This window comes from Ovis canadensis, chromosome 15, assembly GCF_042477335.2.
Source record: "Ovis canadensis isolate MfBH-ARS-UI-01 breed Bighorn chromosome 15, ARS-UI_OviCan_v2, whole genome shotgun sequence".
NCBI lineage: Eukaryota > Metazoa > Chordata > Mammalia > Artiodactyla > Bovidae > Ovis > Ovis canadensis.
The window spans coordinates 88,186,840-88,249,523 of NC_091259.1; the positions used below are offsets into that span (position 1 = coordinate 88,186,840).

The window sequence follows — 62,684 nt, forward strand, 5'->3', positions numbered from 1 at the left end:
CTTAGCGACCGAACAACATCAGATATTCTAAATACTTTCCGTGTGTTAGTTAATCCTCACCGTAACTCTCTAAGAGGTGGCATCATGCATCTCCATTTTACAAATGAGGATACTGGAGCCCTGAAAGGTGAACTGACTTGCCCAAATAAAACAGCTGATGAGGCAGAGCCAGGACACAACACAGGTGTCTCCCACACCAAAGCTTTTCATCTAAACCAGTGGCTATCCTATCAGCGTGTAATTTCTAGACGGACAATCTCATCACCTAGGAATTTGTTATAAACCTTTACACCTCGGATTTACTAATCTAGAAACTGAAGTGATGGGGCCCAGAAATCTGTGCTTTAACAAGACTTCTGCTGGATACTAGGCTTAGAGAACCCCTAGTCTAAATAATAGAGAGAGAAGGCTGAATCCACTCTGGTCTCCGAATTCCTTGGGTGTGGCCTCACTGCCGCTTACCTGAGCGTGGCAGAACCTTCTTGGAGTCCGCACCATCCTGTAGTGGCAGCTCTTGCACTCAGGACCACCAGGAAGTTGCACTGTCTCCTCTTCCTTGGGGCACTGCACGTCCTCATCTAAGTCATCTGGGTCTAACTCACAGTCGCCCTCATCGTCGTGGGCGTCCTCGGCCTCCTCTCCCCCCGAATCAAGCACCTCACCACTCAGGGCCAGCTCTCCTTCCTGTCCCCCTGAGCCTTCCAGATCCTGGCTCAGGTCTGCCTGTGTCTGCGGACTGCCCATATGGGAGGCATCCTTCTCTGCAAAAAGAAATAACCCACCATCAGACCAGGTACCACCTTCCTCCAGGACCACGGACAGCTCTGATGGCTCCACTCAGTCTTCCTAGGGACCCCTTCTGGACCAAAGACTGGAAGGATCCCTTGGGGGTTGGACGGGCCAGAATTCTTGCATCACACACACACAAATGCATGAGAACCTGATGCCAGCTGACACCACGTACAGGTAATTTGGGAGTGAGAGATGTGAGAAGCCCTCCTCTTCACAGGTGGGTGTTTTTCCTTGCAAAGGAGCCCTGGGGAAAAGTTCAGGTCACAGCTCTGGGTCCAGCAGAAATCTAACTAGAGAGGGGCTGGGGCAACTGAAGGGGGGCCTATGGCCCTGGACCCGCAAGAGCCAAAAACGATGCAGGAAAGAAGAGACGAAAATGTTTGAGAAGGGAAGGGGAGCACTCACCCAGGTAGAGAGCAGAAACTGTCCCCAGCAGGAGAAGGGGCAGCAGCAGGCAGCCTTTCATGTCCCTGCAGTCTTGTGACAGACACTCAGCTCCACGTTCCCTCCTGGGGACTTGCCTTGTGTCTGCAGGGTCCCTGGAACACAGTGGAAAGGCAGGGTCTGCTCAACTGGTAGATTGAAGGGCAAAGTGGAGAGCTTCCTTGTCCCCCAGCGAACAGACCCCGAGCTGGAGGATCAGGGGAAGAACAGGGGCTCGTCAGCTCAAGTCCCTTTCCCTGAGAGCGCCTCACTGCTCCCTGGGACAGCACGCAGCTCACACCGGCACTCCTGCAGGAACAGGCGTGCTCACCTTCAGGGCCAGAGTCAGGCCCACTGGGGAAGAAGGGGCAGGACAGTGGTCATTATGGGCAAGGGACCAGAGTCCCTGGCGTGTCCCATACAGAGCCCGGGTTCTTCCCAGACCCGGACCTGTCCTCCCGGGGAAGCCGAGGGACACTTGCCTCCTGAGTCTGAAGCCTCCGCTCTCAGCCTCTGGCTGTTGGCACACAGAAGCTGCCCTTATACCGGGCTTTGCGGAAGTGGGAAGAGGTCAGGGGGATTGCCCCAGGCTCGGGGGTTGGACAGCGGGGCTGATAAGAGGTTGGCTCAGTCCTCCCACCGTTGGGCCCTGCTCTCTGCTGGGACGGGAGGGCCCTGCCTCCTGTTTGGACATAGGTGCCCTAACACCCTAGTATGCTCCTGAAGCCCCCGTGACTACTGTCCAGACTGAATTTTCATCAGTGCCCTAAAGGGTCCAGGTCTGAACAATCCTCTTCAGTCCCAGAAGCAGCCTTCCCTGGGTCAGTTTTCCAGCAAATGCTGTGGAGGATCCAGGGAGCAGGGAGAGCAGGGGGAGGAGGGGGAGGCTCGGGGGGCTCGGCCTCCTGAGCTCTGGTGGGGGCCCTGTGTGTGTGCTTCCTGTGCGGCACATCCCGAATCCTCACCTTCCTAAGCTCGGTCCCAGGAGAACGTGCGATCAGCCCGACTTCACTGATGTGAAGAATGAGATTAGAGAGGGCCGGTGCCTTGCCAAGGTTGTGCAGGAGGTGGGGAGCTGGGATACTAAGCCTCTGAGGCTGAACCCTTCTCTCCCTGTCTCTGTCTGTCTGTCCCCCTCTTTCCCCTCTTCACTCTCTTCCTGTTTCTCCCTCTCCTTCTCTTGCTCCGTCACTTTCTCATTTTTAAAATGAAAAATTGATGCTCTTTCCTCCACGCTGCCACTCTAGTTGAAGGTTCTCAGCCTTTGCATCTTAACGCTTGCAGGTCACACGGTTCTATGTTGGAGGCTGGGGGCATGATCTGTCCTGTGTCTCATAGGAAGCTTCACAGCATCTTTGGCTCTCTGCCCACTGGAAGTCAATCATGCCTCCCCCAGTCACGCACTAGGATATGCCCCACACATTTACAAATAACAGTGGAAAGTAATATCGCCCCTCTCAGGACCACTGATCTAGAACAGGCCATTTCGCCCAGCCTTGAGCCCTATCTGCTGGCAAGGAGACAGCAGGTGGGATGGAAACCTTCCTACAAGGTCGTTCGGACGCTCTGTGGGCCGCCCTCCTGCTCACCCGGACTCCCCGTCTCCCTCCAGCTCTGTGTCACCACCGCGGCGAGCAGTGAGGGGCGGCGAGGGAGACACCGGCCTCAGCTGCAAAAGTTCAGGGGACTCAGAAGTATGCAGTAGTCGAGAAAAATAAATATTTCGTGAAATTTTTCTTAAATAGCAGCATAAACGCCAAAGTACCGTGATGAACAAAATGTCTATATACTGATCAAGTTCCAGCCACGTTCCGGGCCTGAGCCCGTGGCCCCGTCAGGCTCTGGGGTACCCTCGCGGAACAGTGCACCTTTGTTCCTGCCCTCCTGCCTAGCCATCCAGTGCTCAGGGCACCGGGGACAGGGCGCCCCGAGGCTGACCGGCCTGGATGCCTACCCCTGCTCTGCTCTCCCCGGGGCCCTGCAGATGGAGAAGTGTCTGAGAGGCCACTTCTGGGCTGATTGCAGAGTAACGGTCTCAGCCGTTATCTCCCAGGGCCAACGGACCCAACCCTCCACTTATCTACCTGACTTGGGGTTGGGGGGGATTGGTCAATTGCAGAGAGGGAAAACCTGGTCCCCGGATTTCAAACTGGAGACTTCTCTTGGAGGAGGAGTGGAGGCATCCCTCCATTATTCTCCCAGTCCTGGGCCCAGGCCAAGGACACCATTTCACGCAGCAGTTGGGATGACCAATAACATCAGCTGGTATTGCAAACCAGCGCCATGATATGCTTTTCAATAGCTGTTTCATGTACACGTCCCTGTTTCACACGTTAGGAAACGGCCTCCCAGAGAGCTGAAGTAATCGCCAAAGACCACAGGACAAGTCAGACAGGCCTTCTGGCTCCTTATCCGCCTGCCTACCCTTGGCCTCCTGTCCCTGGAATCCCATCCCTCTGGCGGGCCCCTCCCCTAATCTGACCCTGGGCAAAGACATCCCAGTGATTTCAGAGACATCCTCAGTCATCACGGTGATGCCTGCCCGATGTGCAACTGGAAACAGCTTTCTAGGCCTTGCCAGGAGGCAGGCAGAGTCTTAACTCCCCAACCAAGTACAGAACCCACACGCCCTGCAGGGGAAGCTCAAAGTCTTAACCAAGGGGCTGGAAGTCTGAGCATAACACTTCTGAAGCTCCACCACCGTCCCAACGCTGTGCTTCATTAAGGCTTTTGCATCCTTATCCTGCTGTCTTAATCCTTTCGTTCATCTGAGGGCCTTAGGCACTGCCGTTCTAGTCGGAGAGCTAAGTACCTGGCCCAAGGCCACACAGCTAGTTAGAATCTTAGCTCCTTGACCAGGGATTTAATCTGCACCCTTGCACAGGAAGGCAGAGTCCTAACCGCTGGACCACAAGGGAACCCCCAATATGACTCTTAAAGGAAGGTTTGGACCTTTATCTGTGAACCTGAAGAGACGTGTATGCTGTATTGTGAAGTGAAAAGAGAGCAGCTAACTGCAGAGAAAGGAGTGCAGCATGAGAGCACTGTTGCCGAAAGGCCAGCGTGGGCTCCGGCTCCTGACAAGCGGGGCGCGAGAGCCTTTAAAGACACGGGACGGGGAGGGGGCCACACGCAGAAGCAGCGCAGTCGGCTCCGACAGCCATCTTCAGACTGGTCATCGGCGGTCTGACCAGCGTCGTCTTGGTTGTATTAGCTACAGTTAATCTTCATTTCCGGGGTGCACTTGTTCCCATTTCTTTGAGGTTGATTATCGGAATTGTGGCCGCTCACGTCCTGGGTACAGTCCGGTCATGGGGTAGGTAACTTCCCCACCTGCTGTTTCAGTATTGATAAGGCAGCTCACGGGATATGGCTCAGAATGTGATCTGCAGCCCTTAAGAAAGAACGAAAACTCCTTGACTTTGCTTAACGACCACATTATTGTTGTTTGTGCTCCTTACACTCTATTCCTTTGTCTCAGCATTTCTCACTTTTCTGATTGAACTGTTATTTTTGGACTAAAAGTTTCCACATGCAAAAGGCAGGCAGATGACATGGTGGGATGGGGGTGGGGTGGGGGCAAGGGCCATATGGTCCTGCTCCGTTTCAATGCTTTTACAAAGGAAAAACCATATGTAAGTGTCTGTCTGTGAGTTTCCTTTATATAGCCGCAGAGCGTGGAGCTGCCGTGCTAAACAGATCCACACTGGCCTGTTCGCCTCGGTGGCCTCCGGGAGTAGAGGGAAGAGAGGGAAGCTGGCTGGCTGCCTCCCTTCCTGTCGTGGCTGTGCGTGCCTCAGTGGCTGCGATCTGCGTGTGCCTCCTCTGAAATTTTGCAAGAGGCCTTAGTAATGACTGTGAAATACACAAACCCCACCCTGGGACGTTTCGACTGCCTGGTATATCTAGAGTGGAGGGCATGTGTGCCCTTTCAAAAAGCTTCCCAGCTGACTCTTCTGATGGGAAATGTATCTGAGAATCACAGTCATGGGGATGTCTGAGCACAGCAAGTGTTCGCCTCTGCCTGACCCCACTTCCTTGAGAATGTAACCACTCAATTAGGACGTCCCTGGTGGTACAGTGGATAAGGATCCAATTGCCAGGAGACATGGGGTCGATCCGTAGTCCAGGAAGATTCCGCATGCCTCAGAGCAACTAAGCCGCGCCACCAGTACTTGAGGCCCACGTGCCTAGAGCCGACACTCTGCAGCGAGAGAAGCTGCCACATTGAGAAGTCCACACACCTCAAGGAGGAACAGTCCCCGCTCCCCTCAACCGGAGGAAGCCTGCACTCAGCAACCAAGACCCAGGGCAACCAAAAGCAAACAACAATACACAACAATTAATTTAAAAATAATAAAACTTTAAAAAAAAAAAAGAGCATAATGACTCGGTTGGCAACCTACCAGCCTTCATTATGGTAACATACACTGCTCATTTTAAACCACTGTGCATTGCCTATATTACCTCATTTACAACAACCTAGAGAGCTAGGTGGCTGATCTCTCCATTGTCCAGGTGAGGAAACCAAGGCTCTGCATGGCTCCTGACCCACTCTGCACTCCCCCTCCCCACACTAGGTCCTTTACAAACGCTCCTGTAACTCCATGTGCTTGAACTTCAGAGTGCCTGTTGGCGTTAGTCGTTTTCTCTTTTTTGAGAGATTGTCTGGTTAGTGGGTTAACATCTATCTCCCTTCTAGGCTATAAGCTCCAGAATAGCAGAAACCACATCTGTTTACTCACGCTTGTATCTTTGGTGCCTCATACAGTGCCTGCACATAGTAGGTCCTCAATAAAGAATGTTCAGTGGATGGATGGTTAAATACATTGTTCAGGCAAATAGCAGGGTTGGAATTCAAATTCAGTTCACCAAATTTCTGTCCCCTTTCACGTGCTTTATCATGCCATCCATCCAGGTGCAAACAAAATCACAGCGAAGTATAATCCTTGCCCTCAATTTGTTTACAGTCTGGCCGGTGAGAGGAAACACATCCAGGTTAAACAAGAGGAGAAAGATTAAGACCCAAGCTAAGAAGCACTCTCTGCTGATGCTGAAGAAATTCCACGGTGGAAGAGGAAGGGGAAGGCTCCAGGCAGATTAGGAGTTGATGCTCATCTGGAAGCATTAAGAGTAAACAGAAGGGAGGGGAACACGTGATCCGGGCAGAAAGGACACGAGCGAGAGGTGCAGGTGGGGCGACCTTGGCACATGTGAGGACAGGGCCCTTTCCTTCACTGCTGCTGTTCACTGGCTCTGTCGTGTCCGACTCTTTGTGACCCCATGGACTGCAGGACGCCAGGCCTCCCTGTCCATCACCAACTCCTGGAGCTTGCTCAAACTTATGTCCACTGAGTCGGTGATGCCATCCAACCATCTCATCCTCTGTCGTCCCCTTCTCCTCCTGCCCCCAATCCCTCCCAGCATCAGGGTCATTTCTAATGAGTCGGCTCTTTGCATCAGGTGGCCAAAGTATTGGAGCTTCAGTTTCAGCATCATTCATTCTAACGAATATTCAGGAATGATTTCCTTTAGGATTGATTGGTTTGATCTCCTTGCAGTCCAAGGGACTTCTCCAATACCACGATTCCAACGAAAGTCAATAGTGCACACATTGGAAAGGGTGGGAAACTCAGAGAGCCATACCTCCCGTCTTGAGCCAAGGATGGAGGCATCCTTTCTCTGCGTCCACTGACTAAGGAGACAGATGCAGGAGTCAGAGGACGACTCAGCAAGAGCCAAAACAGGGGACTTTCCTGGTGGTCCAGTGGATAAGGCTCTGAGCTCCCAATGCAGGGGGCCTGGGTTCGATCCCTGATTGGGGAACTAAGATCCCACATACCACACCTAAGCCTATGAGCTACACCTACAGAGTCCATGTGCCCCAGAGAGCCTACACGCTCCAACTAGAGGGAAGCCCCACACCACACCTCGAGATGCCGACAGAGACCCAGTGCAGCCCTCCCCTCAGCCCAGTGCAGCCGCTCAGTCATGTCCAACTCTTTGCAGCCCCATGGACTGCAGCACACCAGCTCTCCTCGTCCTTCACCATCTCCTGGAGCTTGCTCAAACTCATCTCCATTGAGTCAGTGATACATCCAACCATCTCACCCTCTGTCGTCCCCTTCTCCTCCCACCTTCAGTCTTTCCCAGCATCAGGGTCTTTTCCAATGAGTCAACTCTTCGCATGAGGTGGCCAAAGTACTGGAGTTTCAGCTTCAGCATCAGTCCTTCCAATGAATATTCAGGACTGATCTCCTTTAAGATGGACTGGTTGGATCTCCTTGCAGTCCAAGGAACTCTCAAGAGTCTTCTCCAACACCACAGTTCAGAAGCATCAATTCTTCGGCACTCAGCTTTCTTTATAGTCCAACTCTCACGTCTATACATGACCACTGGAAAAACCATAGATTTGACTACACAGACCTTTGTTAGCAAAGTAATGTCTCTGCTTTTGAATATGCTGTCTATGTTGGTCATAACCTTTCTTCCAAGGAGCAAGCATCTTTTAATATCATGGCTGCAGTGATTTTGGAGCCCAAGAAAATAAAGTCTCTCACTGTTTCCACTGTTTTCCCATCTATTTCCCATGAAGTGATGGGACCGGATGACATGATCTTGGTTTTCTGAATGTTGAGCTTTAAGCCAACTTTTTCGCTCTCCTCTTTCACTTTCATCAAGAGGGTCTTTAGTTCTTCAGTTTCTGCCATAAGGGTGTACCGGGAGCCAGCATGAGGAATCCCACCCGTGACAAGGTCATGTGGCAGAGATCTGATGGGCAAGGAGAGTCAGATCTCAGGGTGTCCCCCTGGTATTTCCTGAGCATGTGCCCAAAAACCAAGAATCTGCCGGCCTTTGTACTCTACTTTTCCACTCTTCTGACACACTCTGGAAAAAGTCATCTCAAGGCTTTAGTCTTTTGCATTTAAAAGAGATGTTTCAGTTAAACCCCCTCTGATAACTCTCTAACTTGCCTAACAGGTTTCCCCAGACCTCTTACAGCTTGTGAATTGCTTGCAGCCCCCAACTGCGAGAGGCACAAAGCTTAAAGCATCTTAAGATACAGAGCCTTTTCTAAGAGCAAAAATCATATTGGTGACGGGTTTTCACTGTTGACTCGATCATTGCTGCCAGGCCTCCATATTCTTTATCTTTTAGGCACCTGGGAGGATGTTAATCCATGCAATCAGGATATGGAAAAAGATATATAGTAGTTGTGATGTTAGCAACACTAGACTTTAGAGTTAATTACTTTTGTTATAAATCACTGTACTCTTTTTACTTGTTATAAATTGCTGTATCTTGGCTATGTAAAAATGTAACTTTATTTAGTGCTTTCTGAGAGTGGCACCAGACTTTGGAAAAAACAACACAAATAAGTCTTCTGGTTGACAAATCCTTCTCAGAAAAAAGGCTGTAAAATGTTAATTGGCCCTTTTGGCCGGAAGATGATGTAAATCACCTAAGACTTGTATGCAGAGAGAAAAGCCTGGTTTTGATAAGAGTCTGGGCTGCTAACGCTGCATAACTTTGTGTTACCCATTGATCTCTATGTATAATCAAAAGTATGCTGCTGCTGCTGCTAAGTCGCTTCAGTCAGTCCTACTGTTGTGCAAAAGTATAAAAAGCCTTAAAGGACAACAGAGGCGGGGCCAGTAGCTGGACTGGTTTTCCCCATGTCTCCTCTTTACTCTAATTTCAGGTTGAATTCCCATCTGGGGCGTGGAGGCTCGCCATGTCTACTTACTTGTCCCGGCTTCTAAGATCCATAAGAAAGAGAGCCCAAGGCGGGGCACTCTCTGATATTCAAACGGACGCCAGCGGCCTAACGTAGATGGTGCAAGCTCCTTGTCTGGAACTTTATTGGCTTTCCACGTAAACCAAGTTATTCAGCCTCTTTTCTCCACTAAATTTTCCTACTACACTATTTCTTCCTAATCTAATCTTATGTTAATAAATAAATAAATTTTTTCCTTGCCTACTCCATCTCCCCTTCAAATCACCCTGGATCCACCAGGGCTGGACCCTGGCAAGGGTGGTGTCATCTGCTTATCTGAGGTTACTGATATTTCTCCTAGTAATATTTATCCAGCTTGTGCTTCTTCCAGCCCAGCATTTCACATGATGTCAGTTCAGTTTAGTCACTCAGTCGTGTCCGACTCTTTGCGACCCCATGAATTGCAGCACGCCAGGCCTCCCTATTCATCACCATCCCCCAGAGTTCACTCAGACTCACGCCCATCAAGTCAGCGATGCCATCCAGCCACCTCATCCTCTGTTGTCCCCTTCTCCTCCTGCCCCCAATCCCTCCCAGCTTCAGAGTCTTTTCCAGTGAGTCAACTCTTCGCATGAGGTGGCCAAAGTACTGAAGCTTCAGCTTTAGCATCATTCCTTCCAAAGAAATCCCAGGGCTGATCTCCTTCAGAATGGACTGGTTGGATCTCCTTGCAGTCCAAGGGACTCTCTAGAGTCTTCTCCAACACCGCAGTTCAAAGGCATCAATTCTTCGGCCCTTAGCCCTCTTCACAGTCCAACTCTCACATCCATACATGACCACAGGAAAAACCATAGCCTTGACTAAACAGACCTTAGTCGGCAAAGTAATGTCTCTTCTTTTGAATATACTGTCTAGGTTGATCATCACTTTTCTTCCAAGGAGTAAGCGTCTTTTAATTTCATGGCTGCAGTCACCATCTGCAGTGATTCTGGAGCCCAAAAAAATAAAGTCTGACACTGTTTCCACTGTTTCCCCATCTATTTCCCATGAAGTGATGGGACCATGATCTTCGTTTTCTGAATGTTGAGCTATAAGCCAACTTTTTCACTCTGCTCTTTCACTTTCATCAAGAGGCTTTTTAGCTCCTCTTCACTTTCTGCCATAAAGGTGGTGTCATCTGCGTATCAGAGGTTATTGATATTTCTCCTAGCAATCTTGATTCCACCTTGTGTTTCTTCCAGTCCAGCATTTCTCATGATGTACTCTGCATAGAAGTTAAATAAGCAGGGTGACAATATACAGCCTTGACATACTTCTTTTCCTATTTGAAACAAGTCTGTTGTTCCATATCCAGTTCTAACTGTTGCTTCCTGACCTGAATACAGATTTCTCAAGAGGCAGGTCAGGTAGTCTGATATTCCCATCTCTTTAAGAATTTTCCACAGTTTACTGTGATCCACACAGTCAAAGGCTTTGGTATATTCAATAAAGCAGATTTTTTTCTGGAACTGTCTTGCTTTTTCAGTGTTCCAGTGGATGTTGGCAGTTTGATCTCTGCCTTTTCTAAATCTAGCTTAAACATCTGGAAGTTCACAGTTCACGTACTCTTGAAGCCTGGCTTGGAGAATTTTGAGCATTACTTTACTAGCATGTGAGATGAGTGCAATTATGTGGTAGTTTGAGCATTCTTTGGCATTGCTTTACTTTGGGATTGGAATGAAAACTAACTTTTTCCAGTCCTGTGGCCACTGCTGAGTTTTCCAAACTTGCTGGCATATTGAGTGCAGCACTTTCACAGCATCATCTTTTAGGATTTGAAATAGCTCAACTGGAATTCCATCACCTCCACTAGCTTCATTCTTAGTGATGCTTCCGAGGGCCCACTTGGCTTCACATTCCAGGATGTCTGGCTCTAGGTGAGCGATCACACCATCATGGTTATCTGGGTCATGAAGATCCTCTTTGCAGGCGAAACAGGAGCTTTGAGCTGTGTTCTGCTCACCCCCATCCCAGGCCCCCTGCAGGACCACTTCACGCATTATGGAGAGAGCTATTGCAGTCAGACAAGGACAGGATGGAGCAGACTCTTAGAGCCCAGCTGGTGGCTTGGCATCTGTGCCCTGAGGTTACACAATCCACAGTCTGAAATCCACAGCTTAGCGACCATAGAAAGTCCATTTCCTTGACATCCAGTGGAGGTACAAAGCAGTGGCTGAGTGTGTGCGTTCTGGAGTCAGACAGTCCAAGTTTGAATTCCAGCTCTGCCAGTTAAAAGCTGTGTGACCCTGGACACTTTTTGTAACTTCTCTGTACCTCATTTTTGTTGTTCAGAAACAGGGGATAACAGCATCTACTTCGCTGAGAATGAAAGACCCTGCATGTGTAGCAGACATGCTGGGAGCTGCTGAGCCTCCGCCCTGCCTTCCACTTTCTGGGATCCTACTTCTTACAGCTCTTGGGCCAGCAGGGGCAGTGGGGTGGGGAAGGGACATCTTTTCTTAATATTTATTTTTATTTATTTACTTATTTGACTGTCTGATCCTTTCTTTAAAATATTTTTTAAATTGATTCACCTTTGGCTGTGCTGGGTCTTCGTTGCTTTGAGGGGCTTTTCTCCAGTTGCGGCGCATGGCTCAGCACACCTGGATTTCATGGGAGCAAAGAGCCAGAGGTCTTGGGGCCCTGTGCCTTTGAGCCTGGGCCTGCACTCTTCTCCCAAGAAATGTCAGGCCAATGTTGCAAGGTCCCGAGTCTTAGGAATCCCCCTTTTCAGGCTCAAAGTTACTACGGAGCTTGGATGGCCCTAAAGAGCCTCAGTCATCTGCTGGGAGACAGCATGAGGAACTCTGCCCATGGCAAAGGTCATGAGGAAGGAGGCTCGGCATACGCAAAGGCGGGATCGAGCCTCAGGAGGCCCCCTGTTCCCGAGCATCTAGCCCCAAAACCAGAGTCTGCCTGCTTTACTGCTTTACGCTCTCACCTACACCTCTGACTTTTCGGGGGGCCGTCCCCCACCTCTCTCAGAGAAGGCGTTAACCTACAGCTCCAGTTAATAAAAATTCCTGGGCGTGACAAGGGTGTCTCAGGTCAAACCTCTCTGCTGGCAGACTAGCTTGTGTGACAGGATTATCCACACTCTTGCTACTAAGTACATGATTGTTTACAACCTCTCAACCATAAACAGCACAGAGAGTTTGGAGTATTTTGAAAGTCTTAGTTAGCATTGGGTTTTTCTAAAGGTAAAAATCATGTTGGTGAAGGGTTTTTCATTTATTTGGCCAATGTATGCTGCTAAATCCCCTGCCCTTATACATGTTAATGAATATATAACTAGCATATAGGAGAAATAAGTATTAACCTTTATGATTAATCATGTTAAACTTTAGGCCAAGTAAATTCCTTTCTTAATTGTAACCCACTACACCCTCACCCTATAGGAATGCAACTTTATCTGGTACCTTTGGAGGGTGGTGCCTGGTTTAAGAAAAGTCACCCCTGGAAAATAAGGTTTTTGGTTGACTGACCGTTATCAGAAAGAAAGGATCATGATGTCAGCAGGCCTCATGGCCAGAAGATGATGTAAAACCCCTAAGACCTTTTTGTATACATTTATATGAAGCACCTGATTTTGATAAAGGTCAGGACTGCTGACCCCCTCGTGACTTTAAATTTCCATTTGTCTCTATGTGTGAAAAAAGGTATATAAGCAAACCTGAAAATAAAGAAATCGGATCAGTTTCTGGAAAGACTGATTCCTCCGTGTCGTTCTTTCTTGTTCTTTGTTTTTCTGGCTGAATTCCCATCTGGAGCGTGGGTGCTCTCCAAGCCTGCTAATTTTGCCCTGGCTTTTAAGTTCCACGTGAGAAGGAGCCCAAGGCAGGGCACCTGCCCATATTCAAGTGGGTGCCGGTGGCCTACGTAGGTGGTACAAGCTTCTTGTCTTGAAGTTTTATTGGTATCTCACATAAACCAAGTTATTCAGCCTCTTTTTCTCCACTAATTTTCCTACTACACTATTTCTTTCTAATCTCCCTCTATATCTTTACTTGAGCAATTAATTCCTAGGATGCTGACTCCGTCCCCGCTACGAATTACCCTGGATCCCCCGGGGCTGGACCCCAGCAGTCATCCATATCCATAACAGCACAGCCATGGGGGGTCCTAGCAGAACCTCTCCCCTCCCCTGCGTATCATCCTTCCTGGTCTCATTCTCGAGGACTCATCCCAGCTTCGGGCTCATGGGAGAATGTGCTATAACCCTAGGACAGCCTGCCCAGGGGCAGCCCTGGTACTCAGGGGTCTTCACTCCCACCAGCATGCACGTGGGCCGACAGGGCACACCGAGCAGAGGTCAGCTTGGGCACGGCGCCCAATACCTATCAAGTCTGGTTTATGTCCCTCCCACGACCGACGCATAACAGCTTGAAGATAGAAAGCCCTGCAGTGGCGTATACCCAGCTCACTCTGCTCAGCTGCCTTCCTACTTGCACCCTCCCACATCCCGCCCCAGGGTGTATCAACCTGGAAACTACAAATGAGTTCAAGGGGCCTTGAACTCTGCCATCAGCGACAATACACAGTGTGATGTCCCACACCCTCCATGAGACTGTTTCATGTCCTCCCAAAAGGCAAAGGAAGTGCTAACTCTACCAGATAGTTTGTCCTCAAATTGCCAGGAATTATGCCACCAAACTTCTCCACCAAAAAATGTCCTTCTTGGCTCTTGCAATTAAAATTCTAAGATGTCCCCCAAGTTCCTTCTCCCACCCCCTGGGGCCGTCTATAGGACGTATTTTTTCCCTGTGATTGTGCTGTGTTTTACAGATCTTATGAAAGGGAGAACAACCTGGGTGAGTCTAACCTAATGAGGCATGCCCTTTAAAGGGAGTAGGCTCTTTCTAAAGTCAGAGATTACAAACTCGATTGGAATTCACGTCGAGGGAGGTTCTCCATTGCTGGCTTTGAGGATGGAAGGGAGGGCAAGGAATGTGGAGTAGCCCCATCTCACAGCCAGCCAGGAACAGAATTCTGCTACAACCTCATGAGCTTGGAGGAGGACCCTGAACTCTAGATAAGAACACAGCTCAGCCAACACCTTGATTCTAGCCTTGGGGCACCCAGGAGCTGAAAATATGCAGCCATGTTGCAGTTCAGTTCAGTTCATACAGTTGCTCAGGCGGGTCCGACTCTTTGTGACCCCACGGACTGCAGCACGCCAGGCCTCCCTGTCCATCACCAGCTCCCGGAGTTTGCCCAAACTCATGTCCATTGAGTCGGTGATGCCATCCAACCATCTCATCCTCTGTTGTCCCCTTCTCCTCTTGCTTTCAATCTTTCCCAGCATCAGGGTCTTTTCCAACGAGTCAGTTCTTCGCATCAGGTGGACAAAGTATTGGAGTTTCAGCTTCAGCATCAGTCCTTCCAATGACTGTTCAGGACTGAGCTCCTCCAGGGTGGACTGGCTGGGTCTCCAGTCCACGCTATTGCAGGGAGGAAGCCAATTCTGACTTCAGGTTGGAGCTGCTCCTCTCAGTTGCTTTTCATTGCTTTTGTTATTATGATCGTACAGAATGAGTTGCCTCAGAGAGTCCTGCCCCTCTGCCTGGCTTTTAAAGTGCCTTTGTTCAGAACCTTGTCCACCTGTGGATGGCGGGGTAGAAGAAATTAACACACCCCTGCCTGAGCCTTGCCATTGTAGGAGGTGTTTGCAAGATCCACGGCCTTTTTACTTTGCGTCCTCACCTCCCCTCATCTCTATAAAAGAACCTGGCATCCAGACTCCAAGAAGATGGCTGCTTTGAGGCGCTAGCCTGCCATCTTCTCCGTCTGCTGGCTTCCCGATCAGACTAAAGTCTCTTCCTTGCCTCCACACCTTGTCTCTCAGATTCATTGGCCTGTTATGTGGCAAGCAAAGCGAGCTTGGACTAGGTAATGATGCCATACCCACACCTCTGACCTAAGAACTCTGAGCTAACATATGTTGTTTGAAGTCACTAAATTTGCACCAATTGCTATATGGCACATACAACCCTCAAGGCCCATTTCCTTCTCAGGATGAAATTTACAGTTGGTACCATTGATGGGGTGGGGGGGGCGCTGTTGATAGGCATAGGAGAGCACCCCAAACAAATTGGCTGGTGGACCTCCCAAAGAACCCAGGGAGAAGTCAGGAAATATGAACAAGGAGGAAGAGAGGTTTGATTCCGGCCAGAGGCCCCACCTCCCTTCCCCTCAGACCACAAGAGACTGGTTAGCCTCCTCTAGCTCCACGTCCCAGTCTCAGAGAAGCGGTGAGGGCAGAAGCCAGAACTTCAGGGCTGATCAACTGCCCGCTGCCTAGACTCAGCCAACACCCCCCTGGGGCAGGTAAGAGGCGGGGAAAGGGTTACCATCACCCCAGGAGTGAGCAGCCCAGGAGATAGCGATCCAGGCTGTTGCCCTTCGAAATCAACCTTGATTCACCGTTCCTCTGACACTTCCCTATTTGAAAGCTTCAGCAACCGACATAGACCAAGAATGCTAGGGTGTGAAGGATCTTTAGAAGTGACCCAGTCCAGTGTCCATGCCTAAGATATGAAAAGTGCCCTGGACTGGACTCAGAAGTTCAGTGCTCTTCCTGCCCCCAAGGTGAGATAACGCCCCCTTCCCCTGCAGGCAGCTCCTCTCCCAGGGACTGTGCGCACACAGCAAGCCTGGAAGGAATGTCTTTGCAGTCAGCGCCCATCCCCCTACCCCAGCTTCCGCCTCAATACCTCCCCAGGCCATCTGTCTCTCTCCATCTCTGCGGCCACCTCCCTAGCCCAAGCCACCACACTGGATAATGTGCATTCAAGCCCATCCTGCCCATGCTTCCCATTCAGTGTGCCGCCTCTGCACCAGCAATTAATTCAGACTCGTGACCGCTGCCAGCACGGCCCTCCATCCGTCGACTTGCCCAGCCACCCTGGTGTGCGTGACCCTTGTCATACTGATTGCTGCTCCTTTGGCCAGGCTGAAGCTTTGATACTCGCTCCTTCTCATCCAGCAGGCTCAGCTCAGAGGTTGCCTTCTCAGAGAACTCTTTCTAAAGAAGCCCGCCCAGCACACTTCCCATATCTAGTTACTTTGGTCCACACTATTCATTGATTTCCTCCAAAGAGATATGGAGAATGAAATGGCAACCCACTCCAGTATCCTTGCCTGGAGAATCCCAGGGACAGAGGAGCTTGAGCCTGGTGGGCTACAGTCCATGGGGTCGCAGAATAGGACACGACTGAGCAACTAACACTTCACACTCAGAGATACACTCTTGCTCTTTTGCTGGTTTCTTGTTTATTATCTGTCTCTCCCTGGAGGGAAAAAGTTCCAAGAGAACAGGGACCTTGTCTTTCTTACTGTCTAGAACTCTACCCAGGTCGTGGAAGGAGTTTTTCGATTAGTTGATTTACCATCTTGAAAGTTACTTCCTGGAGAAGGTCCTGCTGAGTCAAGATAAGAGTATATGTCCATTAATTTGAATTCCACAGGTGTCCTTCTGAGCCCCAACTGCCATGAACACTACTGTGGGCCAGGTTCTGAGCACTGAATCATACATTCATACATGCAATAAATATTCTGAGTTTCTAATCTCAGGGAGGCCTAATGTAGCCGATAAAGCAAGACAAACAAAACGAATCTCTTAGTAAAGCAAGGCCCTGCACTGAGCCGACACAGAAGGATAAAGCTTGCACGTGCTGGAAGACACCGATTTTCTGTGTTACTGAAACAGACCAGGGCCCTGGGTTCCCTGTCCCCATGCCCTCAGTCTGCCTTTTGTCTCTGGAAAAAAACTTGAGCCACAGAGTAAGTTTAGTGAGAGAAGTGGGCAGAAACAAAGGAAATCAAAGAATAATACCGCACTCATTAAGCATCGTCAAGGACCTTTAGCTCCTTCTCAGGGGCTGTGGATAACATTCTGAGCCATATCCTGGGAGCTGTCTTGTAGAGACTGAGACACTCCCCGCCCCAAGGTGGAGAAGGTAAGACATGATGACTGGCCTACAGCCGTGAAAACTCTGCCGCAATTCTGAGAACTGACCTCAGAATGGAAACGAGCCGACCCTGGGTCTGAAGGCTAACTGTACCCGAAACACCCCAGATGATGCTGGTCCAACCACCGAGGACCAATTTCAGGGCGACCGGCAGGGCTGGCTGTGCTGCTTCTGCAGGTAGCCCCCTCCCTGTGTCTATAAAAGCTCTCGCCCCCCGGACTGCTGAGGGGCAGAGGTGTCAGCCTCTGGGCTGATGTCTGTCCTATGCCTCTAGCTGCCGGCATCTGAAATAAAGCAAGCTTTCCTTCCCACCAGCCTGGCCTGTTTATTGGTGTTTGAGCAGGAAGCAGCCGGAGGCCGCGTTCAGCAACGCTGCCAGAGTTGCACTGAGGGCAAGGGCAGGCAGAGAGGGCTTCTTTGAAAAGGTGTTCCTTGGACTTGGCTCTGGAAGATGGACAGGCCGGATAGGAGAGGCAGAAGAGGAGACGCACTTCTAGGAAACAAGCCACAGCACGGCTGGAATCTGAGCCAGCATGTGGGTGATTTGGTGTTTCCTGGAGGTTCAGTCAAAGAATGATGTGAATTCTCTTTGCATCGAAACCGAGCTCCTCCAATGACCAGTGTAGGCTTAGTGCAAGTCTTAGCCGTGTCCGGCTTTCTGACCCCAGGGACTGTGTAGTCCCTGGAGTTCTCCAGGCCAGAGCACTGGGTAGCCTTTCCCTTCTCCAGGGGATCTTCCCAACCCAGGGATTAAACCCAGGTCTCTTGCATTGCAGGTTCTTTGCCAGTTGAGCCACAAGGGAAGCCCAAGAATACTGGAGTGGGTCGCCTATCCCTTCTCCAGTAGATCTTCCCGACCCAGGGATAGAACCGGGGTCACCGGCATTGCAGGCGGGTTCTTTACCAACTGAGCTATCAGGGAAGGCCATAGTGTAGACTTAACTGGCCAGCAACTCAACCCCCCCCCCCCCCGATTCCTTACACTATATTACCAAACTACTCTGGTTTCTGCCCACCCTGCAATGCTCCACAGAAACTACTCTTGCCAAGGTCCCGACTGGCTGCCTGATTGCCAAACCCAACAGACCATCTTCAGTTCTTGTCCTACCCGACCTCTGTGGTGCCTGATATCTCTTTACTTCCTCCTTCTTAAAAACAGCATCTTTTCTTAACAACCTTTCTAGCCACTCCTTCCCAGCTTCTGTTGAGGGGCTCCTCCTCCTCTTCCAGAAAGTTAAATATTGGCTATCCACTGGCTTCTTGGTGCCCTTCATTCTTAACTCCATACCCGCTCTGTGGGTTAGCCCATCCACCCCGTGTCTCAGGCAGCAACACATATACTCTCATCACTCCCAAATCTTCATCTCCAGCCCAGGATCTGCCACTCACCAGGTCTAGTCCACAACTACGGACTCATATATCTGGTCACCCAATAAGCTTTCCAACTTGGGTATCCCACGTGTGTTATGAATTCAACACACATCCAATTAACTAATCTCACACACATACACACACACCCCTACACAAACCCGTTCCTCCTCATGTGGTCCCTTCCTCTGGAGAAGCCATCACCTTGCATTCACACCCCCAAGCCAAGACCCTGGGGCCGTCCTCCACCGACCCTCTCCATCACCCACACATCCACAGTCTCAGCACCTTAACCATCGTGTCTCCCCACACAGTCCCACCTCCTCTGCCCCTCTTCTAATGAACCGCTGGCCGTCTTTCACTTGGACCACCCCCCCATCCCATCTTACAACCAACCACTGGCCATCTGTCCCCTGGACCACTTCAATGGCTCTCAAATCACTTTCTCTCCTCCTCTTCCTATAACCTACCCCCATTGTTTGGATACATTGTTTGTATGCTGCTAAAATGAGCTCCTAAAACCTGGAGCTCATCACACAAACACTTGTCACTTCTGACAAATACCGTCTCTCTGATCTGCCCCCTCCTGACCTCAACCTGAGCATTTTTGACGCTGGGGACCGGATTCTCCTTTGTTGTGAGGCGTTATCCTGTGCCGGGTTTGGGTTTAGCAGCAATGCCCTCACCCTCTAGATGCCAGTTGTACTTTCCCCCCAAGCTGGAACAATCAAAAATGTCTCCAAATATTACCAAATGCCCCCCTGGGGGGCAGAGCCACCTGCTAGTTGAGTCACTGCCCTACAACCTCATCTCCCCAAACACACACACACACTGCTCCCATCATATTGAGCACCCTGCTATTTCCCAAATATACCATCAGCTCTCAGACACCATTTCGTCTGTCTAGAGTGCCCTTTCCTTGATGCATTTTGCTGTACAGCAGAAATTAGCACAACATGTGGGGATTTTCCTGGGTTCAGAAGATCCCCTGGAGAAGGGAATGGCAACCCACTCCAGTATTCTTGCCTGGAGAATCCCACGGACAGAGGAGCCTGGCGGGCTACAGTCCGTGGCGTCACAGAGAGTCAGACACGACTGGGAGATAAGCACTTTCACTTTCAGTGACAGCTTGCCCAATCCAGATCTACACACATAGTGAGCGTATCTACGTGTATAGAGGTCCCTGGGACCTCTTCCAAGTTTAAGAAGGAAGGCTATCGCCTAAGGAGCTGTGACTCTGTGAGATTAAGAAGGAATGTTGTCTCCTCAGGCGGTCTGATTAATGCCTACACACAACACACATCTTCACTAGCAGAGGGGGGAGGCCAAGCGCAAGGAGAAGATTCTTCTGTGTTTTACGCGTCAGTCTTTCTTGTCTTGTAATAAAATATACAATGATTTCATCCATTTCCCCGACGTGACACCCTCAACCTTCTCCAAAGCCTCCCGGTTCAAGCCATCCTGCAGTTTCCTCAAGCAAGTCCTTGCCAATGGCGAACGGAGATCTCAGGGTGCTGGAGGTGAGCACCTGACTCTTCCCTGACTCTTTCCTTCCCCTCCCTCCCTTCCTTCCATCTCTCTGTCTCTCTCTCTTCCTGTGTCTCTTACATCCAATATTTCTCGAACCTCTATTGTGTACTTCCTTGGAAGAAAGGTGAAAGTGAAAGCGAAGTCGCGAAGTCGTGTCCTACTCTGCGACCTGTGGACTGTAGCCCATCAAGCTCCTCTGTCCATGGGATTCTCCAGGCAACAGTACTGGAGTGGGTTGCCATTTCCTTCTCCAGGGAAGAAAAGCTACAACAAACCTAGACAGCATATTCAAAAGCAGAGACATCACTTTGCCAACAAAGGTCCATCCAGTCAAAGCTATGTTTTTCCAGTGGTCATGTATGGATGTGAGAGTTGGACCATAAACAAGGCTGAGCCCAGAAGAACTGATGCCTTCAAACTGTGGTTCTGGAGAAGACTCTTGAGAATCCCCTGGACTGCAAGGAGATCCAACCAGTCCATCCTAGAGGAAATCAGCCCTGAATATTCATTGGAAGGACTGATGCTGAAGTTCCAGACTTTGACCATCTGATACAAAGTGCCAACTCGTTTGAAAAGACCCTGATGCTGGGAAAGATTGAGAGTGAGAGGAGTAGGGGACAACAGAGGATAAGCTGGCTGGACGGCATCACCGACTCGATGGACATGAGTCTGAGCTAGCTCCAGGAGATGGTGAAGGACAGGGAAGCCTGGCATGCTGCAGTCCATGGGGCTGCAAAGAGTCAGACATGACTGGATGATTGAACGACAGCAACTCTGTGCCAGGTAGTGAAATTCACTCAGTTGTATCCGACTCTTTGCAACACCAGGGACTGTACAGTCCATGGGATTCTCCAGGCCAGAATACTGGAGTGGTTAGCCTTTCCCTTCTCCAGGGGATCTTCCCAACCCAGGGATCAAACTCAGGCCTCCCTCATTGAAGGCAGATTCTTTACAGGCTGAACCAGAAGGGAAGTCCTGATACAAGGGGTAATAAAAGACACAGTCATTGGGCCCCCCTGGTGGCTCGGCGGTTAACCATCTGCCTGCCGATGCAGGGGACATGGCTGTGATCCCTGGTCCAGGAAGATCCACAAGGTACAGAGCGAGCAAGCCCAAGGGTCATCACTCCTGAGCCCGAGCTCTAGAGCCTACAAGCTGCAACCACAGAGCCCACGCACCTCAGCTACTGGGGCACAGTAAGGAAGACCCAGCACAGCCAAAAACAAATCCATTTCTTAAAAATTACTTTAGAAAGATAACTTTATCATTAGGGAAAAAAAAAGATACAATTACTGCCTACCTGGAGTTCCCAGACTAATGGAAGTCTTGCATTATTATTATTTTTTAATCTGTACATTAAACTGCAACTGTAACAAGCTCTATGTAGACAAGTGCCTGGTGCAATGAAAATCCGTACAGGGTAACAGGCTGGAAAGGAAAGAAGGGAGGTAGCAGCTGAAAGCTGGAGGAACTGCAGGAGTTGAACATGGGTTTGGTGTGATGCGTTCCAAGCAAGAAGAATAAAATCGTTTCACTTCTAAAGCATGCACGTTAATGGAAAATAATTTCAAAGATAATATGTGTGTGTAAGTATCACTGAATCACCTTGCTATGCATCTGAAACATTGTAAGTCAACTATACTTCAATAAAATATATATATTAAGAGAAAAACACAAAAGTGTGCACTTGACCTTTAAGGTGATATTGTGCATATATTAACAATAAAAATTACTCCGGGACGTGCTATGAGCCAGGGCCAAGTGCTTTTCACGTGGAGCCTCTTTATCCTCAGCAGCAGGGAGAGGCTGTGACCCATTCAAGAACACACAGCCTGAGGACAGGACAGCAGGGCGCAGGGCTGGCTGTCTGCACTCCTACCTGGACCCCAGCCATCCCTGACCCCTGGCCCCGGAAGGAATCCACAACCCAATCCCTCTATGCACACAGATTCCTGCGCTGGCTACTGCAGAAGCAAAGAGTAGGGCCAGAAATGAATATGAAGGCTGACATTTTTCATTGGCTTAAGATCTGGGATAATTAGAAAGTCTTTTTTTTTTTTTTTTGGTCTTGAAGCTTTCCCATTGTACACAACTCAAGAGGATCTGCCCTGCTTTGTCAGACAGAAAGGAGTTCCGGCAAATGCTTACGGGCTGATTTCCGCCCTGAACCAACGCAGTGACGTTCCAGCCTCCCCCAGGCCTGGAGTTCTCGCTCTGTCTGCCCCCCAGGGAGTCACAGATGCTGCCAATAACATGCGGGTGCTTGCCTGCCAGAAGCAAGGCAGTTTATGTCATGTTCCAAGTGCTCTGAAGTCATCACTTCCTTCATCCTCCCAACCCCAGATCCAACTCCACTGATATTCTTAGTGTACTGATGAAGAAGCAGAGGCTCCCTGAACCGAGTCCCGAGCTCTGGAGGGAGAGCCGGAAGCTGGTAGCGGAGACTCCAGCTGCCTCCACGTTTTATTCCTCGAGTCCTCTCTCGTCTTTCCCACCAGCCTGTGCTGTTTATTGCCTCCATCGCAGGTGAGGAAACTGAGGCTCCAGGGGTGAGGGGGTGCCTTGAGGTCACACAGCTGGTCCGTGTCTGGGACACCCAGAGCCTTTCCCCCGCACCTACAGCTTGAGTCCACCTTCAGGCTTGGGAGGTGAGCCTGGGCTCGGGAAAGGGAACGCAGAGGGCCCTGAGCACAGTCCCGGGCCCGCGGTGGGCAGCAATGGGCCAGGAGTGGTCAGACGTGGCCCATCTGGGACTCCTCATCACCAGCAGAGGACCGCAGTCTGGACGGGAGCCTGTGGACTTGGTGCTGGAATGCAAGCGTTCTTCCCGCAGAACATTCAAGGAGGGACTCGGCGCTGTGCCCGAGGCACACTCGATGCATTCGGGGATCGTCTAGGCCCTGAGGGACCGTTAGGGAAAGGAGCTCCAGGCCATCCCTGCGGGGACCCCGGGTTTCAAATTAGCAGAGGACCAACCGCCCTGTGAAGCAGGCAGCCAGCGCCTTCAGACTGGAGAACAGTCAGCCCTAGGCCAATGAAAGGCGTTCAGTTGTGTCGGACTCTTTGCGACCCATGGACTGGAGAGTCCATGGATTCTCCGGTCCAGGATACTGCAGTGGGGAGCCTTTCCCTTCTCCAGGGGATCTTCCCAACCCAGGGATTGAACCCAGGCCTCCCGTATTGCAGGCGGATTCTTGACCAGCTGAGCCCCCAGGGAAGCCCAAGGGAAGAGGATTAAGCACCGTGATGGGGTTCCCCCAGAAACTCCCAAGGGGCTCCTCCGGCTGTTACTGTTCACAGCCCCAACCTGCCGCCCTCCACCCCTCTCCCGAGTCTCTGCCATCTGGCACCCCTGCCCAGGCAGCCCTGGGGGGACGGGAGAGACAGAGGCACATCGTCCAAGACGCGTCCAAGACGCGGGCGGGGCGGGGCGGGGCGGGGCGGGGCGGGGCGGGGCGGGGCCGGGGCCGGGGGCGGGGCGGGCCGGGGGCGGGGCGGGGCGGGGCCGGGGCCGGGGCCGGGGCGGGGCGGGGCCGGGGGCGGGGCGGGGCCGGGGGCGGGGCGGGGCGGGGCGGGGCCTGTGCCACGGCCATCAGACGCGGGCGTAAGTGGCCATTTAAAGTCACGACTGTGACAGCGGCGTGAGGCTGTGAAGAAGGGCTTGGGAGATGGCTTCCATCATTACACACACAGTTGCACCTCGTGGGGCACACAGGCCCCCGTGCTAACCGCGGGCATTTCTGGGTGCTGAAATGAACGGTGATAACCCTTTATCACGCGGCTCTTTATTCTCTGACCTGCTTCACAACAGCCATTTCTTTCTGACATAAGAACGAACGCCAAGAGTGCAGAGGAAAGGCCAAGGCGTGAGTAGCCTGAGCCGCCTTGCCCTCCGCCTTTGGTCTGTGCATATTTCGCAGAGCTTCCGGCAGCGCTGGGTGGGCACAGAGCAGCCGGAGGTTCTCAACCTGCGCGGTCCACAGGAGCCACCGCGAGGAGAGTCTGGGGAAGAATGCACCACGTTCAGTGGGAAGCAAGGGGAGGTGACGAGCTGTGATGACTGCGTTCTGTGGGTGTGGATGCGCAGCCTCTTTCTTGATAGAAAGATACCAACTGCTTAACGAATAATCCATGAGACAGATATGAAGAGGCGCAACCTCTAAGGAAAGAAGGATCAAACTCATCCTAGACAGGTTTGTAAATAAACTTACGACGTAAATAAAAGGTCACACCTAAAAGGAATCTGACCTTAGGAATCAGACAGATGTGGGGTTTTTTATCTGTTTTATTTACTTGGCCACACCAGGTCTCAGTGGCGGCATGCAGGGTCTTCATCGCAGCATGTAGGACCCCTGCTCTCTGGTCAGGGGTTGAACCCCAGCCCCCTGCACTGGCAGCAGAGTCTGCCACTGGAGCACCCGGGGAGCCCGGGCGTGGGCGAAAGCAGCAGCTCCACGAGGCACTGGCTGGATGGTCCTGGCGAAGCTTGCCGTCACAGCCTCGCTGTCCTCAGCCACAAGTTGGTAGTGAGAGCAGACGGTCACACACAGCCGCTGACTCACTGTCCCTGTCCTGGGCGCAGCAGGCGCCCTCCTCTCCCTCCCTGCCCCAGAGAGGACCCCGCCTGGCACCGCCTGCAGCGCTCCCTGTCTGCTGAGGCTGGCAACAGAGAGCAGGGTGGCACTGCCCGCCTGCTGCTGAGCGGAACCAACCCTCACGAACAACCCCCCCACCCCCCCACCCCTCCCCACCCCCCCACCCCCACCCCCACCCCCGTCTTCCAACAGGCAGTAACTGGCACTGCGAACCTGGCAAGCAGGCGCTACTCCCTGAGCCAGGAGTGAGACCCAGAGGCTGCCTCCAGGGCCTTTCTGTCCAAATGGGAAAAGGGGCCACGAGAGGAGGCGGGGGCCAGTCTCCAAGAAGGGTATGACCAAGGCCCGGGAACTCAGGGCTACTGAAAGCTGCAGAAAGGCTTTCAGAGGAGATGGCGTTTCAAGCCGGACCCCACTGGACCCAGCAGAGTTCCCTGGCTGAGACGGGCTGGGCGGGAGGAACGGGTAGGCTCACAGATGCTAGAACGCACACCTGGGCTGGGCCCAGGAGGTGAGGGGCGGAGCGGGGAGCTGGAATCACGTTGCTGACCGACCATCTACACTGCCACACTGGATCTAGGCCCCACCCCATGGGCCACAGGGAGCCAAGCTTTTGAGCAAGACAACCGGATGAAAGCATCTATCAGCAGTCATGTCATCTGCACACCCAGGCCCGACCCCGGAAAATTAGCCCTCAGCAGCTCAGAGAAGAGCTGGCTTCAGACCCTCGGGCACCTCTCTCGACACCCCAGTGCCTAGAACAGACCCCGCAGCAGCTCAGGAATTAGGGACTGACCGAAGGCAGGAGTCAGTCCTCAGTGCTCTCCTGGATGAGGAGTCAAGCCCCGGGCATGTTCCAGACTTTGTCTCATCTCGCCCAGGTCGTCCCTCACCCTCTCTCCCTTAACGACCCACCTCCTCTCCAGTCTGAGTAAAGCGAACGCTCCAGGGTGCCCAGCACACGCCAGGCAGTGGAGACCACCTTCAGTTCTCACAGTTGCCCTCCAGGGTGGAAAGGACTCGCCGCAGCCAGCAGTAAGGACCTCGGGGGCCTACCCAGCTGCTGCGGGGGGAACGGACACTTGGGTAGACCTTCTGAGTCCAGCTTGGGGGGTGGGGGCGGGCACGTGTTGCAGCAGGGGTGGGGGCATGGTGGAGAGCAAGAGGAGGCGAGGCAGGGGATTCCTGGGGACCCCCAGCCCAGGCCTTGGGACCAGGTGGCTGGACCCCAGTCTGAGGCACCTGCCCAACCCTGGGTCCAGCTGCCACGCCTGGGGCTGCGGCCAGCCGCCTCCACACCGCCCGTGTCCATGCCCCCAGGCCAGGTCTGGGCTGGGACACACAGGCGCGCACACACCACCCCAGCCCCAAAGCCTGGGAGCAGCAGTTGTCTTAGACAGAAAGGCTTTATTTCTAACGAAATGACTTAGGACATAATTCAGTGTTATAAAAACCATTCCCCAGAGGACGTTTTTATATTCTACCCAAAGTAAATAATCATCTCCCTTCTTGAAGAAGAAAACCTCCCCGAAAGGCTTCGTCAGAGACCCTTGGGTCCAGCAGGCCAGGTGGTTCTCACGGCTCTGAGGGTGGCCGGGCTGACACTTTTCTGAAAACCTTCTACTAGCCCAAAAGTTTGTTTGGGTTATCTCCGCCCCTCGTACCATCTTACAAAAAAATCAAATGAACTTTTGAATTTTTCCAGTGGAACACAAATGCTGGCGGGAAGGCCGACTCCAAACCCCCTCTCCTTTCACAAATGGGAAACCAGAGCTCTGAGGGGAGACGGGTCTGCTCAAGGCCACTCAGCATCAGCAGCAGACCTGGGACCCCCACCCCAATCCACCTGCCTCTCTTTCCCCCTGGGCTCTGGGCCGCTGGGGGCAAGCTGAGTGCCACTGCTGAACGCTGAGTAGCGGGACAGCCTCAGCCTTCACTGGGAAGCATATCCGGCGCACAGGGTCCAGGCAGGCTCAGGCTTCAGGGACAGAGACCCAGAGAGGCAGGAGACACAGCTCACCATCCCATCACCCGCCTCAGCCAAGTGTCCGCCAGGGCCAGCTGTCCATGCCTCTGACACTGAAAGCCTTTCTGTGCTTTTGCTCCTGTCTTGCGGATAAGCAGTCTTGGCAGGGAGGTGAGTATGGCTTTTTGTCTTATGGAAGGAATAATGGCTACTTAATACAAGCAGCCTGGGTGGGCCAAGTCTTCCTGGATGTGGGGTCCTCCGAGGGGGAAGATGACGCATCCTCGGGGCAGCAAAGGCGGGGCTTCTGATCTAGGTGACCTCACCAGGGCTTTCCTTCCGCTGGCACTCCCGGTCCACCCGGAAGGGGTGGATGAATGTCAGGAGAGTCAGCAGCATCAACATCAAGTTCACCTGGAGGGTGAGGGGCAGTGAGGCCTAGTCCACCGCCAGAAAGGGCCCAGAATCCCGCCTGGAGGGTGAGGGGCAGTGAGGCCAAGTCCACCGCCAGGAAGGGCCCAGAATCCCACCTGGAGGGTGAGGGGCAGTGAGGCCTAGTCCACCCCCATGCAGGGACCAGAATCCCGCCTGGAGGGTGAGGGGACAGTGAGGCCAAGTCCACCCCCATGCAGGGACCAGAATCCCGCCTGGAGGGTGAGGGGCAGTGAGGCCTAGTCCACTGCCGGAAAGAGCCCAGAATCCCACCAGGTTTCTCCTCTGCGTCCCACTCAGACCTGACGGTGCCCTATGGGATGGACGCCGGGTGACTTTTCGTTCCACCTGCCTAGAGCAGGGCAAGGAGGAACGCTGTGACCATTTCACAGGTGGAGAAACTGAGGCCTGCAGAGTCCCCAGTGACCTGGGAGGCCATCCACGTTAACCCTGCGGCCTCAGGGATCCCTGGCACACAACAGGGTTCTCCCACAGACTCCCACTGGAAAAGCAAGACCCAGGACGTAGCCATGTGCAGAAACATTCCCGCGGGAACCACACCCAGGCCACCCCAGCCAGGCCAGGGGCAGCCCCTGCTGGAGACCGACAAAGTCACCGCAATCTGAGTCTAAGGCCAGGGTCCTCGCCCGCAGGACTCACGTATAGGGGGTCGTCCTGGAGGGGGCCTTTGATGAGGGTGAAGAGCGGGAACTGCAGCAGAGACACAGCGGCCGACAGGGCCATCACGAGTCCAAACAGCTTCCCGAAGTGCTCCGAGGGGAACCTGCGTGGGGGCGGGCAGGGGAGGTTCCAGCGGGCGCGGTCCACGGAGGGGCTTGGCGCTGGTGGTCAGCCCCCTGCTCCCATTCCCCCAGTCTAAGCCAGCCGGCACTTACCCACACCCACAGGGGCCCCCCTTCACCTCTGCTCAGGCTTTCAAGCCACAGTGCACAGAGACGGCCCCGCGCTCCACCCGGGAAAACAGCAGGGCCCCAGACACAGGCTGGGCCCCGGGAGGTCTCAGGAAAAAGACACACATACATCCACCGTATGCTAAATGATGCCTGCACCAGCAGAAGCAGCGAGAATAGTGACTTCCCTGGTGGTCTGGTGGGTTAGGACGCTGCACTTCCCGAATAAGGGGTGCCGGCTCGATCCCTGGTCAGGGAACTAAGATCTCACAAGCAGTGCGGCAGGGCCAAGAAAATATCCAAAAAAAAGGAAGAAGAAGAGTGCCAGAAGGAAAGAAAAAGCTTGCTTTCTGCTCTTCCCTGGGAGAGCTACAACAGAAGAGGGCTTTGGAGGGGGAACAGGAGTTCGCCAGGCAGATCACAGAGGCAGAGGGGAGCAGACATGAAGGGTGTCCATGCAAGTGAAGGTTCTGCCCCTCCCCCCAGTGCGCCTCCCCGACCACATCTGGGTCCCCTCCCCTGACTCCTCCGCCCCCAGCACACCTCCCTCTGTCCCGGGGGGATCCCCCGCCAGGAGCGCACATCGAGCCCACTTACGCGAGCGTGAGGAAGGCCGCGTTGCAGCCGTACAGGAAGGAGCGGCTGACCACTTGCAGGATGAAGGTGGCGTACTGCAGGGGGAGCACCGGAATAGAGGCGCAGACGGCAAAGCCCAGGCACAGCAGGGACGTCAGGGCCAGCGAAGGCACCGCCGAGCGCAGGGCAGCGGCCTCGGCCGGGGCCCCTGTACCGAGAGGGAGACAGGAAGCTGACGGGACGCCCACGGGGCGGGGGGCCACGCTGACCCCTTCTCTCCATACACCCCATCTCCAATCCATCAGTGCACGCGGAAAGCTCACTCCCTAAACATTCGGAGAAGACTCTTTAGAATCCCTCAAACTGCGAAGAGCTCCAACCAGTCCATCCTAAAGGAAATCAGTCCTGAATATTCACTGGAAGGACTGATGTTGAAGCTGAAACTCCAATACTTTGGCCACCTGACGCGAAGAGCTGACTCACTGGAAAAGACCCTGATGCTGGGAAAGACTGAAGGCAGGAGAAGGGGACAACAGAGGATGAGATGGTTGGATGGCATCAGTGACTCAGAGGACAAGTTTGGGTGAGCTCCAGGAGTTGGTGATGGACAGGGAAGCCTGGCGTGCTGCGGTTCCTGGGGTCGCAGAGTCGGACACGACTGAGCGACTGAACTGAACTGAACCAAAACATCATTCAAACATGTACCCATGCACCCATCCCCAGCGACTCATCCTAATCACAGGCCAGCGTCAGCCACTCACAGATGATCACAACCCACAGCCAGATACTCCAGGCAGGACCACGGCCTCCAGCGAAAGACCGGAGGTGTCCAAGTCGGCAGCAGGAGGGGAGTGACTGCGGCAGAACGTAACAGAACGAGGCAGCAGACAGGCAGAGGGCTTGCCTGGGGCGCAGGGGTAAAGAAGCTGCTGCCAACGCAAGAGACGCAGGTTCGATCCCTGAGTCGGGAAGATCCCCTGGAGAAGGAAATGGCAACCCACTCCAGCGCTCTTGCCTGGGAAACCCCACGGACAGCGGAGCCTGGCGGGCTGCAGTCCACGGAGTCACAAAGAATCGGACACGACTGAGCGACTAAACAGAGGTGGAAGGATGGAGCCCGCCGTGGAGCGGTCCCAGGACAGAGAGCCACACGAAGCAGACTGCCGGAAGAAGCCTGCAGGGTACTGCCGGAAGAAGCCTGCAGGGTGCTGCCTTTACGTAAGAAAGAACTGTTTACGCAGAGTCTATTCTTTAAGGGGGAAAAAAAAATCAAAGCAATTACCAAATGAGGGCAGGAAGGGAGGCCAGGGGACAGAGGAGGAAACAAACCCGCTGGGCTGGTTCCCGCTTCCTAGCAGTAGCTGTGGCTTCGGAATAACGTCAATGTTTGATACAAAAATGTTCTTAAAAATTAAATCAGAGTAATAGGAAGGAAACAAGCAAAGCCATTTCCCCCTCAAAAAGAAAAAAAAAAAACCAAAGAGATGGAACCAATGAACACAACTTTTTATATCAAGTTGCTGACTCTTAAAATACCATAATTTTGCCTGACAGCTCCTAGGGGACGAATCTTCAGAATGAGAACGGGGGAAAGGAAGGCGCACCGACACCCAGCACCGGCACGGTTATCACTACAGTCCTGGTCTCGCTCAACCAGTAACTATGCCTAAAATATGTTTTTAAATAACCATATACAGAATATTTGTGTGTGTGTGTACATATATGCAGTGGCACCCCACTCCAGTGCTCTTGCCTGGAAAATCCCATGGACGGAGGAGCCTGGTGGGCTGCAGTCCATGGAGTCGCTAAGAGTTGGACCCGACTGAGCGACTTCACTTTCACTTTTCACTTTCATGCATTGGAGAAGGAAATGGCAACCCACTCCAGTGTTCTTGCCTGGAGAATCCCAGGGACGGGGGAGCCTGGTGGGCTGCCGTCTATGGGGTCGCACAGAGTCAGACACGACTGAAGCGACGCAGCAGCAGCAGCAGTCCATATATAGTACACAGTATACGTACATACAGTATATATGTATAGTATTTTTTTTTTTGTATAGTATTTTAAGAACCATGATTTTCAGAAGAAAAGAGATACAAATGTAAAAGTCAAGTAAAATTTGAACTAAAATTATCAATATTAGGCATTCGTGATTTATTTTCTTTTCAAAAAATTATGTGTATCTCACCTCTGAGGACTAAAAGCCACGAGTGCCCAGGAGAATTAGAAACCCCAGCATCCAGACTGCCGTCATTAAACACCGATTCTCATTCAAAGGGACCTAGGATTTCAGGTCTGCGCCAGGAAACACACCCAGTGAAAGGGATCCGAGCACCCTCTAAAACTAACTCTGTGTAAAGGACACAGATGCTGGACTGGTCACACTCTCAGGGGTCAAGGATGAGGGAGTCTGAACCCCAAGAAGGATTGTCACAGAGATGGACTGAAACAGTCAGATATACTTAAAATAAGATTTCAGGAGAAACCATGAGTGTTACCCCGGGAAGGTGCTTAGATACCAACTCACTTTTCCGAAACTAGTAAAGAAGAGGAAAAAGTGTCCACTGCACATTCACGCCTGACCCTTTTGCAACCCATGGATGCAGCCCGCCAGGCTCCTCTGTCCATGAGATCCTCCAGGCAAGAATGCTGGAGTGGGTCGCCATGCGCTTTCTCCAGGGGATCTTCCTGACCCAGGGATCGAACCTGGGTCTCCAACATTGCAGGTAGATTCTTCACCATTTGAGCCACCAGAGAGGCTCACATAGAGGAAAAAATATACATTTATTCCAGGGTGAACAAAGTAGTTAATAAAGCTTGTCCTTCTAGAGAAAGTTTTAGCTATGAAAAGCGGAAAGAAAAGATAGCAATAGACCCTAATAAAATAATGGGTCTAGGCATCAAGCATCAGTAGCCGTAAGGCCTGCAGCCGATGAGAAACTTTTACAACGGCTGGATCAGACTGACAGTGTCTGAGTGCACGGATCAATCCTCACATCGTAAGAACAAGGCAACGGGTACCCAGGGTCTGCAGACGAGACCTCGGAGGAAGCCCACGGCTCCACCTCTCAAGCTATTCTTGCCAAAAGATACTAAACTGAGTCTCCGATCTGCCTGTTTACAGACAGAGCCCAATCAAAAGGACGTTTTAAAATGACATGAAAAGGATGTCAAATGCAGAACGTGGGAAACCTGACCGGACAAGTAAGCCAGTCCTGTTGGTAAGTGAACAAAGCGGAAAAAGGCGGCAGGGGGTGAGAGGCTGACTGCACCATGGCCCCTGTATGGGTCCGAATTTGAACCAACTGGTGACAAAAAGACACAGATGAGACAGGGAGCGAAATTCAAACTGGACTACACGAGTGAACAGATTACACTGAGAAATTTTCAGACGCTGTCTCAGGCGTCATAACGGTACTTCTCCCGATGCTTCACTTCAACAAAAGAGGCCTTATTTGTTGGCACTACAAACTGAAGTGTTTACAAACAAAACGATCTGATGTCTGAGGTTTGCTTTAGAAGTGGCTCGGAGAAGCAGGGCGGGGGGAGATGAAACTCTAGGGGTAGCAGCAGTCCCTAGGGTCCAGCGGTTAGGACTCAGCGTGCTCACTGCTCCCCTGGTTGGGGAACCTAGACCCCACAGGCCGTGCGGCTTGAGGCTCAAACAACAAAACGAACAGGTCGCCCTGTCCGTCCATTCTCGTCCCAGGATCAGGCCCCAGCTCCCTGGCAGGACGCCGGCTGCCCCTTCTCCCCACCACCCCCCGCCCCCGCCCCGCCCTGTGCCTGAACCACCTGCTGGGGCTCCTCAGCTTCCTCAAGGTTCCATTCCCTCTCACCACCATGAACAATGACCCCGCTGCACCCCTGGGCCACTCCCCCAGGCCCTCGCCTTCATCTTGCCACTTCTTACTCTCCCTTTAGGAGCTCAGAAGCTGCTTCCTCTGGGAACACACAACACAGGTGCCCGTCTTCAGGTTGCCACAGCTCCCTGCAGGTTTATTCAGGGACTGCAAAGCTCGATTACTTGCATTTCTCTCTAGACTAGAACAGCCTGAGAACAAGGACGTTTAACTGTCAGGCCTGTTACCGAATCTGGAACTATGGTTGGCACATAATTGGCACTCAGTGACTAGTGGGCGGATGGATAGATGGATGATGGATGGATGGTAGATGGATGGACGGGTGATGGATGATGGATGGATGATGGAAGGAGGGATGGGTGATAGATGGATGAGCGATAAGTGGATAAAGGGACAGATGACTGATCATGAGTGAATGATGGATGGGTGATGGGTGGATGATGGGTGGATGGGTGATGGATGGATAAAAGGACAGATGACGGATGATGTATGGAAGGATGAATGGACAGATGAGATGATGGGTGATGTATGGAAGGATGAATGGACAGATGCAGGTAGAAAAGGCTTTAAGGAAAAAGACAACGGGCGTGGAGGTAAACGAAAACCTCCCGCACGTTGGCTCCCTGACCCTCTGGAGCGCAGGGCTCACCTGTCTTTTCCGCTTCCTCCTGGTACTTGTGTTTGAGCCGGTCCATGAGCAGGCCGTTCCAAGGCGCGCAGAGCACTCCGAAGAACTGAGTCACGGCAAAGGCGTTTGTGTAGGTGCTGACTGCAGAGGGCAGAGAGGGGTTGGGCGGCGAGAGCTCTTCAGGACTGCCTTCCAGAGGAGGCCACCCACCCGCCCCTGCCCCTGCCTGACCCTCCAGCCCGCACCCTAGGCTCAGACCTCCCTCAGCGCACAGAGCCCTGCTGAGCTCAGCGCCCCACCATGCAAGGTGCCAAGTCCCCAGAGGCGATGCGCAGAGGGGCTGCCTCCCGGCGCCCCCACCTACCTAGCGCGCTGTCCTTGCTGGCCAAGTTGTTCAGCAGGGAGTTGAGGGTGCCGATGAAGAGGTAATGCCACAGCTGTATCACAGACAGCCAAACCACATGCCAGGCAAAGCGCTGAGAGAAGGCGTGGCTCCAGAAGGAGCTGGGTGCCTGCAGCTGTCCCGGGGTCTCTGATGAGCGGGGAAGGAGATTCGGGCAAGAGTTTCCATTAAATTGGGGGGGGAACGGGGTGCACAGGTCTTACCGGGGAACCCGAGCTCCGAGCTCACCAGCTCTTGCCTCCCCAGACTCCCCGAGGGCAATACCCCCACCTCCAAGCAACATCCCAGCCCCACCGCCGTGGGGGAACGGCTCTCCCATGCTCTGCTGTCCACTATCTGACCCTTCACACTGGGATGCTTCTCGCACTACCAACCTTCCCGATCGTTCTCAGGCAGGATGAGGAAAAGACAGGCATGGAGAGGAGAAAGTCAGAGGCGAAGCGTGGGATGGCAGGGACAGCGAGGATTTCAGCGGCTCCGCAGCCCCTCCTCTTTCAGCACCAGCATCCGAGTCTCCCACAGAAACCTTCCCCGCCCTGTTCTTCACGGTCCGGGTGAGCCCGTGGACTAAGCGCCCTGCGCCTCACACCAGGCCACCCAATGGGACCGTTCTCCTTGAGGGGCGGAGTGGCGAGGATTTGACCCCGGGGTCCCCAGGGGTATCCTGCTTCGGCTCCTCCTGGATGTGGCCTGGCAAGCTCACTCCTTCCTTCATCCAGTGAACTTCCCAGGGTCTTAATCTTGTTTCTACTTCAGCCGGCACTGCTCTGTGACATTTGTAACCCAGGACCCAAAACAGAGGAGAGAAAGGCGAGGCAAGATGGAGACGGGGCAGGGAGAGAGGGCTGACCCACGGGACCCGCAGATACTGGACAGACAAGGCACACTTAGGAGTGGGCAGGCAAGGGAAGGTGAAGGGTGGAAGACTGAGCTCTGGGGAGCAGGGCTACGGTGCGCTAGGAAAGGAGCCGGGGACAGAAAGGAGAGATGACATGAAACTGGTTGCCCCTCTCTGGATCCCCTGTAGGCTGAGGGGGTTGGGAAGGTCCTATAGGTCTCCTCGCCACCTGACCTTCTCTGGCCCTGAGTCCCTGGCAAAGCTCTGGAGGTGACGAACCACGCTGGCCGCAGGGGAAGGCCAGGTCCTGGGGAGGAGAAATGGGCTAGCCAGCAGGACTCACCTTTCTTGGAGGAAAGGAACTCCTCCGACTGCAGCTCCAGCTTTTCGGACCCAACTGCCTTCTTGTCTTCCTCTTGGGGGCTGTCCCCGGAGCACAGACTGTGGAAACAGAAGCTCTATCAGCCCAAGCCGAGGACTGGGCGCTGAGCGTGACACGCCGTGGGATGCGGGGAAGGGAAATGGTCCCTCTCATTGCACACTGGAATCACCTTTCCGCAGCCCCAGCGCCTGCGTCCAGGCCCAGACCAGCTGAGTCAGAAGGTCTGGGAGTGGAAGGCAGGCTCCCGTTATCTTTTTTAGAAACATCTCCAATTAATTCCAACAATTCTAATCTGCACCCACATACAGAGCGACAGAAGGGTGGGAAGCATAGAACAGGCGTCGGTTCAAATTCCAGTCCCGCCTCTTCCTGGCTGCAGCAACGCGGCTCAGACCTAAGTCTTCTGAGCCTCACTGTTCTGATCTGGAGATGGAGACATGGATACGCATCCGAGGACTACCGTGAAATGAAACCAGAGGATAAGCGAGCCGCCAACAAACGTCCCCGACGCCACTGCTCATACTGAGTGCATGCAGAGATGGTCCCGCTTCTTCACCTGCTCTCTTCTCTACCCTTTGCAAAGGAAATTGGCGGCTCTGTTTACCCAACCTCTGAATCTGGGCTGGCCTCGTGAGCGGCTTCAACAAAGACGACCCATGAAAAGTGATGCACCGGGCCTCCCTGGGGACTCAGTGCTGGAGAATCCACCTGCCGATGCGGGAGCCACAGGTTCGACCCCTGATCCAGGAAGATCCCATGTGCCGCAGGGCAACTAAGCCCGTGCGCCACAACTGTGGAGCCTGGGAGCCACAGCTCTGGGCCCTCGGGCGGCGGTTACTGAAGCCTGTGCGCCCGAGACTCTGTGCTCCACAACAACGAAAGCCACAGCAGCGAGAAGCCCGCTCTCCGCAACCGGAGAAGAGCCGTGCAGCAACGGAGAGCCAGCGCGGCCAGAAACTAACAGCAGCACATAAGCTTATTAAAGGTGAGTACGTGAGCGATGTGCCAATCCAGCCTTAAACCTGAAGAAAGCCTGTGTGCTGCTGCGCGCTCTCGGAACCCTGACACCACGAAGTGAAGACACGCCAGCCAGCCTGCTGGAGGGTGCAAGCCACCTGACCCAGATATCCTCGCCACCCCAGACAAGCAGATACATCCCCTGTGAGGCCCGCCGGCCCCCGGCTAGCCCTCCAGACAATCGCAGGCATGAGAAGTCCTGTCAGGAGCATCTAAGTAGCTCCCTGATCAGTAGAGCTAGCCAGCTACCCCTAGACTTGGGAAGACAATAAACTCCTAAGGTTTTAAGCCCTTAAGTTTTGGGATCGTTCGTTACGCAGCAATAGCTAACCGATACACCCTTGATCTAGTCCTCTTCTCCAGAGACAGGTTTCCTCTGCTCTACTGTAACCATGTCCGCCCCACACCCTCTTCCCATTCCAGGTCAGAGAAGGGGCTCTGGCCACACCAAGTCCCCAGCTCAGTCCTTACCCATAGCGGTAGTCAGCAGGCAGCGGGTAGGGGATGTGCCCCCGGGGCATCAGCAGGAGAGTGCGCCCGACGTGCCAGGCACTGCAGACAGAGATGAAGATGAAGGAAGCCTTGATTGACGCCCTGTCATAAAGGAGCTGCAGAAACAAGAGGGGAAAGGTCAGTGTAACAGTCACGCTCACACCAGCCCTACTCACGACGTCCGAAGGGTGGATGCAAACCGGCGCCCCTTCACGGACGAACGGATACACAACCGTGGCACGCGCAAGAGCAGTCAGTCTTGAAAGGAAGGAAACTCTGACACCTGCTAAAACAAACTTTGCGCTTTGAGGATATGACGCTAAATGCTAAATGAAACAATACGGTCACAGAAAGAAAAAAGGTAGTACGTGACTCTGCTTCAGAGGCACCTGCAGTAGCCAAAATCACAGAAGTAGAAGTTATAACGGTGGCTGTCAGGGTCTAGGGGGAAGCAGGTGGGGGGTGGGGAGTTGCTGCTTGCTGGACAGTTTCAGCTTCACAGGGTTGAGCAGAGTGCTGGTGATGGCCGTACAACACGAATGCGCCCAGGGCTGCCGAGCTGTGCGCTAAACGGGGTGCAGGTGCCAAGGTTTACGTCGCCATCAGCTGTGCAATGAACCATACCAAGAGTCCAGGTAAGAATCCAGGGCCGAAACTTATTTCTAAGAATCAGTCTCGGTCCAGGCTCTTGCCTTCTACGCCAGAAGCTGATTATGGATGCCTGGGGCCCACCCCAAGGCCCAACCAGCGGCGGGGGACACGGGCGATCGCCACCCTCTACCTTGATGATGAGGAAGACCGCCGAGGAGGAGTCAAACGCTCCGTTGTACATGGTGATGATGGTCGAGCGGTGTTTGCCAAACAGGTTCCCGATCTGGAGAACACAGGACCAGCCCGAGTCACTCACTCGCCCGTGGAAACACTTCCTATGCGCCCAGCAAGCGTCAGGCCCTCGTATGCGGAACCCCCTCCACACCAGGAGCTGCCGCTCCGGCTGGGGCCCACCCCATCAGAGGCCACCAAAGCAGCAGGGGCTTGCGCCTCCCCCACCCACCCCAAGGTCCTGCCAGGCGCCCTTGGCCAGGGCGGGCTCGCACCTGCAGGTTGGTGATCAGGAACAGGATGCCCCCCACGGCGAGCATGGGCATGGCCAGGAAGAGCAGCACAGCTGTGTCTGCAAGGATCCAGACAGAGGCGGGGTGACGCCACCTGGCAACCCAAACACGGAGCCCCGCACTCTGGGGCTCCCCCCTGCTCCCTACAAGCCTGCGCTCAGGGCCCCGATTCTGGGCAGCCCTTCCAGCACCCTCCAAGGGTCTCAGGGGACTGTCAAGGCTGCCTCACGTGCTCCTGCAAAGGGACCTCCTCCCCATCAAAGATGACCCTTGGTCGACGGCAGGCTGGATGTCTAGACAGAGAGGCAGGACTCGACCCGCTGCCCGCTTCCTTCACTAAATCACACGCAATCCTTTTCATCTTGACACTGCAGGGGAGAGGCGCCTGGACTGAGCACACACACCCAGCCTCTAACTCACTGCACTGAGCTGGATTCTGAATCTGCGACTCAGTCATCTCATCTGATAAATGGGAACAACAGTCCCTGCTCGTCTGCCTTCCTAAGGCACTGTGAGATCTGAGTCAGAAAATGCCCGTGAACTGCGTTTCCCCTGTTCATTAGACTTCAAGCATTTCCTTTGTTTGCCTGGCGTTAGAAATGTGGGATGAATAAAAAGAATTTCTTTCCCTTGAAAAGACCGACATGTGAAAAGAAAATAATCATTCCAATAGCTCTGGCAGCTGGTGGGCGAGAAGAGCAGGACTGAGAAACAAGGGCTGGAGCTGGTGCCAGCCGCTCAGTCGCAGCCGACACTGCGCAGCCCCGTGGACTGCACCCCACCAGGCTCCTCTGCCCGTGGGCTTTCCCAGGCAAGAACACTGCAGCGGGTTGCCCCTTCCTCCTCCAGGGCATCTTCCCGACCCAGGGATTGAACCCACGTCTCCTGCACTGCCAGCGCCCTTTCGGGTCACTGCCTTCTTTCTGTCCACCTTTAAGACCTGGGCCACAGGCCGTGCCTGTCTTTTTTGCTAAAAAAATTTTTTTTTTAATGTGACTCACTATCCAAAAGGAATCTGTTATTTTTGAAGGAAACTTTACACTTGGGGTTGCCTGGTGGCCTTGTGGTTAGGATGCCAACTTTCACTGCCATGGCCAGGGTTCAATCCCTGGTTAGGGGACTGAGATCCCACAGTGAAATAGAAGGGAGCTGAAAAAAGGGAAACTTTATATTACGAGTGTCAGTGAAATGAAACTGGTGTTGCTTGTTGAGAATGCGTGTGTTAGTCACTCAGCCGTGTCCAACTCTTTGCAACCCCATGGACCGTAGCCTGCCAGGCTCTTCTGTCCATGGAATTCTCCAGGCAAGAATACTGGAGTGGGTTGCCATTTCCTCCTCCAGGGGATCTTCCCAACCCAGGGATCGAACCCAGGTCTCCTGCATCGCAGGCAGACGCTTTACAGTCTGAGCTACTAGGGAAGCCCTAACTATAAAAACAAGCACAATGAAAACAGTGTTAATAAATTGTAACTGAACGCAGTTGCACTTAGAATGTTCAAAGCCTGATTTCTGCTCTTGCCAGTGTTAAAATTACCCCAGCCCTATGTGATTTTCTGAGTGAAATCAGAGGCCTGAATGAAAAATAAAAACAGAGTAACATTTCCACCACTGTGACTCAACCTTAACATAGCATATGTGTGCTTCCTAATAATATTCTCCAAAGTAACTATCATTCTAGTAACCATTCCCTACCTGGAGACACACTGTAAACTTGCTCATTTTCGAGCATTCACACTCCTTACCATTCAATTTCTGTCTCTGGAGAAGGTGCCTCCCCAAATGCCCTGAAGGTTGGCTGAGGTTCCTTTCAAAAATAGCATCACTGTGGTCTCAACACTTTTTCCAAAATCAAAAAGCTCCATTTTCTGGGGGGAGGGCAAATGGCGGCTCCAGTGATTCACAGATGGGAGTCAAAATGTAGCCAGTCATTACCTCCACACTCAGCCACTTGAAAGTCATGTTCAGGCTTTTAGGGACGAAGCCCTGCTGATGAGCAGAGTGGGTTTTAAATAACTGGCTTGAGGTGCCAGGCTACCTCCCGAGGTCTGTCCAGAGAGAAACCTCAGTCGGCCCGTGTTCACTGAACACCAGTGCAGACCGCCAGCGTCGGGCAAGCACCACTCACAGCAGAGCGAGGTGCTCTCACCTCCTAAGCCCAAAACTGAGCCCCACAACCTGACTCCGGAGAGAACACCGAAAGGCATCTGTTGGCCTCTGTAATGAGATGCTGCTAGCAAAGAACACAGCCAGGGTCCCAGCCCCACCCCCCACTAACTTGCTCCGGGGCCTTTTCTAAGTCTTTGCAAGGGGGTCTCTGACCTCAGTTTTCTCCTCTATGCATTCCCCACTTTATTCCCCATGAAGAAAGTGGGGAATAAACCAGACTGGGCACTGAACGGTGGCTCAGATGGTAAAGAATCTGCCTGCAAAGTGAAAGACCCGGGTTCGATCCCTGTGTTGGGGAGATCCCCTGGAGGAAGGGTAAGGCTACCCACTCCAGCGTTCTTGTCTGGAGAATCCCATGGACAGAGGAGCCTGGTGGGTTACAGTCCACAGGATCACAGAGATTCGGACTCGACTGAGCGCCTAAACACATCACACATGCAGACCAGTAAGATTTGAGGAGGAAAATTTTTTGACTACCATAGAGTTGTCGGTCTGCACTCTGCTCAGTCAGGATATTTTCAACAATTACCATTTATATTGTGGTTTCTTTTCTTTCGCCTTTCTTTGGCCGTGCTGCACAGCTTGTGAAACCTTAGTCCTCCGACCAAGGGTCACAAACACGAGCAGAAGTGTACACAGGGCTGCCGAGGGATTCCCTACTATTTCATTTTTCAAAAAGAGAGGACATTTTAAGACATAACAGAAGGATGCAGTCTCTTGAATCAATTCTTCCACTCTGAAGCAATTTCTCCCCTGTCCTTATTACTCACATTTCTCACTAAGCTGTTTTTAGAGACCAGCAATAACGCCCTCAAGGGCCCTTTCCAAGCTCAGAGTCTGTGGATCTGAGTAGTTGCGGGGCCAGGGTCCCCCCCATGACCCTTCTGCCCCTGCCCCGTCCACCAGGTGCCCGAGGTCACGTCCCTCCCGACGGCGCTCACCTGTAGAGGTGAAGGCTATGGTAAGCGTGGCGCTGGTGTAGAGAAATCTGGAACAAAGAAGGGGAGACGGAGAATGTCGTCACGGAGAGAGAGACCTGGGGGACTCCCCTTGTGACCCAGTGACTAGGACTCAAGAGCTCCCAACGCGGGGGCCCAGGTTCAACTCCTGGTCAGGGAACTAGACCCCACGCACCACAACTAAGGCCCAACACTGCCGAACAAACATTTCTTTAAAAAGGAGAGACGCGTGGAGGGGCAAGGATGTGTGGAGCCAAGGTCCTCCAACCTGGAAGTCCCAACTAGCCAAGCCCTTAAAGAAAGACGTTTGTGCCTGGTCTACAAAACCTTGAGTTCAAACGGCTCTTGCTGTGTGACCTTGGGCAAGGTACTACACTCTCTTAGAAGCTTCTTTCTATAAAGGAATTGACTGGACTGATCCAGACCCCGAGCTTAAAGTTCTAGGATGCTATGATTTCACGACCAAGATCCCAAGGTTACTGGGATCTCTTAGAAGTTTGGGCATCCTGTAAGGCAGAGGGTAATAAAAACAGGGCTTATGTGTGATATTCTGATTTATGACAAGAACTACACATTTGGTCCTTGTCCCCAGGCCTTGATACAGGGGTTCTAATAATTTTATAAGTTCCTGCAGAGAAGACACTATGAGCGTCTTTGTTCTACTGTTCCGATGAGATGACTGTGGAGAGGTGGAAAAGCCACAATGAGATGCCTGGAATTTCGACCCCTGCATCCACTTCTCTACAGAGAGGGGAGAGGGCTGGAAGTGGACTTAATAATGGATCGTGTCTATGTGAGGAAGCCTCCATAAAATCCCCTAAGTGTGGAGTGTGGAGAGCTCCCAGGTTGGCAAACACCTCCACGGACCAGGAGGATGCTGCACCCCAAGTTCACACAGATGCAAGAGTTCTTGGGCTCGGAACCACTGCCCACCTGGCCCTGGGTCTCTTCACGCGGCTGTTTATCTGTATCCTTTATCATGCCCTTTCAGGAACTGGTCAATGCGTCTCCCCGCGTTCAGCAAGCCCTTTTGCAAAGCACTGAATCCAAGGAGGTGGTCAGGGGCATCTCAAGAGCTGTAGCTGACTCAGACCTTGTGGGGAACCTGGGGCCTGCCACTGCAACTGGCATCTTAGCGGGGCAGGGGCGGTCTGGTGGGACCCAGCCCTCGACCTGTGGGGTCTGCTGCAGGGCCTCCAGAGAGTGTCCGGACTGAGTTGAATTATAAGACCCCCAAGGGCTTCCCTGATGGCTCAGCGGATAAAGAACCCGCCTGCAATGCAGGGAACAGAAGAGACATGGGTTCAATCCCCAGCTCGGGAGGATTCCCTGGAGGAGGGCATGGCAACCGCTCCAGTACCCTTGTCTGGGAAGTCCTGTGGATGGAGGAGCCTGGCCTCCAGTCCACGGGGTCGCAGAGAGTCAGACACGACTGAGCAGTTGGCACACACCTAAGACGCCCAGCTGATGCCAGCGGATGGCCTGCCACTTCCTTTCTGACACATCTGTGGACCAGAAGTGTCTCAGAAGCGACATGTTCCGTGTAAAAGTGGAGGAGCAAACACAGGTGGGAAGACGGGGTTTTGCTTCACACACTCAAGGCTGGAGAAGAGGGAAAGGGCAAAGGCAGGGCAGGAAAGAGGAGGAGGCACAAGACTGGAGTCCGAGGACGACAGAGACGGTCACCCAAGGGCTCAGAGAGCCAAGGACCTGCTGCGCCATCCCGCCACGGCCTGGCCCAGCCGCCCTCCAGTCCCTCCAACAGCTGAATGCCCCGGACCTCCAGGGAGACGCCCGCGCTGGGTCCTAATCACGCCCCGCAGGCCGCCGCTTATCACAGAAGCTGGCCAGCTCAGCGGAACCCCTGTGAGCCAGCGTGGCCCTCCTTGACTACTCGGCCTGGGCACCCCTGCGGGAGGGAACCTGAAGTTCCCGCCGCCGAAGACACCCCAGGGCGCCGTTCTGCCTAACTTCTGGGAAGTGACAGGGTAGGGGGAAGGCCAGGAGGAGGGTGGCGAGGAGCCACTTGGGTGTGATGAAGACACGGGGTCCCCTGCACCAAGGCAGAGACAGTTCCGGTTTTCTCTGTGGCCACACCGCTCAGGACCTCGGCTCCCCGCCCAGGTGTTGAACCCGGCCCCTGCAGTGGCAGCTCCAGTCTCACGAGTGTCAGAGGCAACTCTAGGCTTTGCTGATTTCACAAGCCCTGCCCCAGGCCAGCACCCCCCACGGGAAGCAGGCCTGACCTTCTGCCCGGTTCAGCGCAACCGACGGCCCAGTTTCACATGCCACAGAGGAAGGAGGAGAAAAAAGGGAAGCAGCGGCTACGGGAACAGGCAAGGTCGACACAGGGTGTCCACACCCAGGCATGTTCCTGACAGCGCTGCTGGAGCAAAGGGGCCTAGCGGCCTGGCCTAGGGCTCCCTGCAAACAACGCCTCTGCCCACAGTCCTCTTGCCCAGCCCTGGCCTGGTGACCCTGGGACCTACATGGCGATGAGGCGGGCCACGGTGGTCTTGAAACGGTCGAAGATGTAACCCATGGGGAAGGTCATGAAGTTGTTCATGAAGGAGGCCAGGGTGAAGATGAGTGAGAACTGCTCGTCCTGGGCCCTGCAATCTGGAGGAGAGACGGGCCCATCTCAGGAGCCCAGGCAGACGGGCCAACCCCCACACCTGTCCCAGCCTCCCTGGCAGGCAGGCACCCAGCCTGTTACCTGTCCAGGGCAACCTCTTCCATCTCGGACAGCCTGCCGGCGGGGAATGTTACCCATTTCACAGCTAAGCCGTGACGGTCGCTAATCAGCCCTTGGGAGTGGGCACCTCCCTCCCCAGGCGCTTCTTAGGTCCAGGTTGAGGATGGGGGAGGCTGACGCCCCCTTTTTCTCACCATAGAAAGCCTGGCCTGGGTGGGGGTGGGGGGGCCCGGAGTCCTGTCTAGCCCTTCTTCCCACCACCTGGGATCCAGACTCAAGAGAAGGTCCTGCTCCCTTACCATCCAGCCCGGTGGCATTGCCCAGTGACCCGGCATCCGGTTCGCAAAGCTCCTCGAAGTAATGCTGCTTTTTGAAGACATACACCAGAGACGTCCAGCCAAAGAGGACGCCCGCGAAGCCGAGGCACTCCAGGAGCCCTGTCAGCAGCGTGGCCACACGGAAGGGCAGGCCGCGGCCCTGCATGGCGCCAGGGGGGCCAACGCCACGGCCCCACTGGCGGCCTCCGGGCTGACCCGGCCTGGCGGCCTCCGGGCTGACCCGGCCTGGCGGCCTCCGGGCTGACCCGGCCTGGCGGCCTCCAGGCTAACCCGGCCTGGTGGCCAAGCCCTCGGAAAATTCCTAGGGTCTGGGTGGTCCTCTGGTTTCTGGCTGTTTCCGGCTTGTGCAAGAGTCATCCACCCGGCTTCTCTTGATCCTGTTAAGTCAGGCGGAGGCTGCTCGTTCCACAGGGTGCTGTGGGTAGGATAGGGCGGACCAGGGGTTCTTTGTGGGACGGAGGCCAACTGTTAGACACAGTTACAAACCTTCTCCATCCCACAGCTGGCAACAGCCCCAGCCGCTAAGGAACAGAAGCAGTTCTGGGCCAGGCACAGAGGCTGGGGGACCCCGCACGAGTCCTCCCTGAGCCGGCCAGTAACTTGGTAAAGCGGGTGTTTTCCTATCTTCAGTTCACTGACAAAAGCGCCGAGAATTTTGTCTTCCCTAGGTGACGTGGGCTGATAAGTCACGCAGCCGGCAGGGCTAATAGCAAAAGCATCCCCCCAAGCACCCCCGCCCGGCTCCAAGATCCCCCGCGATCCAAGTCTGGGACCCCCGAAACCTCCACCCCCACGCCCCACGCCCCTCTTTCCATCACCATCAGCCGGGAAAGCACCCGGGAGCCGCTCCCCACCCCCACCTCGCGGCCCGCGGCCCGCGGCCCCCAGCACGTGCTCAGCCGCCCTTGGGACAGGAGCGCCCAGTGGTTTGCGCAGCCCCGGAGCGCGCGCCCCCCCCCCCGGCTCCGGCCCCGCCCCCCGGCTCCGGCCCCGCCCCCCGCGCCCCCGGCCCCGCCCCCGGCCCCCGGCCCCGCGCCCCCGGCCCCGCGCCCTACCCGCTGGCCCGCTCGCCGCGGTGCCCTGGCGTGCCGCCGCGCGCCCGCCGCTCCCCGGCCCTCCCCGCCCTGCGCGCGCCTCCGGAAGCCCGGGGCGGGGCGGTGGGCGGAGACGCCGCGGGGCCCGCGCTCTCCCTCTCTTTCTTCTGGCCCCGCGCTCGCCATCTCGCGGCCTCTTTGACCACGCCCGGGGGCCTTTTCTGACCCCGGCGGCGTCCGTTTTCCTTTCTGATCCTCTTTCCCCCTCCCAGCTGCCGTGACCGACGTAGTTTTAATGCTGCTGCGCACACGGTCAGCAACCCCCGCCCCGCCCCACGGAAAAAGATAATAAACTCACGGCACACAGAGGGCTTACCCGCAGACAGACGGACGGACACACACACACACCCGCTTCCTTGGGCTCCACCTGGACCACGTGGGTGGGCACACGGTACGTTTCTTCCCATTCACCCACCAACTCGATCCTTTCTCGAGTTTATGCTCCTCGCGCCGCAAGCAAATCCCAGCGGAGTCAAATCCCAGCGAAGTGAGAGAACCGAAAACAAGAACTGGAGGAAAAAAAAAAAAAAGACCAAAAAAAAAAAAGTGGCCGGTATGTCAGTTATTTCAGGAACTGTTTCCTCCCATTGCAGTCCGTGCCTGCGTGCCCAGTTCAGTCGCTCAGTTCTGACTCTTTGCGACCCCGTGAACTGCAGCACACCAGGCCTCCCTGTCCATAACCAACTCCCGGAGCTTGCTCAAACTCATGTCCATCCATTCAATGTTGCCATCCAACCATCTCATCCTCTGTCGTCCCCTTCTCCTCCTGCCTTCAATCTTTCCCAGCATCAGGGCCTTTTCCAAGGAGTCAGTTCTTTGCATCAGGTGGCCAAAGTATTAGAGCTTCAGCATCAGTCCTTCCAATGAATATTCAGGACTGATTTCCCTTAGCATAATTCTTCCGTGCTCAGCTTCTTTATAGTCCAACTCTCACATCCATACATGACTACTGAAAAAACCATAGCCTTGGCTAGACAGAAAGGTAGCAGAAGCAGAAGAGATTAAGAAGAGGTGGCAAGAATACACAGACAAACTGCACAAAAAAGATCTTCATGACCCAGGTAATCACGATGCTCTGATCACTCACCTAGAGCCAGACATCCTGGGATTCGAACTCAAGTGGGCCTTAGGAAGCATCACTATGAACAAAGCTAGTGGAGGTGATGGAATTCCAGTTGAGCGTTTTCGAATCCTAAAAGATGATGCTGTGAAAGTGCTGCACACAATATGCCAGCAAATTTGGAAAACTCAGCAGTGGCCAGAGGACTGGAAAAGGTCAGTGTTCATCCCAATCCCAAAGAAAGGCAATGCCAAAGAATGCTCAAACTACCGCACAGTTGCACTCATCTCACATGCTAGTAAAGTAATACTCAAAATTCTCCAAGCCAGGCTTCAACAGTACATGAACCGGGAACTTCCAGATGTTCAAGCTGGATTTAGAAAAGGCAGAGGAACAGAGATCAAATTGCCAACATTCACTGTTCATCGACTATTCATCAAATCCATCCAATAGTCATCAAAAATCCAAGAGAGTTCCGGAAAAACATCTACTTCTGCTTTATCGACTACGCCAAAGCCTTTAACTGTGTGGATCACAATAAACTGTGGAAAATTCTTAAAAAGATGGGAATACCAGACCACCTGACCTGCCTCTTGAGAAATCTGTATGCGGGTCATGAAGCAACAGTTAGAACTGGACATGGAACAACAGACTGGTTCCAAATTGGGAAAGGAGTACGTCAAGGCTGTATATTGTCACCCTGCTTATTTAACTTATATGCAGAGTACATCATGAGAAATGCTGGGCTGGATGAGCACAAGCTGGAATCAAGATTGCTGGGAGAAATATCAATAACCTCAGATATGCAGATGACAACACCCTTATGGCAGAAAGTGAAGAGGAACTAAAAAGCCTCTTGATGAAAATGAAAGAAGAGAGTGAAAAAGATTCAACATTCAGAAAACGAAGATCATGGCATCTGGTCCCATCACTTCATGGCAAATAGAGGGGGAAACAGTGGAAACAGTGACTGACTTTATTTGGGGGGGCTCCAAAATCATTGCAGATGGTGATTGCAGCCATGAAATTAAAAGATGCTTGCCCCTTGGAAGAAAAGTTATGACCAACCTAGACACCATATTAAAAAACAGAGACATTACTTTACCAACAAAGCTCTATCTAGTTAAGGCTATGGTTTTTCCAGTAGTCTTGTATGGATGTGAGAGTTGGACTATAAAGAAAGCTGAGTGCTGAAGAATTGATGCTTTTGAACTGTGGTGTTGGAGAAGACTCTTGAGAGTCCCTTGAACTGCAAGGAGATCCAACCAGTCCATTCTGAAGGAGGTCAGTCCTGAACATTCACTGGAAAGACTGATGCTGAAGCTGAAATTCTAACACTTTGACCTCCTGATGCAAAGAACTGACTCACTGGAAAAGATCCTGATGCTGGGAAAGATTGAAGGCTGGAGGAGAAGGGGACGACAGAAGATGAGATGGTTGGATGGCCGACTCAATGGACATGAGTTTGAGTAAACTCTGGGAGTTGGTTATGGACAGGGAGGCCTGGCGTGCTGCGGTCCATGGGGTCACAAAGAGTCGGACACCACTGAGCGACTGCACTGACTGACTAGACAGACCTTTGTTCCGAAAGTAATGTCTCTGCTTTTTTTTTCCATATATTTACTTTTTATTGAATTTGTTAATGACACATAGTTTTTGTATGCTTTTTAATATGCTGTCTAATGTGCTCAGTCATGTCCGACTCTTTTCCACCCTATGGACTGTAGCCCACTAGGCACCCTTTTCCCCTTCTCGGTCTATTGGACTGTAGATTCTCCAGGCAAGAATGCTGGAGTGGGTTGTCATTTCCTTGCAGCACCTGCAGGGAAGCAGACAGTGCTCTCAGAGGGGATTAAGAATGCAGGAAAACAGGATGCTGGCCCTGGATAGTTAGCATCTTATCTAGGAATACCTTCAAGAAGTGGAGATTCTTGCCTGATCCCCTACTTGTCTGCCTTTGATTGGCAGTTCTCTTTTCCTGTATGACAGTATGGAGTGGGTTTTCTTTTTTTTTTTGGGTGGTGGGGGTCGGGTGTTTGCGTGTGTGTGTGTTGTCTTTCTCCAGTGAAAGCTCCTAGATATCCTGGCTCCTCCCTTAGCTCTTTGGAGCAGTTCCTCGGAACTCTCGGAGAGGCTGTGTCCCAGGCTGCCGGCTCAGAAAGCTCCCTGAATGAAACATAACTCGCCACTTTTGGTTTTTGTTGTGGGTTTTTTTTTTGTTTTTGTTTTTTTTCTTTTCAGTGGACAGCACCTTTTCAGAGACCCCCACCCGGAGTGGTGCAATTCGTTTTCACTGCCCAGGACCCCTTTGATTACTTCCTGCCACACCCCCAGCCCGGGTTCTGAAAGAGTCAACCCTCCAGACCTTGCTGATTAAGTATTCATTCACTGCTCCATTTTTTATTAATCAAAGACGTATATAATTGCCCGCCAGAGCTTGTGATCAGCAGGAGAGAGCCGGTCAACCCAGCTGCCCTGCTCCCATTCCTGCCCAGAGCAAGGGAGCCGCTGGCTTCCACAGGGAACGTTTCCTGTTTCCCGTGGAGAAAGCTGAATTGGGGGAGAGAGCTTCTTGCATATTCAAGGCACTCTACAAACCCCCATGCCCAGCCTCCTGGGCTCCTCCTGGGGCTCAGGGACTCAAGCTATTCCAAGCCCACCCTTCCTTTTAATGAGGAAAAATTAAAAGATTAGGAGGACAGTGGAAAGTCAGAACCAGGGAATATTTTCAGGTCACTACCAAAACAGAAAGGAGAAAGTGTGGCCAGCCAAGCAGAGGGCAGAGGTAGCTCTGACCCTAAACCCAGGCACTCAGGGGCCACGTGAATTATGGAGCCGAGCCAGCCCCCTGGCAGGCGGCGCTGCTAACGGGAGCCTGCCGGTTGATGCAGGAGACACAGGAGACGATGGCTCTGTCCTTACATCAGGAAGACCTCCTGGAGCAGGGCAGGGCAACCCACTCCAGTATCCTTGCCTGCAGAATCCCGTGGACAGAGGAGCCTGGCGGGCTACAGCCCGTGGGGTCACAAAGAGTCGGACACGGCAGAAGCAGCTTAGCGCACCTGCAAGCCAGCCCTTTGTAGGCCCCACCTGTGAGGTGGAGCCTGTAGCACCTTAAATTAAGGTTCTAACCATGTCACGAAAGAAACAGGAGACGGGCTGATGAAGGTGTACAGCCAGCCGGTAGCCGGACTGTCCACCGTAGTACCGGGGATTCCAGGGCCCGCAGAAGCAGCCTTGGGAGGGGACTTCAGAGGGACTTGCCATGACTTGTCACTCTTAACACTCCCAGGCTTCACACTGGCACATGGGACGTCAGTCACTTGCCTTACTGACTCGGCGGACAGGAGTTCGAGCAAACCCCCGGAAACAGTGGGGGACGGGGACACTGAAGAAAACAAGTCTTTTCTAAAAAAAAAACAAAATTGATCGATGGGAAGAAAACAGAGAAAGAAAATATAGCAGCTCAGGATAACCAGGACCTAAGACGCAAGATTTTCTGTTTGATGGCAAGATACAAAGACACTGAAATTAATTCAAGCCCTTTTGCCTGCTCTGGCTTACATGTTGGTCTCTGGGGGACCTGAGGGATCAGCAAGTGCAGAAGCAGCAAGGGAGGGAACACAGTCAAAGCAGAGAGCAGGAGAGATTCTCGAATGTAAATCCAGGCCCGGAGCTGGGACCGGACAGGCCGTCGAGGCTCTGTCCACTTGCCGGGTGCTCTCTCTGCTCTCAGTGGCCCCCCCCACCCCCACCCCCCAGCTCTGTCTGCAAAAGGTATCCTTCTGGTCACGTGTCCCTCTCGCTGACCCCGTTGGGATGCGATAATAGGATATTCTTTGACCCATTCCCGTTTTGTGTGGTTTGAGTTCCAGAAGCCAGGAGAGGCGGATGCTACTGAGATGACTCTCGAGCCTGACTCCGATGAGGATCAGCCCGTAACATCAGAGAGCGGGATGCTTACAGTAAGATCCGATGGTGCTCCCGGAGATCTTCCTTCCTTCCCTCTTCACTTCCTTCCCCTTCACTCTGCCTCTTTTTTTAATGGATCGATTCGCTCCACAAACATCTGTGGGGCACTCTAGGCTTTGTTCCCGGTTCTGGGATTCAGAGACAAGAGACTCACCACCTTCCCTCCAGGAGCTCACGCTCTAGCTGGGGAGCCAGACAGAGGGGCCCCCAGACAGTCTTGCAGGCCGAGGCCGCTTGGAGCCTGGGCAGAACGAGAGCACTCAGGAACCGGCTAGAGCAAGGCGGCGGCACGCTTGAGGCTGGAGTGGCTGCCTAAGTGCGGCCTTTGGATGTCAGCCCGCATCAATCAATCAGGTCCTATCGATTGTGCCCCTTAATATCTCTCCTCTGCATCCTCGGCCACTGTCCCCTTCAGACACTCATCGTCTCTCCTCTGGACTTTTCCTGTTTCCAAACCGTCGCCCTTCTGCTGCAAGAGTTACGGTCGTGGTTCCCATTTGATGACCCTGCTTACCTGTTCAAGGCCTTCCCTGGTGGCTCAGCCAGTACAGCGTCTGCCTGCAGTGTGGGAGACCCGGATTCAATCCCTGGGTCGGGAAGAAGCCCTGGAAACAGAAATGGCAACCCACTCCAGTACTCTTGCCTGGAAAATCCCATGGACGGAGGAGCCTGGTGGGCTACAGTCCATGGGGTCGCAAAGAGTCGGACAGAGCGACTTCACTTTACCTGTTCAGACCCTTCCCAGAGGAGAAGCAGTGGGCCTCTTGCTTCCCAAGTACTGGTGCTGGGGGGCAGGTTTCCTTCCCACTGTGAGCGTGTCTGGATACGCAGGCTCCACCTGGATGGATGTCATGACGAAGGGGTGGGGAGGCAAGTGTGTTTATTTAGGTCAAGGAAGAACCGTTTGCCAAACAAGGCGATAGGGATGAGTTGCACCCAGCCATCGCCCGGCACGAGCTGTGACTGGCCCTCAGCAGCGTCAGCTCCCCGTGCAGCCGACCTCTCTCCTCCTCCGAGAGTACTCGGCCAGGACCGACCCCCACCCCCGCCTCGGGAAAGCGTCCATGTGCTCTCTCCTGCCCCTCCCTCCCTTCCAGATATTTATGTGTGGGGACTTCCCGTGGGGTCCAGTGGTCGAGACGCCACCTTCCCCGCGCAGGGGGCGCAGGTTCAGTCCCTGGTCAGAGAACTAAGGTCCACACACTGTGGGTGCAGCCAAAAAGTTTTTTGAAAAGACAATCTCCAAATATTTTTGTGTGGATAAAGCGTGAACCATTCCTATAAAGGGCTCTGATTTCTGACATGCTGAACACAAGCAGAACAAAACAGAAGCTTTTGGTCTGTTCGTAACCTGGGCTTGCTGCAAACCAAACTGATTCCCCTGGCTATGGCCATGAATGAGGTTCGGAGGCCCTCCTTCAGAAGGCAAAGTGTAAACGCACACATTTCCTGTTTCATCTCAATCGGGGAGAAAAATGCTAATCATCTCGAGGCAATGAAAAAAAAAAAAAGACACTGTCTTTGGGCCCATTACTGCTCTTGCTGACCTCTCTGGGTTTCAGTGTCCTTCTCTATAAAGTTGGAATCAGGTTGCTATATAGATTAAAGATGTAAGGAAATTGTCCAATTAGTACACTAGCTAATTAATAAACAGCAGCTGTTGTTGTTAAGAAAACTTACTTAGTTACCAAAAAACAGGGAGGAAATCACAGTCATATTTGAGAAGGGTGGCAAAGTGCTCCTAACAGTCGAAAGGCTGAGCTCTGTTCCAGAAACTCTGCCCCCGAGATCTGAGCTCTAGCTGCTCCCAGCTGTACAGCCCTGTGACCCAGGGTGGCCCGTTCACAGCACCGACTGGGCTGGTCCAAAGCAGGGGCCGGGTGGACTGACCTCTGAGCTGCAGAAGGAAGCCCGCTGAAGGACGGGGAGGGGCCGAGTCTCACCGCTGGATCCTTGAGCAGGTCCCCTGGTGTGTTCAAAGCGGTCTGAGGGCGGTGGGCAGGCACCCCAGAACCCTGCGTGAAGGTGAGGCCCCCTGCCCCACTGGGAAGACCTTTCTCTTTATCCTAGAGTAAATGTGGAAGGACCCGTCCCCCAAAGAGGCGTGGAGGCTGGAGTCCACAGATGTTAAAACCAGCTCAGCCGGTGCCAGCGATAGCGAAGGGAGTCACGGCCCCACCACACTCAGCCTCCGGAGACCCCCACCTCCACCCACCCCCCTCCACTCAGCTCTCATCTGACGTTCATCAAGCCACCGGTTGTTGGTAACTCGATCTCCTGCACGGACTCTGCTGGAACAGAGGGCTCTTGGTGCCCTGTTGACTCCTGAGTCTCCAGAGCTAAGGACCAGGCTGGGAGATGCTGTCGACACCAAGGCCTCCCCGCCCCTGAGAGAGAGAATGACAAGCGTCAGGAGGCTTCTTCACTGAGCGCTGACCGTCTGTAGGGCATTCTTCTAACTGCTCTGAGCTTGTTGTCTCTGAACCTCACAACAATCCTGTGGGGATCGGTGGTGGTCTTAGCATCCATTATCGGGGCCAGCTGAGGCCCACCGGGGCCAAGCAAGTCCCCCGGCATCACCCCTGCAGTACGTGGCAGGACTGGACCGTCCACCCTGCTGCTCCAGCCGCGACAGGCGTTCTCATCCTGCACCCCACCCTTCCCTCTGCCGGGGTTCCCACAAGGGCGGGACAGAGCTGGGATGAGGTGGGTGGGTAGCAATTATTGGTAACAGGGATGGGAGTGGGTGCCCGCTTCGGAAGGCAGCCTTGATTAAAAGGAGAGCAGAGTGTTGCCTCTCTATTCACCCACAGATCTGCATCCCCCAGCCTCACTCACCTGGCAACCCGCACCCACCATCGTGGATTCTGCTGAAAAGAGGAGATGAACCCAGGGGGAGAGACGGGATTCCCAGACGAAAACAGCAGGATTTTTCAGATGCCCAGCTCCACCAGGAGAAAAAGAACAGGGAAGAGCTGGGGCCAATGAAAACACTTTTGTTTTGTGGAAAGGCAAAGGGAAGTGGGAAGTGAACGCAGAGTCAGTTCTTAGGTAGGTTAGTAAGACGTCTGGTAGGAGTCTCCCCAAGGAGGAGGGAGGAGCCTCCCCAAGGAGGAGGTAGGGGTCTGGGGTTCTCAAGAAGCAGAAAGGGACAATCACTTTTTTCTACATTGCTTTGTCTTAGTCAGTGTATCTTTAATTTAGTCCATTTATTTTTATCAATGTGTCTAACGATGTATCTTGCTCGAGGACATGTTTCTCCTTAACAGGAACCTTCTGACAAATCTGGAGCTCTTAAAACTTGTATACTGTAAGACCTTTCTATTATAAATTCTAATCTTGTTAATTTGAGCTGTACTTTGGGGGAGAGGCTCTGGTAAAAATATAGAAGGCCTTGCTTGGACTAGCGAGGGGGGCAGTCTCCTTCCCCCTTCTGATGTCTGTGCCAGAAGCTCTCTCTGTCCCCTATTCACTTTGATAAAACTCTGCTACACCAAAGCTCTTGAGTGGCCCAGCCTGGTCCCTGGTCACGAAGTTAAGTCCTCTTCTTCGGAGATCACGAACCGGACAGCGTTCTCTGTCAGCTCCCAGAAGCGGGGCAGTTTCCGTGGTGCTGGAGGGGTGGGGGTGAGGAAGTACCTGGGAGGGGCTGGTTTCCGCTGCCCAGGAAAGCACGAGGAAACCCTGGCGCCCCCCAACCTGTTCTCTGCCTCTCCTCCGGGCCCCACCAGAATCACGCTTGTGGGGAGATCAGGGAAGGCCCCCCAGGATCTGCAGACAGAACAGGAGACAGAGAAGCAGGAGGCCTGGGGGCCGGGCCCGGCCCTGGGAACCAAGCTGGCTCATCGGGAGCATCTTCTCCTAGGGGCCTGTGCTGAACCTGGCTCAGCCCCACCCCCGGTGATGCTGGGATTCTGTGCAGAGGCTGAACAGGCTTGGGGATCTGTTGGGGGGCAGCAGGAAGCACCCCTCACCCCCAGGCTGGAGGCCAGACAGGGCCTCGGTGGTGAGTCGCCCTGGGGCTTTCTGCTTGGAAGTTGAAACGGCCTGACAGTGACTCAGAAACCACGGAAGTTCTCAAGGCCGCCGGGTTCTTGCAGATCGCACAGCCAGCTCTGCGAAACCGCAGGACAGGCTGTGCCCACGCTCCCGGAAGGAGCTGCGTACTGCGGAGAGCTTCTGCCCTGCGGGTCTTAAAGGAAACACAGACTCAACGCCCCTCACCTTCTTCTCGTAGAATTCTCCTCAATGAAAGCATCAGTTTGGATGTTAACAAAGGAACACCCTTGACAGCCACTCTGAGTGCTGCCTGTGGGCCCAGCACTGCGCTAAGAGCTACTCACGTGTGATGTATAATCATTTTATCCTTACAGCTACCCCATAATGTGGCTACTATTGTTATGCCCACTTTAAAGGTGAAGGACCTGAGGCCTAGATACCGAGTCACGCAGCCAGTACGGGCAGCCAGTACAAGCAGACTCCAGAGCCTGTGTTTCAGCCTCTAAGCATGATCCCTCTTCCTATGCCATGTCCTCCTCCTTCAGGAAGTCTTCCTTGAAGCTCCTTCCCCCCCGCCCCCAGAAGCCCCTCTCTGTCCTCTACACTTTCAAAGGGCACATATTCATGCCATTCTTTGGACACCTTTCTTATACTACCCTGTTGATGTCTCCCCTCCAGCCTCTCCCCGGGAACTTAATTGTTGTCATGGGGTCGGGGTGGGGGTCGGGGTGGGGGTTGGGGGGAAAGGAGCGGGGAATGACCTAAACTAAACCAACTCACAAGAGGCTGACTGTTAAACCTGAAATGCAATTTATTAATTCACACTGAGAAATGAAACCATCTAGGAGACAAGAATCCTGAGGTTGGCTGGTCAGCACAATCTCTTCAGGAAGGACAGACTTTTGGGAAAGGAAATCAATACTTCGTTCAATCCAAAGTCAGAGTGAAGGGAACTGATGGGTTGACACTTAGGAGAAGGCTGACGCACTCCTCTAGAGCCTCCTACCTGCCAAGGGTCGAGAATATCCAAGGCAGGGGGCCACAGGGGTGTCCTTTTCTCTGGACAGTGCTGGATTTTTCTGGCTTCTGCGAAAATCCTACCTGTACGGCTGCTTCATGTATCAGGATCGTGGCTGGCTTTTTTGTTCGCTTGTATTAAATTCTGCATATTTGGTAGAACTGCTCGGCAGTCTCCCGTTGAGACCCGCTGAAGAATCGTCGATATGTGCCGGCAGCGTCGTCCTCGGCAGAGCCTTCACTTCCCTGTTGTCATCTCGTCTCCACGTGGCCTTGCTGTAGAGGGACAAAACACGGAGCCAGGCTACCCGGGGGGACCCTGGTGTCGGCTTCCCCATCTCTAGGTTGGAAATAATAACAACACCCTCCTCATCATTTGTTGAGAGAGTTGAATGAGTTAATACACATTCAGTGCTTCGAACAGTGTCTGGCATCTGGTAAGCACTCAATACTTGTTAGCAATGATTAATAATTAATCCAATAGATGAAAACACTGAAGCCCAGAGAGATAAAAAGTCAACCAGTATCATACAGTCAGTAAGTGGTGAAGACAGAATTCCAGATCTAACTGGCTTCCTTCAGCTGCCAAAGTCTTTCCCCAAACCAGTTTCTTATCCTTGATCCTTCATGAGAATCCCAAGGAAGGCCTGTTTTAAAAATGCAGATACCCACCTACCAGGGTGGGGGGAGTTTGAAAGGGTGAAAAGATCACAGAAGGATGAGGCTGCTGCACAAGTGGAAATAGGCAGGGCCACACTGAAAACTGTCCGGCAGTTTCTAATCGAGACAAACACACACCCACACTGTCAGCCAGGTTTAATCAGGGAAGCAGGCGTCCTGTGTCTATGGATTTGTCCTGGGGATTTCGACTTACCCAGTGCGGCAGCTGGTTAAGCAGTCTCGCAAGACTGTAGTTTTCGCATCTCATATCGGAGGTTGAATTCCATAGGTAAGAAAGTTGGGTCCAGGAGGTGGATATAAAGTGGCGAAGATCAAAAACAGGCTGGACCTGGGGCTTCACTGGTGACTCAGAGGTAAGGAATCCACCTACCAATGCAGGAGATAAGGGTTCAATCCCTGGTCCAGGAAGGTCTTGCACGCAGCAAGACAATGAAGCTCGCGTGCCACAGCCACTGAGCTTGGGCTCTGGGGCCTGGGAGCCGCAACTTCTGAGCCCTGTCGATCTGGAGACTGCTCTGCAACAAGGCAGGCCGCTTCAGTGAGAAACCCGTGCGCAGCAACTAGAGTAGCCTCTGACCACATCGGCTAGAGAAAAGCTCTCACAGCAACGAAAGACCCAGCACAGCCAAACAGAGAAATGAAAGTATCACAAAAGCAGGCTGGAGCTCATGAGAGAATCACGGAAGGACAGCCCGAGTCCCTGAGACTCATGTCTGTTTTTGCTGCCTCTGTCGCTGATGCTGTGGGCATTTTGCAGGAGCCAACATCCTTCCCCACTGGAGGTAACCTTCAGCCAAGCCCTCACGTCACAAAATCATCACGTCTATCCCTAGATATCTGCCCAACAGAAATGAGCGCAGCTCAGTTCAGTTCAGTCACTCAGTTGTGTCTGACTCTTTGCAACCCCATGGACTGCAGCACGCCAGGCCTCCCTGTCCATCACCAACTCCCAGCGTTCACCCAAACCCATGTCCATTGAGTCGGTGATGCCATCCAACCATCTCATCCTCTGTCGTCCCCTTCTCCTCCTGCCCTCAATCTTTCCCAGCAACAAGGTCTTTTCACGTGAGTCAGTTCTTCACATCAGGCGGCCAAAGTATTGGAGTTTCAGCTTCAGCATCAGTCCCTCCAATTAACACCCAGGGCTGATCTCCTTCAGAATGCACTGGTTGGATCTCCTTGCAGTCCAACAGACTCTCTAGAGTCTTCTCCAGCACCACAGTTCAAAAGCATCAATTCTTTGGCGCTCAGCTTTCTTTATAGTCCAACTCTCACATCCATACATGACCACTGGAAAAACCATGGCTTTGACTAGAGGGACCTTTGTTGGCAAAGTATGATTTCAATAAAGGTTTTAAAAATGGTATGCATTAAAAAAAAAAAAAAAGCTTAAAGAAAGAGCTTATGATGTGTGAGCCTATTTGTGTGACATTCAAGAACAGTCAGAATGAACTCCTGGTGAGACAGGTCAGAGTGGAGGTTGGTTCGGCCGAAGGGGAAGGCGGGCTCAGTGCTTGCAGCCGGGAGGGAGCACCTTGAGGTGCCTGAGGGCTCCGGCCTGGATCTGAGAGGTGTCACAGAGCTCTGTTCACAGGTAAAATGCTTCTGGGCTATACACTTAGGTTTGTGCTCTTTATCCTATTCATGATAAACTGTCATTTAAAACGAAATGCAGACTCCTCCCCTCCCCCCTCCCCAGAGATTCCTGATGCAGTTTAACGACCACCCTGAGGAAATCTCTGCCCTGTACCTCATTTCCTCTTGGATCTGCTCCCCTTTCTGTAGAGTCAGTCATCCTTGAATTCATCCTAAACCCAACTTCTTCAAAGAGAGAGAATATCCAATTTTAATCCTACATCTCTGGGATTTGAAAAGAAGCAAATTTCTGTTCAAAAAAACACCCCGAGAGTGGGACTTAAGCAGACAAAGCTTCCTGGTAACGGCCTCCGAAGGCGTGTGAACAATCTCTGAAGTTGAACTGCTCTTGGTTTTAAGATGCCAAGAAGCTTAATAGTTCCCCACTTTCAGAGACCGTTCCTTTGGGAACTGCTGGGAACCAGAGCCTCTCTGTGTTTATTACACTTGCCCACGTCCCAAACTCAGCCGCCCTCTCCCGGGGTGAACAGACCCAGGATGGCTGGCTTTGTCTCTAGAAGCTGCATGCTTTAGGGACCAGAGGTCTCACTCCCTGAGGGGAGGGACATCCTCCCTGGGGAAAGCTCTAGAAAACCCTCAGTCCCGAAGGCATCCACACAGTTCAAAACGAGCATCATCTGGGACTTCCTGGCGGTCCAGTGGTTAAGACTCGGCACTTCCACTCGAAGGGAAGGGGGCTAGGGTTCGATCCCCGACTGTGGAACTAAGATCCCTCATGCTGTATGGCATGGCCAAGTAATAATAAATACTACAGTAAAATTCAAAAGTGAACACAGCCCTTCTTCCCGTCATTTAGAGCCTCCTCCTGTGGAGGAGATGCTCCAACGCTCCAGATAGTCCCTGTCCAGTCCTCCCTGTACCCCCTCCCCGAGCCTGAGTTCGCATTCTTCAGAACTTTCCGCCGGCGGAAAGGCAAGAGACAGAACAGTCACTCGGATTTGCACAGTGCTGCACAATTCATCAGAGGCCCCCCCACCAACCCCCACTCCCAAGCACCAGCCCAACCAGTGAGAAGAGACGCAGCAGAGTCTTTGCGGACGCGTTTAGGCTTCCCTGAAGCTCAAACGGTAAAGAATCTGCCTGCGATGTAGGAGACCAGGGTTCAATCCCTGGGTCGGGAAGACTCCCTGGAGAAGGGCATGCACCCCACTCCAGTACTCCTCCCTGGAGAATCCCATGGACAGAGAAGCCGGGCGGACAGAAGAGCCGACATCGCCAAGTGTTCTCTCTGTGCCATTTCTCCCTGCCACGAGATGACCAGCCAGCCAGGGAACCCCGCCACTTTCATCTGCTACCTGGAGGAGGGCATGGCAACCCACTCCAGTATTCTCGCCTGGAGAGTCCCAGAGACAGGAGCCTGGCGGCTGTGGTCCGTGTGGTCGCTAAGAGTCAGACACAACTGAGCGACTAACACTTTCACCTTTCAGAAAGAGACAGACAATGAACAATAAACGAGTAAATAAATGTATGTAACGTGTTGGAATTGATGGCAGAAAAGAAAAGAGTACAGCGCATTGTCCAGCAATGATGCGGCTCTGGGTTTCATTCCACCCGCAAGTCCGTCCTGACGCGCCCAGGATAATCACAGTGGTATCAGCCTCCTGCCAGGGACGGATTCAGGAACCCCAACCCAAGTCAATCAGTGTATAATACCTTTCAGGTGACAGCTGTCTCGAGGGGGTTTTGACCTAAAATATCCCAGAGAGAAGGGACAGGCATTTGTCCCATGGCGGGGTACAGCCTGCTTTCTCCTCCCAAAGGACTAGGAAGCCCGGTTAAGCCAGTTCGGGTTGGATTTTCTGTAAAGTACTCTGTCGGTGAAGGGCATCCTTCCCGTTCTCACTGTGTTCCGGTTTGACCCTCTCACAACTCAACATAAACAGTTCCCCAAGGTTGTACATAAAGCGGTCTCCCCACTGGCCTGTCCCCTTGCTGGGTACCGTGGTAAACCGAGTAGAAAGAGCAGATGAAACCAAGGAGGGTCCTGGCATGCAGGAAAGGAAAACCAGGCCCTTATGGTCCTTCCCTCCCCATGTTGTGACTATCCGTGGATATCAGGCCCTCCTGAGCAGTATAACCTGTCTCCCCTCCTACTCTGTAGGGAGAAGGCATTTGCCTGACTTTCCGCCCGCCTAGCACACATGTCTCATCCAATCAGCAAACGCCCACAAGACCCTGGGCATAAAAGTGGATTAAGGACCCCTGTTCAATGTCAGTTCTCCTTTGAGCTGGGCTGCTGTTCTAACAGCATCTCCCACTCTAATAAACTTTACTTCCCTCTCATTCTGTCTCATGTCTGCAAATCCTTTCCCAACTCATGCCTGGACCAGGACAGTTACCACGCAGGACCAGCTGCCGTCCCCTCAAACCATCCGGTGAAGAATCCATGATCCCCACCTTAGAACAAAGCCCTTAGACTTAGAGAAGCCACTGAACTGTGTCTCGACCAAAAATCCACCTCTGAAGCCTCCCAGCTGCTGGCCAAAGAAGGGACAGGCGAAGGCTGTCAACAGGAAAAATAACAGAGACAGGGTGCCTGGGTCCTGCCTGCGCCGTGAGAGTGACGTCCTGCAGCCCGGAAAGCCACCATCGCTTAGGCGGGCCTTGCCTTGGGCAGGACATTCTTCTTTTTTTAATTATAAATTTTAAATTATTAAACAGGTAATACATGCACAGGGTTTTAAAACACAGGCAGCACAAAAGGTTACATGGTATCACCTAAGTCTCCCAGGGGATCCGGGGCAGGGCTGAGAGGTAGCTGAGGTGGGACCATCTCTAGAACTCTAATCCACAAGCCCCTCAAATTACCCTGAGACTCCACACAGTTTGCAGGCCAGACAAACCCTGCAGCCAGACCCTTCACTCCCGCTCAACCAGAGTCCTTCCAATACCCAATTCTGGGCAGCCACCCCTACCTGTTTTATTTCCGTTCTTCCGGAGGGAGTCTGTGTGTGTATCAGTATATGTGTGTATAACTCTCTCTATATATTTCATCTCACAGGGGTTTGGTACAAATGGTAACATACTATTATACTGTTCTGCACTTGGCTTTGCTGGTATCTTTGATATTGTTCCATATAAGAACATATGGGTGTGTGTGTATATACATTTTTTTTTTTTCTGTGCTGGGTCTTTATTGCTGCCTGCCGGCTCAGTAGTGGTGCTGCAGAGGCTGAGCTGCCCCAAGACAAGTGGGATCATCCAGGACCAGGAATCGAACCCAAGTCCTCTGCACTGACAGGCAGATTCTTAACCTCTGGACCCCCAGGGAAGTCCCAGAACATGTTTGCTGTTGTTGTGTAGTTGCCACGTCTTGTGCTGAGTAGCATCTGACTCTTCTGCAACCCCACGGACTGTAGCCTGCCAGACTCCCCTGTCCATGGGATTTCCCAGGCAAGAATGCAAGAACTTCTCTAGGGAACTCTTTACAATGCAAGAATCAAATCCCCGTCCCCTGCCTTGGCCGGGAGATTCTTCACCATAGAGCCACTAAGCCAACAGGAAAGCCCCTAAGAACTTACAGATTTTGTTCATTCTTTTTGACGGATGTGCTGAAATTTATGTGGACAATTTCCTATTAATGATACTTAGGTTGTGTTTCCTACATCACACGCTGCCACACACTATGCTACTTTGACTATTAAGCTACAGATATCTCCATGTCCGTTTCACGAATAACTTCAGGATGATGTCCTAAGCCTGAACTGAATGAATTTTGGAGTCCATGAGCATTTTGCATTTAATCTGCTATCTGCTAAGTCGCTTCAGTTGTGTCTGACTCTGTGTGACCCCATAGACGGCAGCCTACCAGGCTCCCCCCTCCCTGGGATTCTCCAGGCAAGAATACTGGAGTGGGTTGCCATTTCCTTCTCCAATGCATGAAAGTGAAAAGTGAAAGTGAAGTCACTCAGTCGTGTCCGACTCTTCGAGACCCCATGGACTGCAGCCCACCAGGCTCCTCCACCCATGGGATTTTCCAGGCAAGAGTACTGGAGTGGGTGCCATTACATTTAATAGCTGTTGTCAAATTCTCTTCCAAAGTGGCTGTGCTACTTAAGAACCCCATCCGTAATGAACGCGCCCACTCTGGAGGGCAGAGAAGGGGGAGCTGTTGGCCTGTTTGTTGTATAACCCTCATCACTAATAAGACCCAGGACCCGAACGGTGAAGGGGGCTTAGGGGTCAAACAGTATTTGACTCGGATCTGGGCTGTTACTCATCCATTGTGTGACCTGAGCAAACGCCTTAAACCCTACGGGCTTCGGTTTCCTAACAAAACAGAAATTAAAAGTTATATCCATTTTATAAGGTCATTATTAGGAGCCAACAGTAAAGTTTCAGTTAGTCAAGATGAGTAAATTCTAGAGATATGCTTTGCAACACTGTGCCTATGGATAATAAGTTTGCATTGTTCCCTTAAAAAAATCTGTTAAGAAGGTAGATCTCATGTTAAGTGTCCTTGCTGCTAAGTCGCTTCAGTTGTGTCCAACTCCGTGCGACCCCACAGACGGCAGCCCACCAGGCTCCCCCGTCCCTGGGATTCTGCAGGCAAGAACACTGGAGTGGGTTGCCATTTCCTTCTCCAGTGCATGAAAGTGAAAAGTCAAAGTGAAGTCGCTCAGTTGTGTCCGACTCTTAGCGACCCCATGGACTACAGCCCACCAGGCTCCTCCGTCCATAGGATTTTCCAGGCAGAGTACTGGAGTCACAACACAATAAAAAGAACTCTGACCCAGAAAAGGGAAGGAAATAAAGGAGAAGAGAGCCGATTAGACCATGTGTATACAGTTTCTAGCATAATGCCTGGGAGTTTAATAAAGTGCTAGTCGCTCAGTCGTGTCCGACTCTTTGCAACCCCATGGACTGTAGCCCGCCAGGCTCCTCTGCCCATGGGATTCCCCAGACAAGAGTCCTGGAGCGGGCTGCCATGCCCTCCTGAATGGCCCAAGCAGAAACTTCAGGAGCTGCTGGGGAAGTGAGCCTGGACCAGGAGACGGGGCCAACTGTGGCAGCAGGCAACTCACGCTACTCCCAAGAGAGGTTTACAAGGTGATCTCAGGAGACTTTTTTTTTAATGTTATTAACACTTTTATGTATTATTGCACATTGGAAAATACAACCAATACATTTAACAGACGATTCCAAGGGGATTCTTGTTTAGGAGAATACCAGAGTAGGCATTCAAATGTTTACAAATTGAGTTGGTCTACATTTTAGTTTTTTGGCCACTCAGCAGGGCATGTGGGATCTTTGCTCCTCAGCCAGGGATTGAACCAGCACCCCCCTGCACTGGGAACATGGCGTCTTAACCGCTGGACCGCCAGGAAAGTCCCCTGAATCTTAAAACTAAGTACATCACAGCACATGGCGCAGGAGCCACGTGTGTGTGTGTGTGTGTGTGCTGAGTCAATCCAGTCGTGTCTGACTTTGTGTGACCCCATGGGCTGTAGCCCACCAGGCTCCTCTGTCCATGGGATTCTCCAGCCAAGAATACTGGAGTGGGTTGCCATGCCCTCCTCCAGGGGATCTTCCCGACCCAGGGATCGAACCTGCTGTTAAGCAGGACAGTTCTTTACTGCTAGTGGCACCTGGGAAGCCCGTGTGAGCCGCCGTTATTCCCAGATCACGATGGTGAAACACTAGTGATTGGAGTGCCTCAGATGCAACGTACAAAGCCAATCAACAGGGTTGAGCACAAGCTGCGGACTCGCACAGCCCTGGCCGCGGAGGCCCCTAGTCTGTAAACAAGAATGATACCAGCTTCTGTTCACAGGGTTGTCATGAAGCTCCAACGAAACCAATGGATGACTCACTTCATTGCCTGGAAAGTAGTAGACAACTAACAAATGTGATCACTATTTTTAAAATTATTTCATTACTAATTAACATTTTTACATCCATTATTAATATTTAAGCAACCATTATAGTGAGTGAAGGCTAAAGAGCTCCGGCTTTATTCTGTAAGCAATAAAAACGGTTTTGTTTTCATAGTG

General features: G+C 52.8%; 2 protein-coding genes across 9 annotated transcripts in view; both read right to left on the reverse strand.

Annotated features, from left to right (window-relative positions):
• Positions 1 to 1,856, reverse strand: part of LOC138420070 (proteoglycan 3-like) — a 7,927-nt gene extending 6,071 nt beyond the window's left edge. The window contains exons 1-4 of one of the 3 annotated variants that reach the window (XM_069553179.1): positions 1,666 to 1,730; positions 1,547 to 1,569; positions 1,198 to 1,331; positions 463 to 761 (exon numbers count right to left, since the gene is read on the reverse strand). In XM_069553179.1, the coding sequence (XP_069409280.1) occupies positions 463 to 761; positions 1,198 to 1,258 (360 nt within the window). In that variant the 5' untranslated portion in view covers positions 1,259 to 1,331; positions 1,547 to 1,569; positions 1,666 to 1,730. Of the gene's footprint in view, positions 1 to 462; positions 762 to 1,197; positions 1,332 to 1,546; positions 1,570 to 1,665 lie in introns of all 3 variants that reach the window. The other 2 variants (XM_069553177.1, XM_069553178.1) reach the window with 2 other exon arrangements.
• A 23,965-nt stretch (positions 1,857 to 25,821) lies between these two features.
• SLC43A3 (solute carrier family 43 member 3) lies at positions 25,822 to 54,782 on the reverse strand. 6 transcript variants are annotated; one of them, XM_069553186.1, is made up of 18 exons: positions 54,439 to 54,782; positions 52,177 to 53,530; positions 51,229 to 51,725; positions 50,065 to 50,176; positions 49,853 to 49,943; positions 44,655 to 44,815; positions 43,174 to 43,627; positions 42,669 to 42,798; positions 40,162 to 40,208; positions 37,037 to 37,113; positions 36,721 to 36,813; positions 35,919 to 36,055; positions 34,392 to 34,489; positions 33,172 to 33,339; positions 32,829 to 32,948; positions 28,341 to 28,527; positions 27,493 to 27,616; positions 25,822 to 26,814 (listed from the first exon to the last, which is right to left on the reverse strand). In XM_069553186.1, exons 7-18 carry the CDS (start codon positions 43,355 to 43,357, stop codon positions 26,713 to 26,715), a joined length of 1,467 nt encoding a protein of 488 aa, XP_069409287.1. In that variant the 5' UTR covers positions 43,358 to 43,627; positions 44,655 to 44,815; positions 49,853 to 49,943; positions 50,065 to 50,176; positions 51,229 to 51,725; positions 52,177 to 53,530; positions 54,439 to 54,782; the 3' UTR covers positions 25,822 to 26,712. The 6 variants fall into 6 exon arrangements, with proteins under 6 accessions (XP_069409287.1, XP_069409284.1, XP_069409283.1 ...); XM_069553183.1 differs by having other exon boundaries at positions 44,623 to 44,815; XM_069553182.1 differs by lacking the exon at positions 52,177 to 53,530 and having other exon boundaries at positions 44,623 to 44,815; positions 50,065 to 51,725; positions 54,439 to 54,779.
• Positions 54,783 to 62,684: the final 7,902 nt, after the last annotated feature.

What these genes read in the sequence shown, in the direction of transcription:
- SLC43A3 (XM_069553186.1), bottom strand. Translation starts at nt 43,357, where the DNA reads ATGCAGGGCCGCGGCCTGCCCTTCCGTGTGGCCACGCTGCTGACAGGG. An exon ending in TCCTGATCACCAACCTGCAG is followed by an intron (nt 36,814 to 37,036) that starts GTGCGAGCCCGC and finishes TGTGTTCTCCAG; the next exon opens with ATCGGGAACCTGTTTGGCAA. An exon ending in GCGGCCTTCCTCACGCTCGC is followed by an intron (nt 27,617 to 28,340) that starts GTAAGTGGGCTC and finishes GCCCCCACGCAG; the next exon opens with GTTCCCCTCGGAGCACTTCG.